Below are 72,089 nucleotides of genomic sequence, written 5' to 3' on the forward strand. Positions count from 1 at the left end.
ATTTTATAATCGAACACCCGTTTTCAATTCTAAAAATATTTTCAAATAAAATAGAGTCTCTACACAAAGTGCAATCAAGTTAGCATCAAATCTAGTATTTCATGCTCAAACAAAGCTCATAGAGGTTTAACATATTATTTCATTCGAGAGAAAGTTCCTGAGCAAGAGTTTGAGTAGAAAATTATTGGAACAAGTGATCGATGTCTTCACCAAAGCACTCACAAAGCCAAAGTTAGAGCTCTTTGGTGAAGCTCTTGGTTTAATAAATCGAAAGCATACATAAAGAGGAGTGTTAAAGTTTAGTGCATATTATGTCATTTTTTTCAATTACGTTTGAATTGATGCATTTATTTCTATTGGAGTAGAGTCCATTTAGACTTGGTCAAATTAAGGCTGTTAGAGATTTTTTAAAAGGACATCATGATCCACTAAGAGTATAAACTAATCTATTTTCTATGAGGAAATTATTGTCATGGATAGTTGATATTTCTCAACTGTTCAGCTTATAAATTGTACTCTCTATTCATGAATAAACTGGCAGCATTCTTTGTTAGTACAAAGGTTTTTTTTTTTTTTTGTTTGTTTGTTTGTTTGTTTCAATGTCACTTTACAATAAATAGAAGAATCACCCTAAACCCTAAACCAAATCCCTAAAAAAAAAAAAAAAAACACTGCCAAATTTTGGTTTGCTAAGTTTATTATGGTTGTGTTTTGCTTCTATTCTTTCTTTAATACTTGTTGTTGACTATTTTTTGTTTATTGGATTGTCTCTCCTAAAAAATGTGGCTATGTTGAGAGTCTGTGTTGCTTGATATCCCTTCTCTGAATTGTCTGTTCTAATGAGGCTAATTGTCTGTTTAAATAGAGAAATTTACCTAGATTATGATAAGAGACCAGATTAAAATGGGATTTAACTTTAAATTAAATTTTCATTATCTTCGTAAAGATAATCCCAAAATTTCATATTCAAAAGAGTTTAATCTAATCCTAATTTTTCAAAAAGCAACTTCATAAATTATCCCCAGGTTATCCAAAATTTCTATTTGGTTTTTTTTTTTTTTCTATATTCTATATTTTTATTTTTATTTTATCATTAAACAAAATGAAAGAAATGAAAAAAAAAAAGTAAAATAAAAATAAAAAAGAAAGAAAGCCTAAAATTGGACTTTTAAAAGCCAATTTTATTCAGAAATAAAAATAAAAAAGAAAGAAAGCCTAAGTGTCTCTTTGTAAAAATTCAGTAGTTTTTTAAATTAAAAGCTTCTGAATAAAATTGGATGTTTATAATTTCTATTAACTCAATTTTCCCAAACCAATTAACAAGACCTTAGTGTCACGTTAGACACACTTAAAAAGTAAGTAGGATGTATTAATTTCATATCAAATTAAACAAAAAAAAAAGGATTATTGGGCATATAAGTATTAGAGCAATACATCTTAATAAATCAAATTTGCAGAAAGTGTAATGACTCCGTGAACACAAATAAAAACCTCTAAATGTGGTGTGACATGTATATGCAAATACTCTATCTCTCTCTCCCTCTCTCTCTCTCTCTATATATATATATATAGAGAGAGAGAGAGAGAGAGATTAAATTATGATCATTTAAAAATTAAAATTCAATACTTTATCTATAAACTATACAATTTTTAATAAAATGTTAAGCATTTAATGTAATACATAATTACTTAAAATTAAAAAATTATTCTATAAACAAATTACAGGATTGTCAACAAATGTTAAGTTTTTAATCAAATTCATATAAGGTAAAACTATTACTAGTTCAAACTTAAATGTTGAGACAAAAAAAAAATTTTTTTTTGGTTAGAAAAAGGAAAATTAGAATAAAGTACCTTGATTTTTTGGCCCGAATCAAGTTCTTTAAGTTAAAAGGATATTTGCACTTATAAGCAAACATTTGATTATGCATAAATGTATAAATGATATATTAGTACTCGTAAATTATTTATGTTCAATTCAAATAAAATTCAAATTCAGTTCAATTATTATCGAATTGAGCTCGAGTAACTTGATTTATCGATCAAGTTGAATTTGAGTATTTTTATACCTTACTCTAGTTATTCATGAGCTTAATCGAATTTTTATATTTTAATATATTTTAATTGATAAAATATCTCGAACTCGAATTCGATCGAATATAAATAATCGAGCTTTTGTATAATATAAAAATCTAGTTTATTTTTATATGTTAATAAAGATTAATCAAGTGAGTTCGAGTAATTCGATTTTTATCTCAAGTCGAACTCGAACTAAAAAAAAAAAAAAATTCGATCCAGTTCGAACTGAATTTCGAATCTCAAATTTAGAGTTGAGTTTAAATTCAAATTTGATATTATATCAACTCGAACTCGTTTAATTACATCTTTAATCGTGCATATTATCGGACAATTTTGACATTAGGTTAATGTACATAGATGGCAAATTTGTTATTTTCTCATATATTTTAGGGGCAGTAAGGAATGAAATTATTCCAATTTGCACCCGTTTTAGGGCACAAAATCGTGGAGGGTTGGTCAACGAAGGCTGATCGTGGAGCCCATCAACTCTAATGATCAAACGATCTATAATTACTCATCTGATCTGGGGCACAACAGATAATTAAATTTATTTCCACCAGATGCGGAGACCCTTTTTATTGTCAATTCGAGGGACTCACTTTCCCCCGACTTTCCGACACGTGCTCTTGTCGTTTTTGTGAGGATGCGTAGCCTGGTCCAACATTCTTATCCCCTAAAATTAACGGCTGATATTTCTTGCATGAATTTGCTTAATTTTATATTTATCGTTAGATTTGAAGAAGGAGAAGCACTCTTGAGGGGTTGGCAATTGTTGTTTCGACTTTACATAAGAAAATGAAGTAAATTAATAATTGTTATTTATTTATTTAATTAATAATAAATCATAATTTAAGTAATAAGAATGGGACGTTAACAATTCATTAATGCAGAGACGGATGAGGATTTTTTATCAGGGGCAAATATTTTAATTTAATTTATTAATTTTATTAAAAGATAAATCAAATAAAAAATTTCAAACAAATTAACATGTATAACATTTTTTTTATAAAAATAATTTTTTATTTCATAGATACAATATTTGTATGAGTAAAATTAATTACATGATTATTGATGAATATAGCTTAAAATATTATTATATCATAGATAAATTATTTTTTGACAAACATACATATAGACATATAGACATATAAATTTGTATATACACATATTTATTTAATAAAATTTTACCTATAAAATTTTTAAATATAAATATAATATGAGAAAGAATAAAAATCAATCTTTTTAGTTTTATCATTTACTTTCATTTCTTATTTATTATAATATCAAGAATAGCAAATTCTTATTTTCTTATATACAATGAAAATAATTTGTTTATATACAATGAAAACAAAAACTAAAACGTAACTATGCTAGTTAAATATTATTTTTTATTCTTATTAATTCACATTTTATATGTTATCTATATAAACTCTAAAAGTTCTTTATTTATTTTTCTTTAAAATTAATGTATTATATTATAATGAAATTGCTTATCATCCAAAATATATTTATTCAATTACTAGATAAATAATAAAATATTTTCTTTCATAATCCTCAATTTAATAGGAAAAAATATGCTGAAAAAATTTTTTAGTGGGGGTAAAATTTGAAATTTTGAAAATTTATGAGATTTTTTCTATAATAAATCTAAAAAATTTTAAAATCCTAGACGGAGCAGCAGCCCCAAAGCTCCTTATCTAGATCCGTACCTGCATTAATGTGTGTTAAGCGTATTTTTAGCACCATCATTCCCTACAAACTAATGTATAGAGTTCATTGGCTAAAATACTAAAAATATTCAAATCTATATATTAATTTTGTAGATAATTAAAGAAGAAGAGAGTCCTCACGTAGCACTTATTTTTTTTTATTTTAAACCATTTTTTTAAATTTTTTTGTTTTTAATTTAATTTAATTTTATATTTAATCTATTTTATATATTTTTTTAATTTTATTTTTTATTAAATAAATTTTATAAAAAAAGTTAATAGAGATAAAAATAATAAAACAATATGTATTTGATTAGTAACGATTCGTTTCTAGTGTGTTTTTAAAAAAAGTCAAGATCCAATTGAGGGTTTTTTTTTTTTTTTTTTCCAAAAGAGATTGGGTTGGAGATAGATTTAAATATTTTATCTCTTCTTTAGTGTCCACATTGGCACCTCTATTTTTTTATTTTTTAAAGCTTTTGATTTTTTTGGTTTCCTTTTTCCTTTTTTAACTATTTTGCTTTTGTTTTTTATTGGATAAAATTTATAAAAAAAAATCAATTGAGATAGAAATGACAAAATAGCTCATATCTTATATGTTTCTCAATCTAATTGGTGCACTTTCTTTTAATTTGAGATAATAGAGTTAAGTTTTTTTTTTTTTTTTAAATTGAACTTGGTTAAGAACAAGGTTTTTGATGTTACTTCTTGAACGTGGTATAATATAAAATATTTATTTTATTAATTATTTAATTCTTATTATGTATTTACAAAAATGTTATTTAATATTTTAATTTAATAAATTCATGTGGCACCTCATTCAAATTTTTTTTATTTTTCAAAATTGTTTTATTAGATAAATTTTGTAAAGAAAAAGTCAATAAATGTAGGGATGATAAAACAACATATATCCTATGGGTTTTAATTTATCACAATCCAATTGGTACAATTTTTTTTTTTTTAAATAAGGATTGAGTTAAATATTACCTTTCTGAACAATTTGAATCAAGTTGAGAATGAGTTTGTAATACTCTCCCTCAACCCTCGTAGGGATATATAAAAGAATATATTTTATTATTTATTTAATTTATATTTATATATATTTGTATTATATAATAAAATATTATGTAATAGTTTAATTTAATAAAAAACTACCTTTATACATAACAAAATTATAATTTATATTAATAAATAAATAAATTTATATTTGTCTATACGTCATCATTCATTAAAACTTAATATAAAAATTTTACTTCTTTCATATTTAAAGCATAATTTAAAAAATAAAAAATAATCTCACAAAGCACTAGTCTAATTCTAATTTGTTTAAAATTTTTAAAATAATCTAAAGATTTTTTTTTCAATATATTAATTGAGTTTATTTGAGTTACAAATGGATTTGTTCTATGCACGTAGCAATAGTGTCAAGGGATAAATGGCTGTCGATTTTTTTTCATTGTTTTCTCGTCAATTAAACAACAAATAAAGGCCAACGTTATTAATTGATACAATCTAGACCCATCCGAATTATTTTTTTCTAAAAAACTAAAAATATGATATTTTTATTTAATCTTTAGTATTTTATTTTTATTAAGTTTAAAATATGAATAATTTAACATATTTTTTAATATTTACATTATAATATTATATATGTATTTATTATTTATATAATATATTATATATAATTAAAAATGGGCATAATTGGATTCAGATCTCGAATTTTGGAATTAAAGTCCAAGTCATTTTTTTACTTTAACACATTTAACAAGTTTAATATCAAGTAAGCTTTCAGCTTTATATGAATAATTTGTCAAAACTAGAGACGTTGGCCTTGCATAACAATAATTTGAAAGGGCCATTCCTGCAGCAGTTGGAAATCTTTCAAACTTGAAATGGTTAATTTTGCATAATAATTACCTTTCAGGTTGCAATTGCATACCTTTCTCAATTTTTAATATCTTTATTCATTGTAGAATGTTGATTTTAGAACTAATAATTTCATTACAGGTCATCTCTCGTCGGGAATATTTGATCACCTTCCTAAATTACGAGCACTAAGTTTGACATGGAACCAGATTTCCGGTAGAATTCCTAATAGTTTATTCAAATGCAAAGAATTGGTGTATTTATCCTTGCATAACAATTCTTTGGAGGGAAGTTTGCCCATAGAGATCGAAAATTTGATTATGCTCAACAAATTGTCTCTCTACAGGAACAACCTCGAAGGTACAGTGAACATGTGTCTGTTCCTTTTTTTTTTTTTTTAAGGACATCTCTGAAATACTAATAAGAAACTTACCTTATCACAGGTTTCATTCCTTCCTCAATCTTTAATCTTTCTTCGTTGCAAGCAATTTCACTCGGATTAAACAAGCTCTCCAGTCATCTCTCACCAGATATGTTTGATCACCTTCCTCGATTACTATATCTTAATATGATTGGGAGTCAACTTTCTGGAAGAATTTCAACAAGTTTATTCAAGTGCAAAGAGTTAGAATATCTATACTTGTCTTCTAATCAATTGGTGGGGAATATGCCTTCAGAAATTGGGAATTTTACTTGGCTTAAACATTTGTTCCTCGACCAGAACAAATTTGAAGGTAAGCTCAAGGTATATTTTGGTGCGCCTGAGATATATAGTGAACATCACATAAGATTATATACGTGATTAATTGAAAATTTATATTCACTAATATCATCTTTACATTTTTTGTCTTAATTTCAATTTCATGTCGTAATTTTATATATCAAACTAAATGTCTTATACATTTGGTCATTTTATCTGAAATTTTCAGCCTTTATATATTTGAAAGTATGTAGTACTCTCTCACTTTTACATTTACCTTTTTTAAAAACTTACATTTCCTTCTTTTTTTTTATGTTTCATATATTATAATTTTTAATAATTTTTTTAAAAGACGCTATGATAATAATGGTAAGCTTTCAGGTTCCATCCCTTCATCACTCTTCAACATTTCTTCATTGCAAGTAATCGAACTTAAATTCAACAAGCTTTCAGTAGGTCATCTCTCATCGGATATATTTGATCACCTTCCTAATTTACGATGGCTTGATTTGAGTGGGAGTCAAATTTCTAGAAGAATTCCAACAAGTTTGTTCAAATGCAAAAAGTTAGAACGTACATACCTGGCTTATAATCAATTGGAGGGGACTGTGCCTTTAGAAGTCGCCAATTTGACTTCACTTAAGGTATTGGATATCGACAGGAACAACTTGAACGGTAAGCTTTTTTTTTTTTTTTTTGGTAATTGAATTTGTCAAAAATTTAATCTTAATTATTAGATCCCATCCACTTCTGCTTTGAACATAGTTTTACCCTTGGAGTATTCTCAACCTAACAAATATTTATATGGATCATCTTAATCTCTTCTAATCCACTTACAAATATTCAAACATATATATATATATATCCATAAAGACTTTCTCAATCTTCTCTAATCCAATAGAATGTCTACCTAATAAAACCCTACAAGTTTCTTACATTTTTTTCTCATATTTAATCTTATAAAAATTGACATTTTTTATAAGCATACAAATTTATCTATCAAGAATTTCTTTTCACTTAAAATTTTTCTTTTACAAGTCTTATTATTCATCAAACAATATCTAATCAATCTAAAAAAAATCTTAAACAAATCTCTTATGGGATTCGAGTTAGTCACAACAATTTTCATATTGACTCAAATTTTATCAAATCATTAATCTTCATGCTAGACATATTTGACTCTAACTACAATGTAATTCTCGTAATCATCTTCCTTGTATATTTTCACGCTTCTCACAAATCAATCTATCAAAATACGAACTCAAATTTTTTTATTAAATCGAGCCCTTCTGGACTTACCTCTTCCTATGTCTCAAACCTTTGTTCTAATATCAATTATTAGGTATATCCATGAATGAGAGAAAAGATCTACTAGTTGTAGAGAATTACAAATATATAATCATATTAATCAATACTCATAATCAATGTTCACGGACCCTTTCATTTTCTTATAATTCTATGAAATATTTTCAATCCAAATAATTGTATACCCATATGGCTTACTATACCTATGTGGACGCTTTTATTTTTTTCTAATCTTATGAAGTATTTTCAACTCAAACAAGTATGTTCATAAGGATCTTCTCAATCTATTCTATTCCTATAGGGTATTTATAGAATATAACTCTAAAATTCTTTTACATATTTTTTTCATACCTAATCCTATAGAGGTTCCCATTATTTATAAACATAAATTTTCGGTTATCAATAATCCCTTTCCACTTAAAATTTTTCTCCTACAAATCTTTTTTGTCCCTCTAACAATGTCTAATTAATCTAAAAAAGAGTCTTAAATACATTTCTTATAGAATTTTGAGTCAATCCTAATAATATTCTACCACGGGATCACATAATTGTTGGTGTCTTCTTTTTTCTTATACGAGTTTTTTTTTTATGACCTAACGCCATCTTTCTTTTCTTTTTCTTTTTGAACATCGAAAAAGTTTCTTACTTATGTTTATGTTATGTTATATATTTGGAAATCATTTTTCATGATTTTTTTTTTTACTTTTGAAATTAAAATCATATATATACTAACTATAAAAAAAATTAAAATTTTAATATAAAACACAATAAACTCAAAACTCTTTCTTTTAGTTTTTGTGGAAGTCATATAGAGACAAAGAATTTGGGAGAATCGGATAGAGACAGATGGAGTGATTACTTTTTTCATAGTGCGCTCCAATATTGTTACGTACGTACCAATAGAATTTTCTAATTCAACTTATGGTTGTCCGATTAATAGTGCAGCCACGCACTTAGACATGGCATGATTTTGTGGGGTAAATGGTTGACATATGCATTTTATTTGCATGCGTTACATCACAAACATAGTTTATTTGCTTTGTTTTTTTAATTTCATATAATCTTCAAACTCCTAACCTAGATTTATTCCTTATTTTCTCCCAGTACGCTTTCCAACTGCACCACTTTCATTGCATTGATTATGCGTTTCAGAGAATAATTTAGTTGGGGAAATGCCTTCCTCAATTTGCAACTTGAGTTCCCTTCTAGATCTCAATTTGTTTAAGAATAATTTGGGTGGAACTATTCCAAAATGTATTGGAAACTTGAGCTCTCTCTTATACATTGATATACAAAAGAATAATTTTCATGGTAAATTACCTGAAAATTTTGCTAAAGGTTGTCCTTTGAGAGGTTTTGAGATCAACAACAACCAATTAGAAGGATCACTACCACGATCTTTGGGTAATTGCAAAGACTTGAAACTTCTTGATGTGGAAAGAACAATTTAAGTGACACTTTTCCAAATTGGTTAGGAAACTTGGATCAGCTACAAGTTCTTGTCTTGAGATCGAATAGATTTTATGGTCTAGATAACTCCAAAGTTACATCTTCCTTCACTCATTTACGTGTCATTGATCTTTCTCACAATCACTTCAGTGGATATTTACCGACGAAATTTTTTGAAAATTTGCATGCCATAAGGGAAGGCTATGAAAAGAAAGTTAAGCCAGAGTACATGATCGATGCATCGGCTGACGGAATTGCTTATCATATTCAAAGTGTATCTTTTACAGCAAAAGGGTTGGAAACAGAATTTCAGGAAATATTAACCACTTGGACGGTGATCGACTTTTCGAACAATCAATTCATGGGGCAAATTCCTAAGGCAATTGGTGAACTTCATTCACTAGTAGTCCTCAACCTGTCTCACAATAGTTTAACAGGTCCTATCCCACCATCTTTAGGCGATTTGTCAGAGCTTGAATCATTGGATCTCTCAGCGAATAAGCTCGAAGGAGAAATTCCAGCACAGTTAAAAATCTTTTATTTTTAGAGATGCTAAACCTTTCTCATAATTATCTTGTCGGACCTATTCCTCAAGGCAATCAATTTGATACTTTTGAAAATGATTCTTACAATGGGAATTTGGGTTTATGTGGATTCCCATTGTCAAAGAGTTGCAGTAATGATGGGAAATTGAAGCCAATACCGAAAACAAGAGCATTTAGTTGGAAATTTGCAATGCTGATGGGTTATGGATGTGGATTGGTGTTCGGATTGAGCATGGGATACATTGTATTCACAACTGGAAAACCACCTTTGATGACTCTAAATTCATCATCAGAAAAATGTGTAGCACATATTAAAGAAGATCAAATCATAATGGATTTTCCTTGAGCAAACATCCCGGAAAGGCACGGTTTGAACTGTTTTCCTCACGCAAAATTATCAAAGAATATTGAAATAGAAAAACCTTTCACTGCTTTAGACACAAGAACTTAATTTTTGGCCAGTGAGAGTACCACAGAATTTCATCATGTTTATGCTACTGCGTTTACCAGATAAAAGGCTTCAGGTTTCGAGCAATACTAGAACTTTAAGCTTTTATCATCTAAAACTAACAGTAATACCATAGAATTATTCATGTTTATCATTATCTACAGGATAGATTTTGTATTTTGTTTGACAGGGACGAATTTAGGGGCGGACAAAGGCCTGACCTCCTTAATTAAAGAAATCATGGTTATAGTCTTTATTACAATGTTTACATACCTTTAGAAAGTAAGAAAAGTTAAATGCGAAATCAATTTTGTAATAAATATTATAGTTATTTAACTTTCTTAAATTTTTTTTTCTGTTGTTAAAATATAGAAAGAAAATTATTAACACTATAATTTTTGTCTATGTATCTATTTGATTGATTCAAAATTAAAATAGAAAGAATTAAGTTAATAATGAATGAGGTAAGAATTAATAACGTTACCATATCAAATTACAAATTTTACAGTAGGTCAAGTTAAAAATTGTATGGGGAACCAAAACATAATTTCACCTTACTTATTTTCAAGAGAGAATAATATATTACAAGGATTTTCAAAAACTTAAGGGAAGCGAAGATATATATATATATATATATAGAGAGAGAGAGAGCGAGAGTTAAATTATCCTTCTTGTCATAATGAATAGATCCGTGGACTTACCACTAGATATGAATTAGAGAAGTCATCACCAATCTTTTTTATTTAGGTGTGATTGGCCACCTGATATAGATTATGATCTGCGAAAACAAATATTAGGTTTGATAGTCGGTTATGCATGTGAAAGGTTATTATACCCCCACATGCCCATCAAATGGACGGTACCAATTTGATTTCAAATTATCCAAGCTTTGATCGTATTTATAATTTATCGAATTAATTTAATATTGAAAATCAATCTTAAAATTGTCCCAATAGTTTGGTTGCGATTTAAGATAATTTTTTCATCTCAAAAGTATTCATAGATATTAGTATCCCATTCTGAAGAGGCTCTGTCGTCAGATTTATTAACATATTTTTATTCAAAAAAATTAGTAAAGTTTCCAATAGTTTGATAGGACTTCAAAATAATCCTCCAATAGTTTAGAGGATAAAAATTATTTTTATTTTTTTACTATCATTTTTTTTTGAATAACTGATTTATGAAATCTTTCAATAGTTTGGTGGATTCCATTTTTAAAAATTAAACCTATGAAAATTCACCAATAGTTTGATGAGATTTATGAATTTATTTTGTAAGGATTTAAAAAAGATTTTTTTACTATTATTGAAAGGATTTTTTTTATAAAAAAATTTTGGAAACTTTATTTGAAAAGATTTTTTTTAGGATCATTTTTCCTTTTTTTAAAAAAAATTCATTTACTTTTAGAAATAAAATGGCAGAAATAAAATTTCTTAAAAATAAAACCAAAAATAAAATAAAATGAGTTTAAAATAAAATTAAATTAAATTAAATTAAAATTAAAATTAAAATTAAAAAAGAAAAACTTGCGATTAGGTCTAGTCGAAGTGGGTCTATGTGTAGATCTTAACTCAAGTTCACATGGATCCTAAGTTGTCCAAAATGACGTCATTCCAGGCTATTATATAAGCCATCTTTCGCATTTCAAGCCTTAGAAGCTCTCTGTCTTTTCTCTCTCTCATCTCTCTAGAAATGCTTTAAGAAACTCACCGAAAACTTCAACTGAGAATCAAGAATTTCATCGGTTTTCTGGAAAAGTCACTAGTAAATTCAATCAAAAATTGAAAAACCCATCGATTTCTAAAAAACTAGTCGAAAAATGGACAAAAAATTCAACCGATCATCGAAAAATTCATTTGAAAACTCATATCCCATTGAAAAATTCATCAAAAAATTTAAATATTCATAATAAAATTCATGTTTAAAAAAAAACTCAGATTTTTCAAACTTTTCCAGATTTCACCCAAATTTGCCCAGATCGCTTCAAAAATCCCCTATAAACTTAGATCTAATCCCAGAAACCTAAATCTAAGCCCAGAATCTTCAAACCAAACCCAAAATTCCTAAATCAATCCCAAAATCCCAAAAACTAGAATTCCAGAAACCCTTATTGCCCAAAAATATTTTAGAAAACCAATTCCCAAAATAAATCAACCGTTTCCCACCAGATTCATTCTATGTCTATTCCTTTGATCTTTAGTTCAACTTATAGGCAACCTTAGCATAAATTTAAGAAATGGACAGAATCAATCCAAGCTTAAATCCTAGAATTTGATTCTGCCCAAGCCTTAGTTTAGGAATTTAACTTTTGGCCCCTATTGAATTTGGTCAGTTATTCAAGCTCGATTCATCATTAAAAATATGAGATTTTGACTTACCTGATTCAATTTCTATTTTCATAATTCTCGTCAAATATCAAAAAAGGAAGGAAGGAAAAAAATGAAAAATAAAAAATAGTGACGATAAATAATAATAATAATAATAATAATAATAATAATAATAATACTATACAATATGATAATAACAAAAATAATGAAAAATGGTTCAATTGACTCCGAACATGGTTCAATTGATCCCAGATACAAATGGGTGTCTACTGCTACCTTTTTTTATACGTTCCTATCAGATAGGGATGGTGCAAAGACCTAGACACCTACTTTGTTCCAACCTAAGAGTCAAATCAACGAGCGTAAGTGATCGAGATGAAATCACAGTAAACAATGAAGCGACCAAGACAGAGTCAAGGTTAAAAATAAAAGATTAGGATAAAATCACGAGTCATAAAAATGATTTGGACTGAGCCAAGATTGAATGACCAGAATGAAATCATAAGTAAAAAATAAAATGACCAAGACCGAGTCGAGGTCAAAAATAAATGATCGAGATAAAACCACGAGTCATAAGAAATGATTTGGACTGAGCCAAGATCAGGTGACTATGATGAAACCACGAGTCAAAAATGAAGTGACTAGGACCAAGTCGAGGTTGAAAATAAATGACCAAGATGAAACCACGAGTCATAAAAAATGATTTCGACTGAATCAAGATCAGATGATTGGGACAAAATCACGAGTCAAAAATGAAGTAATCAGGATCGAGTCAAGGTAAAAAATAAACGACTGGGATGAAATCACGAGTTAAGAAGTGACCAAGGTCAAGTCAAGATCGAAGATGAATAACCGAGATGAAATCATGAGTCATAAAGAATGATCTAGACGGAGCCAAGATCAGGTGACCGAAACAAAACCACGAGTCATAAGGAATGATCTGGACTGAGCTAAGATCGGGTGATCAGGATAAAACTACGAATCAGAAGGAAGTGACCAGGATTAAGTCGAGGTAAAAAATAATAACTGGGATGAGATCACGAGTCATAAAAAATGATCTAAACTGAACCAAGATCAGGTGATCGGGATAAAACCATGAGTCAAAATGACACGATCAAGATTAAGTCGAGGTCAAAATTAAATGATCAGAATGAAATCAGGAATCACATGAAATGATCTGGACTAAGCCAAGATTAAGTGATTAGGATAAAATCACAAGTTAAAATGAAATGATTAAGACCGAGTCAAGGTCTAAAATAAATGACCAGGACAAAACCATGAGTCAAAAAGTGACCAAGACCGAATCAAGGTCGAAGATGAATGACCAAGATGAAATCATGAGTCATAACAACTGATTTGGATAGAGGTAAGATCGGGTGACTGGGATAAAACCATGAGTCATAAGGAATGATCTGAACTGAACCAAGATCGAGTGATCGAGACAAAATTGTGAATAAAAAAGAAGTGACAAAAACTAAGTCTAGGTAAAAAATAAATGATCGGGATAAAATCACAAGTCATAAGAAATGATCTAGACTAAGCCAAGATTAGGTGATTGGGACAAAACCACGAGTCAAAATGAAATGACCAAGATCGAGTCAAGGCAGAAATAAACGACTGGGATAAAACCACAAATCGTATAAAATGATCTAGATTGAGCCAAGATCAAGTGACCAAGACGAAAACATAAGTCAAAATGAAGCGACCAAAACTAAGTCACGGTCGAAGATAAATGATCAGGACAAAATCATAAATCATATGAAATGATCTGGACTGAGCCAAAGTCAAGTAACCAGGACAAAACCACGAGTTAAAATGAAGTGACCAAGATCGAGTCGAGGTCAAAGATAAATGACCAGGACAAAATCATGAATCATAAGAAATGATATATCTTGAGCCAAGATTGAAATGAGTGATAATGATATTGCAACCATGCATGTCCTATCTAGGATGCAAATATAATGTATGTAGTGTTGATGTCATGAAATTTTTATTATGGTGACAAGGTTCTCAAGATACCACTAGTCTTTCTTAGCTTTTGAATATTAATAGTCTCAAAGTAAATTTTGTTAGCTGATCCATGTCATTCTTTTCATCTGGTCATAACTTGTAGGTTATGCCAACCAATCTATCATTGAATCCATCATTAGGTCACATTGTTTACCCTATTGTAAATCATTTTCATATGCTTTTTTCATTCATCTCATCTTGGGTTTCTTTCAAAAGAATGGAAAATTCTTTATGAGACATATCATTCATTTATTTATCATGATTCAAATCAGTGACAGACATGATATATTTTTTTAGTTCATTCAAAAGATTTTCATTTAGTGAAGGATAAGAAAAATAGATCTTTATTATTGAAAAAACTAAAGGTAGGTTAAGAACAACTCAAGGGTGAACAAAGGTAAAATATTGAGAAACATCCAAAATAATGATTGCTTAGACAATTTTGAACTTTAACTCAGGATCATCCTTAAAAAACTTCTTCCATTAATATCTTCAATATTTAAGCTAATTATCATCCTCTTTCTAAGGACCTTCACATGAAATTATTTTTTCAAGTTTTTATCTTTATTTAAATTACCCTTTTCGGGTTTTCAGTTTAAGTCTTCATTTTTCCTCATTTGTCTCTTTTTCATTTTTTTCTCTTCATTTTTTTATTTTTTTATTTGTTGTGTTTTTTTTATTCTTCTTTTTTACTTTTTGCTTTTTTTTTCTTTTTTTTTATTTTTTTCTCCTTTGTTGACACCTTGATCAAAGCTTCACACAATCCAATGGCAAACCTACCCCAATTCAATTCATGATTCTCCAAATTGAGTATTCACATTTAATCAAAATAGACTTTTAAAGAACGTAACATAGGCTAGAGTAAAATGTGCCAAAGAAAGGGAAAAAATGGGCCCAAATTGTATTTGAAGGGTCATCAAACCAATGATCATTTCTTCATGTGAGACACTTTAACATTTTGTCCCATCAATTTTCTTTTTCTTCTCTTTTTTCTTTTTTTTTTTTTTTTGTTTAGGCAAAGCACATTGGCATTTTACCCCATTAATTTTTTTTTTTGGATGCTGGCATTTTGCCCCCATTAATTTCTCCTTCATTTTTCATTTGTCAAAAAACTTGAGCACAAAAGAGCTTTGCCCTTAAGAATAAACAAATCTCTCAAACTTTACCCCCCAATGTGGGGATGATCATTGGTTAGGGTTTCTCAAAAGAAATTTTCAACAAGCTCAAATGAGGTAGCAAGGGATAATTTTGTTTTATTTTTTAAAAAATAGAAGAAAAAAGGCCATTTCTCATTTCGAACATGAATACTCTTAATGAAAAATCTTTATTGACTAAGAGCAGACTTGTGAACAATTGCAAGGATCATGGGTTGCATCACTTTTGAAATTCTTTCCTAGATTTATCTTTTTATTTGGCAGTCCCAACAATCTCAAATTTATCAATCAAAACATCTTGAATGGTGTTTTTAAAGTCAAATCATGAATTATCATCATGACTATCTAAACATTCATTACTTAGAATAAAAAAATGGATAAAGAAAAAGCATGAGATGGTAAAAGTAAATTATGGGTATTCACACAAAAAAGAATGTCATGAAAATTCGTCATATCTGTCACTTTTATTAAAATGATAAAAAATAAGATGAATGCAAGTACATAAAAAAAGATTCATATTCTCAAAAGATCCAAAATGATAGGCAGTTCCAATAAACTTCTCAAAATTGTATCCCTAGATGATTAGGTGATAAGTTACCACTAACATTGTATACCGTGTTTTCACTGGTATTGAAATTTATTAGCTCTCATTTACTTAGACTTTGCATCATACATTTCAAAGGGATGTAATTTTCGGTGGAATAGCCTACCACCCCAAAATGATAGTCATAGTGAGTAGTGAAGTCATACCATTTGGGATAAGGAGGTTCAAGTTGTTTTATAGGAATGGGAGTAATCAAGTGGTTCTTGTAAAGCTCTTGGTATAGTTCGGTATAGCTTATGGGAATAGGGTCAAATGTAGGCTTTTTCCTATTTCATGATTCTTGTGCATCACTTGTTGGAGTAATGGGATGAATTGAGGGCTTAAAAGGGGATGGATAAAAAGGTCATGGAGTTGACTGATGAAGTACAGTAAAAACATGACTTGCAAAAGAATGATATGTGGGATAATTGGTTGAGGGTAGTTTTTAGATTGCTTCCTGTCAAAACTCATAGCTTAAGTCTCATTTTTTTTGTCTTTGGTATCTTTTTAGCAGAAGACTTTCATTCTTCCAATTTGCCATTCTTGATTGCATTTTCAATGACCTCCCCTGAAATCACCATGTCGACAAAATTCTTAGTTACATTCCTTATCATCTTCTCATAATAGGGTGACTTTAAAGTACTTACAAACAATATTGTTATTTTTTTCTCTATTAGGGGAGGTTGGACCTGAGCGACAATATCTCGCCACCTTTGAGCATATTCTTTGAAAGACTCAGATGCTTTTTTCTCCATATCTTGTAATGAAAGATGATCAAGAGCTATGTCTATGATGTGACAATACTGATTGATAAATGATCGAGTCAAATCTTTCTATGACTTAATATGAGTCCTATCTAACCAGACATACCACTTTGTAACAGACCCGATTAAGCTATCCTAAAATACATGCATTAGCAGTTTCTCATTGCTGGCATGTGCTGTCATTTTATGATAGTATATTATGATATGAGTAATGGGGCACTTGGTATCATTATACTTCTCAAATTCTAATACCTTTAATTTCAAAGGAATCATAACATTTGGAGCTAGGTAAAGGTTGGCAGCATCCATGAATCCATAGAAATCAATGCCCTCTATAGCTTACAATCTTTCCTCAATCGTGCTCATGACTTGGTCGGTCTTAAAGTCTTCTGGGGGTACAGTTGTCTGTAGTTTTTTTTTTTCTTTAGTCTCATCCATTTTGGCAATTTAGATTGGCTCATCTATCTTTTCAATGAAGACAAGATTGGTATAGCTCTGAACATTCCCTTGATTGAAATTTGAGAACGTGGTCTATTGTTAATGAAAGCTTAGTGACTTAAGTTTGACATGGAATGAAACCTACAAGATACAGTGGCCCAGTATTTTCATGTGAGCTATCTTCTTCTGTTATCTTTCCTTTATTTCTTTTTTTCAGAGCTTCTAAGATTCTGCTCAATTTTTCTTCAAGTATCTCTTGAGCTTTTTCTATTCTTTTAAGCTAGTTTATATTGTCTTGCTCTATTTTTCTAGCTTTAACCCAAGCATAGTACTGATGTTGAGCTATCTTTGAACCTTAATTTCTCACAATTATGATAAAAATTTAGAATGATGTTTATGGACCCATTAGATTATATATGAGAATGAATGTAATAATGCATGAATGCATGTGTACATAATAAAAAAGGTTAGTAAGCATAATATGCAATCTGCATGTATGTTTATGAATACGTGTAAGAAGAAAAAAAATAAAAAAAAAGATAAAAAAATCAATTAGTCATATCAAAAATAAAGAATAAACACTATAAAGTAAGTAAAATAACAACATGATCTTAGATTTTGGGTTAACTATGAAAGATGGAAGGATAAGGCTCCACCTATGGTTGGGCTCTTAAGGTTGATTATATGCAGTTTGGGTCAATTCTAAAAGGTTCCCAAATTGTTCCTTACATCATCGTCCATCACAGACTAATAAGGCACCCAAATTCTCGCCCATCATAGGCTACAAGTGAAAAAGGTTCAATTTGAGTGGGAGTGTTTCGCAGGCCTATGCGGAGACATGAAATCTCGCGAGGGCATAAGTACTTCACTCTCTCCTAAAAATAGACCCAGGTGAAGGGCTTATGTTATGCATATGCAAATGAATGATAGGTATATATACAATAAATAATAAGTAAGTAAATATAAGCAAAGAATAAAAAGATAAATGAATGATTAAGCTGTATACACAATGGAAAGGAATATAAAATAGATAAGAAAACAAGTATATGCAATGGAAAAGAATAAAATAATTTATTAGGCAAGGCTTGGATAATAAGAAATCATTTACTGGCTTGACTTGCGATGTCCCTAGCAGAGTCACCAAACTGTCATAACATATAAATCCGTGGACCTATTGCTAGACATGGATTAGAGAAGTTGCAACCAATCTTTTTTGTTTAAGTATGATTGGCCACCTGATATAGATTATGCTCTGCGAAAACAGATGTTAAGTTTAAGAGTCGATTACGTATGAAGAATGTTATAGCACCCCTACAATGCCCATCCAATAGACGGTACCAATTTGATTTCAAATTATCAAAGCCTTAATCGTATTTGTAATTTACCAAATTAATTTAATATTAAAAATCAATCTTAAATTTGTCCCAATAGTTTGGTAGTAATTTAAGATAATTTTCTCACTTCAGGAGTATCTATAAAGACTAGTGTCTCATTCTGAAGAGGCTCTGTCGTCAGATTTATTAATATATTTTTATTCAAAAAAATTAGTAAAGTCTTCCAATAGTTTAGTAGGACTTAAAAATAATTCTCTAATAGTTTAAAGGATAAAAATTACTTTAATTTTTTTACTATTATTTTTTTTGAACAACTGATTTATGAAATTTTTCAATAGTTTGATGGATTCCATTTTAAAAAATTAAACCTATGAAAATTTACCAATAGTTTAGTGGGATTCATGAATTTATTTTGTAATGATTTGAAAAAGATTTTTTTTTTTATTATTGAAAGGATTTCTTTTTTATAAAAAATTTCTGGAAACTTTATTTGAAAATATATTTTTTTGGAATCATTTTTCTCTTTTTTTTAAAAAAAATTCATTTACTATTAGAAATAAAATGGTAGAAATAAAATTTCTTAAAAATAAAACCAGAAAAAGATAAAATGAGTTAAAAAAAAATAAGATAAAATAAAATCAAAAAATAAAAAAAAACCTATGATCAGATTAGGTCGAAGCGGGTTTGCACGCAAATCCTAACTTGGGTTCACGCGGATCCTAAGTTGTCCAAAACGATGTCGTTTTGAGCTGTTATATAAGCCACTTTCTGCATTTCAAGCCTCAAAAGCCCTCTGCCTCTTTTTTCTCTAAACTAGAAACTCTTTCGCTTCTCTCTAGAAATGCTCCAAGAAATCCATCGAAAACTTCAACCAAAAATCGAGAATTCTACTAGTTTATGAAAAAGTCATCAAGAAATTCAACCGAAAACTGAAAAACCCACCAAATTTTAGAAAATTGGCCAAAAAAATGGTCAAAAAATTCAATTGATCATCGAAAAATTCATGTTTTCCAAAAAACTCTTAGATTTTCCAAACTTTTCCAGATTTCACCCAAATTTGCCCAGATTCCTTCAAAAATCCTCCCAAAACTCATATTTAATCCTAGCAACCTATCTAAGCCCAAAATCTTCAAACCAAACCTAGAATTCCTAAATTGATCCTAGAATCCCAAAACCTAGAATTTCATAAACCCCTATTGCCCAAAAATTTTTTAGGATGCCAATTCCCAAAAAAAATCAACTATTTTCCTCCATATTCATTCTATGTCTGTTCCTTTGATATTTGGTTCAATTTATAGGCAACCTTAACACAAATTTAGGAAAAGAAAAAAATTAATCTAAGCTTAAATCTTAGAATTTGATTATGCCCGTGTCTTAGTTTAAGAATTTGATTTTTAGTCCCAATTGAATTTGGTCAATTATTCAAGCTTGATTCATTATTAAAAATATGAGATTTTGACCTGCCTGATTCAATTTTCATTTTCATAATTCTCACCAAAAATCAAAAAGGGAAAGAAGGAAAAAAAATAATAATATAATACTATACAATATGATAATAACAAAAATAAGAAAATATGGTCCAATTAATTTCGAACACGATCCAATCGACTCCAAACACAAATGGGTATTTATACTTTTTTCTATACTTTATTTCTTTACTTTCTCTAGCTTCGTTGTCCTTTTGCGTTGATATGATAGTCGATTTCTAAATAAATTTCAATTTGTTAGTGGTATATGTTACACCTTATTCCATTTTATTATTGATTTAAGTCTATTATACATCATTAGTGAGGTCTTTTAACTTTGTATATGAAACGGGCTTAAAGAATTGATATGTGTTTATTTAAAATATATTTAATTAATAATGAAAATATAACAATTATATATAGTAATGAATTTGGAGTTTATTAGATGATAAAGTCTGAATTAATTATTATACACCAATAATTATGTAATTTATTAATAGAGTATTGGACTATTAAATTTTTTGATAAGAGATCAAATTTTGAAAATCTCAAATATAATTGAAATTTAATTTAATTAATTCATATAATCATTTATATTTAATAAATATGAAATTTAAATTATAATGCTTATAACCCATGCTTTTGTCTTTAAATTGTAACTTATTTTATAAAAAAATCAATCATATATTTACTTATAAAATTAAAAAACTCCACCGAATGGATTAAAATAATGATCATAGACATTATTCTAATTTTTTAGTGGAATCAATTCATGGTCCCCTCTTACCGTCTCCATCTTGCAAGTGGGTATTCCATTAAGCTCCAATCTTGACTTAAAACCAAGAGAAAAGCATCAACAAGAGTCAAGGTCACAATTAATAATGTATAATTAATTTAATACATTATCATTTGTGCGATGTGTATATAAATGTAACTCACTTTTTGCATTTTTAGAGTTTTTATGTACTTTTATATATATTAATGATAATATTTTGATAATAATGATCCAATTCATTGGTAATAAAATTTTGAAACCTGTATTAAAAAAATAGGTTTAAATGGTTAGCATTTGTTCATTTGAGTATATTTATAAAAAAAAAATTAAATTATTAATTATTAAATGAATACATGACAATCATATAAACCTATTTTGAAATTAAAAAAAAAAATAAAAAAAAAACCTCCACTAACCCTATATAAATAGCCGTCCCATACTTTATTCCAATTTGTTAGTGGTATCACTTCATTGCCCCTCATGTCCCACTTTTTCTTACATTTGGAAAGAAGACTTTCAGGTAAGGGTCCTTTCAAATTAGACTTTTGTTATTGTGGGACAAGATAGAAGTGTGAACACAGGACAAATTTTCGACATTGCAGAAATATTTGTGCAGATTTTCCACTGCAATGATGTCTAGTCATGAAAAGGACAAGTCAATCAAACACCGCAGAAACAAAAATTCCATTCAAGTGATCCAACAGACACTCCATCCAATTTCAAGTTCAACTAAGCTTGCTTTGAGTCCAATTGAAATAATAACTAGATGAAAATTGAAAACAGAGGGCCCTGGATTATCATTGTCATATTTTAAAATTTCCAAGTCATGTTGAAATTGAGCTTACCATCAAAATAGCCTTTGACAAACAAAACATGTGTAATGTATTAATATTAAATAATGAACAATCAACACTATGATTCACCAAACTTAATTGTTCTTTTCTTTCTCTTAATTTGCCTCGTAACCTAAGCATATATCAATGGAAGACACTCGGTCCTATTTAAAATAATAACTCAAATTTTATAAAAGATTTGTTTATGATTAGTTAAATATTGTTTGATAGACAAAAAAAACTTATAGAAGAAGAATTATGAGAAAAAATATATTTTTACTAGATAAGTTTAACTTGTAGAAAAAAATTTTTAAAAAAAATAGAATTTTAATATGCAAGTTTATATGCTTATAAATAGGTAAAGTCTTTATAAAATTAGGCATAAGAAAAAAATGTAAAAGACTTATAGGATTTTATAAGATAGACACCCAAAAGATTACTGAAGATTTATGTCTTATGAATGTGTATATTTGTATGTTTGTGAGTGGATTAGAAAAGGCTGAGAGGGTTCACATAGGTATGGTGCATGGATGCACATAGTTATGTGTATATTTAAGTTGAAAATACTTTATAAGACTACTAGATATTGAGAGGGTTTATGGATATTAATTGATGTGGTTGATATGATTGTATGTTTGTAACTCTCTACAACTAATGAATCTTTTTTCTCATTCGTGGATAGAGATCGATTAGACTGAAACATGTTAAATTATTGACAATTGTGTGTTTGATTAATTATTTGATTTCGCTTCTACTGGTATGATTAAATTATGGTTATTTGGCTTAACAAGTGGTATTAGAGCTGTGATGATCCCTTACAAGTGGTATCAGGCATGGGAAGAGGCATGGGAAGAGGTAAGCTTAGAAGAGTTCGATTTAAGAGAAAAGTTAAAATTCATGTTTTGAGGATTGATGATTAGTTTGCATGAAGCGTGAAGACATATAAGAGAAAATGATTATGAGACTTTCATTACAAATAGAGCCAAACATGTCTAGTATGAAGACAGATGATTTAATAGAATTTGAGTCAAGGTGGATATTGTTAAGAATAGTAGTTCAAATCTCATAAAAGATTTATTTGGGATTGGCTAAATATTACTTGATGTATAAGAAGACTTATAGAAGAAGAATTCTAAGAAAAAATAAATTTTTAATAGGTAAATTTGACTTGCAAAAAAAAAATTTTAAAAGGAAAAGATTTTTAATAGGCAAGTTTATATGCTCATAAATAGATAAAGTCTCTATAGAGTTAGGTATAGAAAAAATATATAAAAGAATTGTAAGATTTTATAGGATACACATCATAAAACTACTGAAGATTTATGTCCTGTGGGTGTGTATATTTATTTGTTTGTGAGTGAACTAGAAGAGACTGAGAGGGTCCGCATAGGTATGGTATATGGGTGCATATGGGTATGTGTATATTTGGATTAAAAATACTCCATAAGACTAGAGGAGATTTAGAGGGTCTATGAGTATTAATTGATGTAGCTGATATGATTATATGTTTGTAATTCTCAACAACTAGTAGATCTTTTTTCTCATCCATGAACGTAGGTTGATTGGATTAAAACTATATTAAATTATTATCTCTTATGTGATTGATTGATTGTTTGATTTCGCTTCCGTTGGTATGATTAAATTAGAGGCTTTTTACCTAACAAGTTCATCCCTTTCATGATTGTGATGCTCTTGCATAATTTTATGCCTAGTTTTTCGATGGAATCACCCAACATCACCACTGATCGATAGGTTCTCCTTGCCCTGAAATACCATAAATCTCTTTTCTACCTTTTTTTTTCCGATCTAACGGCTTTGATTTTCTCAAAAAGTTCTATTTTTCTCCAAAATTAAGAAAAGCCGAAACCATAAAAACTCAGATCTACTGCTACTGTCACCTTCGATGACCACCAAAATTTTACTGAATCTTTTTTTTCACTTTTTACTTGATTTCCACCGTTGGTATTTTTCAAAAACCCTCTAGAGGACCCTAGATTAAAATTTTGATTCGAAACTTTGGACCACCCAAAAGCCACCTTGCCATCGTCTATGGACCTAAAATTTTAGTATGTTCTTCTTCTTTCTGTGATCTGCCTTTTCACCATTGGGATCCACCAAAAACCTACTGCTTAATTAATAGTGGGTTTAGTTTGGGGTTGAAAAAAACTCTTTTTTTTTTTTATGGGTGTGTTTCAAAGACTTAGGTTCCTTTATTATGTTTGCTCTATACAATTTAGCTCTATTGAAGGAGATCAAAACCTCGGATTTTTTTTTGTGTGGCTTTTTAGGGCTGTTTTTATGGATAAAAAAGATTGTCTGGTGACTTTTGGGTCATTGGATCTCATATTTGTCAAAATTTTTCAAAAAGAAAACATTCTAGCAATTGGAATCAAGTTGTCAGAATTGAAATTTTTTTGACTTTATTGTTTATACGATTTAGCTCTATTGAAAGAGATCAAAATCTCAGATTTTTTGAAATTTTTTGGGTTGTTTTTGAAAAAAAAAAAAAAAGATTATCCAGTGATTTTTGGATTACCAAATCGCATGTTTGTCAAAGTTTTTTTCGAAAAAAAAAAACATTTTGACAGCTGGAATCAAACTAAGAATTAAAATTTTCTTTTTTCACTTCATTGTTACTTTATTATTATCATATATATATATACATATTTGGGACAAAATATGTCTACAAATTTGTACCTAACCCCATTTCCATGAATCTTAGACAACAACGCATGCAGAAAAATACCAAAATATTCATTGATTCATTCCAAACATGCTGACTAAGCCGGTCCGGTTTCTCCATTCTTATATATATACCTCAAAATCCAACCAATATGTCATTCAAGGCCTCATTTCTGATTTTCACTTCTATAAGAAAAGGCATAGAAAATATAGCATCTTTATTCTTTCTCTTTGCATTCGAAAATGACTCGATTAAGCCTTGTTTTGATTATCGTTATTTTCGCTTTCATCTTCCTACCAACATCTCTTGAAGCTAGAAAGCTTTTGAACTTAGAGAAGAAAGAAGTTCCTTCATGTAAGGATAATTTTGTTGGAAGCACCCTTGTCAGGGAGCCTACGAAAACACTTCCTGCTAGTGATGATAAGGGGCATGCTATGGCTAATAAAGAAAAGCTCTTTGCCATTCATCTCGCCAAAATTGATCGAGTCTTAAAGTCTGTCCCAAGTCCTGGAGTAGGCCACCCCTAATTGCATTATTCTCCCACTGTCCCCCTTTATATATAGCTTTACCGAACAATCATAGTTATAACCCTATGCTTGTCTCTTTACGCAGATTTTATGCCTTTTCATTTGATTTTCTAAGGGTTTGGTTCAAGTACTCCTCTCACCATATGGATAATACACAATTACATAGTTTCTTTTGTAAGTTGGGGGTTGGGGGCTTAATTTTCTTAGTATATGTTATAAACAATGCAAGTTTGCATTGAATAATAAATAAAGCTCATGATCATCTTATATGGATACGAATGAACCCGAACTGCAATTAAACTTGTAATGATCATAGCATTTCTCTTGAAAAGTATATTTTACAGAATTGTTTGTTCAATAATTAATAAGAACTGCATAAGCCTCCACATGCTTTGCTTTGCTTGATTGAGTACATCCTCACCTTCATTATTGCTTTCATTTTGTTGATACTCTCTTTACAAGCCAAAAAACTGTCGATCATGCTGTAAAGATTGATAACTTCTAAGTGTTTTACATACCTTTTTCCCTGAAAAACAAAATACCTTTTTTTTTTCTAAAATCAAACAGTAAAGACCACTTGTAAAAGTGAATCATTCGATTCGTGGTCTCAAACTTGGAATCTTCCCACTTATGTGCGAAACATTAAAATAGAAGCAGAAAGGACCCACTAAAATGTAAGTTGCATAATGCCTGTGCTGAGTCTCAGCAGTTTAATGGCTCAACCAAGCCAAGTTCTTCTTAGTAGTACTAAACGGCAAATGGGCTCTACCATCTAAACAGTGTCCTTGAGTATATTGTTGCAATTAACTTGAACCACCTTTGATGACTCTAAATTCATTATCATAAAAATGTGGTAGCACATATTAAAGAAGATCAAATCATAATGGATTTTACTTGAGCAAACATCCAGGAAAGGGATTGTTTGAACTGTTTTCCTCACGCAAAATTTTCAAAGAATATTGAAATAGAAAAACCTTTCACTGCTTTAGACACAAGAATTTAATTTTTGGCCAGTCAGAATACCACAGAATTCTTCATGTTTATGCTACTGGGTTTACTAGATAAAAGGCTTCAGGCTTCCAGCGATACTAGAACTTTAAGCTTTTATCATCTCAAAACTAACAGTAATACCATAGAATTCTTCATGTTTATCATTATCTACAAGCACAATCAACCGATATCGACCAGCCACTGACATGAAAAAAGAGCAAAGCATTGTGGCACAAACATCCTCTGTGAGTCAAAAATAACATCCAAACAATCAAGACGTAGACAGTTGCCAGTATTCACTTCTTAAAGGGCATAGATTATCAGTCAAAACAGCAAGGACAAACACGATGCATATGTTTCGTGACACAAATATGAACAGATAGTATTCACTTCTTATTCTCTGTCTTGACTCAGTGATACCATCGAAAATTAATTGCAATTACAAACACCAAAAAGTTAGCCTGCTTTTAGCCAAGATCATCAGAAATTTTGGTAGGAAGGTTGATAAACAAACAAATTTACCACTCTTGCCCTTTATTTAAATAGACCGACAATTGAGTTCCAATTATATCTGAAAGATGAATGTTATTTAACCGATAATTGAGTTCCATTTACGTATTTAAAGTTTGTTTATATGCGAATTGTATGCAAACACTTAAATTCCATTCTAATTGGAATTGGATTTACGATGAAAAAAATAATAAAAGCTACCTATAAATACCCTTTATGTACCAAACACAAAGCTCAGTAACCCTCTTTTGTACTTCTTTTTCTTCACCTAATTAAGTGACTTTCTATCGTTATAAGCTTTCCCAGATTGTTTAATAAAAAATTCTTGAAATCCTTCAACTGTTTTTCAAGAAAAACATATGGAAAAATTTGAACCGGATTGGGAATATCTTCCACAACTGTCTCTTTAAGGTTCTAGACAAATTTGATGCTCCGAGCAACTTGTTTCAATTTAGTGCAGTCAGTAGGAAATGGCATTTGGTGTTCAATACTTTTCTGGACATAAAAGGGCAATCATCACCGAATATGGTTCCAATGCTGTTGATTCCAACCAAAAAGAGCGAGAAAAAGCGGAAATTATATAGACCACAAGCCAAAATAAAACTCTCCAGCATTGAGTTTCCAAAGTCTTATAATAAAAGAAGTAACGGATCTTGTTGTGGTTGTGGTTGGTTAGCTATTGTGGAACGAGAACATGGTCATAACCCTTTCAAACCCTTTTAAGGATTGCATTAGCATTGATCTCCCTCAGCTTGAATTTTCCAATAGAAAGCCTATGGGCTATCAATACGACATTCAAAAGGTTGTGTTATCAGCAGACCCTTCTTTCAATCCGGATAATTACATTGTTGTGGTAATCTATAGCGCTTATAACAGATTAGCTTTCTACAAATCCTGGCAGAAAACTTAGATATATTTCGACAAGCGTCAGACCGATATTGCTTTTTATAGAAATTTTATCTATGTTATAGGACACAGAAACAATATTATGTCATTTGATGTTAATGGTAGTTTTGACAAGGATTTGGAGTCACCAAAGTTGAAGACAGTCGTGCCAGAAGATCCAACATCAGACTTAAAGGCTTATTCGGACTGCGCATATCTAGTTGAATCATCTAAAGGGAATCTGTACTCTATTCATAGGAAGCTCGAATCTGGTGATGAGGTCGAGGAAAAGGATGATTATTTGACCGAGAAATTTGAGATTTTCAAGTTGGTTTTGGATGATGAAACAGGTGAATTGTTAGAGAAGAAAGAGGTAAAGAGTATGGATGGAGATGTGGCATTTGTGGGTGATAATGGAACCTTAGCTGTTTCAGCGTTGGATTTTTCACAAGGACAACCTAATTCTATATATTTCACTGATGATTATATTGATATTAATGCATACGAGCCATGTGGTCCTCAAGATATTGATATTTTAAATTTGAAAGATGGAAGCTTTGGAAAATATTACCAATTCAAACCTTCACATAAGAACCTTCCTCCCTACATTTGCATCCTGCCACCTTCAATTTAAGGCAATACCATCTGGTTAATTTGATCCTTCGGAATCAGCACAATAATCAAATTAAAAGTATTATTAGTTAATCTTCCTTTGAGACTTGTCTTTTTAATTTTCACTCAATTATTATTTTTTTTATTGTATAATTTTTTATTTAGTGATTGCTTCAAATTTTCTTTTTGTTATTTGATGTTAGCATTTTTTTTCTCATTTTTCATAGAATTCAGTTATCATAATTCTAATTCTACTTTCATAATTTAAAAGATTTAGAGTATAAAAATAAAAAAATAAAATAACATAAACATATAATTAATAATACCCATCAATAATTAATATAAACATATAATTAATAATGTCCATCAATAATTTATTAATTGAAAAAAAAATATAAAAACATAATGAAGAGAAAGTAAATAATTATAATAACTAGCTCATTAAATAGTAAAGTATCATTGTAATGCTAAGATAGAGGCAGTCATAGGCTTTACGTAGAATAAGACATTAATCCTAGGCAGCCGTAGGCTTTACCAAACCACTAGTATAGGCACATGTAATAAATATAGCTTTAATGCCTCATGTTCGATTCTTGCCTCTTTCATTGGAAAGCCACGTTTGAAGAGATAACATTTGTATTTATTTATTTATTTATTTTGGGTGGAATGTCTTTTGGTGCTGAATGATATCTTTTAAATATTTGTAACTTTTACCGCAAATATTACAAAGAAAATCAAAATCGTTGCAGGAGACATTTTTAGCAGCATTCATTATTAAAAGGAGTGAATGAAGTTTAGAAGATTAAAATATATTTTAGCTTTTATGGAACCCAGTGAAAGGAAAGAATAATTTATATATAGTTAAAAAAATATTGTTTGAATTATTAAAGAGTACTAACAACTAATTAATTTAATTGATTAAAATTATTTTTTAATAAAAAAATTTTAAATTTAAATTTTATTAGTGATCATTTGTTATAATCATTTCAAATTTACAACTTACAATTATTTATCTTATACTGTTAGATACGATATATTTTATTTTAATTTAAAATTTTAAATAATTTATCTACTTCCAAATTTAAAAAAAAAAAAAAAATGATTAGAGAATTGGTGCACATAAATATAATTGGTGTCATTCAAATTAGCAAAAAGGAAGAAAAGATGAAAAATGAGCAAAGAACAGCTGCTACGAGTCATATAGGTTTTGCAGCTCCAAATTTCTTTTTCTCTTCTACAAATATAAAATTATTAAACTGAAAATTATAATCTATCATGATTATTTTATTGGATGCCATATAAAAGTAGTTTTTGACACACACCGTGTTCTTCTTGCTCTATCCCAAAAAAAAAAAAAAAAAAACTTCATGCATATTTTTGCTGCTCATTTATTGTAAATTTTTTCAAATTATTTTACTCTATTAAAAGTTTCTAAAGTAACGCTTGTACATATAACACATTTTTTATGAAATTATATTCATAAAAATTACTGAATAATTATTTAATAAATTAAAATATAATTAAATAAAAAATCATTAAATAATCGACTAACAAAATGAAATATAACTAAATAAATTTAACATAAAATTAAATCAAACACACATAATTAAATTAGAACCTAAAACTTTAAGATAATAAATCCTCTTCTTTACCACTAAACCAAGATCTCATTGTCTACATCTATAACATATTCTTTTATAATTAAAATTATCATAATTGGAACCATGATTTAAAATTCAAAGTTTAATATTTTATCAATAAATCGAATTACTGTTGACATATATAATACATTATATATATGTTATTGTTACATAGCTTTTACTACAAGAAAAATGAATTATAATGAGGAATTTAATAAGGATTGCACATTGACCTTCACTAAAAATTTCATTTTAGTGAGATTCGCTTGTAATCCTCATTAAAAGTAATTTTTAGTACTTAATTTTGATCCTCACTAATTATTATTTATATGTGAAAATCATTTCTAAGCTTCACTAAAAAAAATTTTTGGAATTAATTTTAATAATCTCTAATTGATTTTACTAAATTGTTGCATTAAAAGTAAATGAACGTAGGATAACAAAACCTAATTAGAGTGACAATCGAATATAAACTTCACTAAATTTATTTCATAACTCTCTTACTTTTATTTTGATAAAGTCAAGAATCAAAATAATTTTTATTAAATAAATTGTATTTGTTGTACTTAAACGACTTTCACTTGATTACCTTTTTTTTTTTTTGTTTGCTTCTTACAAAAATAACAACAAAAATAATTTTGCAATTAAAAAAATAATTTTGACATAAAAAAAACTCAAAAATAAAAGGCATCGTAAGAATGGCCGTCGGGACCTTCACTGTTGATAGTCTTTTTTTGTTAATGTGTTTTTTTTCGTTTTGGCAAAGCGATAAAAATACCAAAAGCCATTCCTCTAAAAAGCAAAAAAATTTAAAAAAAAAAAAAAAAAAACAAATCGTTTCAAAAAAAAATTAAATAAACAACACTCCTCGTTATGCAAATTTGGTATCTCCACCCCAGAATTTTTCGCCTCTGCCTTTTACATTTGTGCCATGGCAGAAAGTGATTGGCCAGTGCTGTGTGGAAGTGCTCAACTGTTCCGTTTGTATATTTGAAAACTGAAAAGCAAGCTCACAATTCGCAGTCAAAGGGAAATATGGTCAAAGATATTAAACAGGCGTCTCCAAAGCTTAGGAAGTTACGATCTGAATTCCAAATTGACTCAGGCGAGTTCTTTTCTCTTTCTTTTATCTTCCATTAGATTTTAAATGTTGTATTGCTATAAATGATGGCTTGATTTTGGATTTGATCTCCAATTTGCATCCCTCCAATTTGCATCCGAAAAGAATGGATCGATCCCTTGGATTAGTTGAATTTAGACCTGGTTTCTGAGATCTGATTCTATTGCATCGTTTTGATCTGTTGTTTCTTAAAACCTTCAAGTTTAGGGTTTTCGAAATTCTTGTAAATGATCGCTAACTAGGATTTAATGCAGACAATGAACCTTTTGAATTGAATTAGATTGAAATTTGATTGAATCTTTTAAAATTTGGTGGATGGAATTCTATGGTATTCCTTTTAGATGATTCAATTAGAATAATTCAATTGGCATAGAGCATATAGATTTAGTACAAATTTCGGTGGTTTTGAATTGATTATACATATATATATATATATATATATTCTATGGGATTATATGAGCATTTTTTTTACTGATTTTATTGAAAATGGAGCTTTATGAACTTTGGGCATCTTAGCCACCTCTCTAAACTTGTCCATATGCATCCCGTCCAGCTTTATTTTCTCTGCAACTATTTTTGTTTGTTGCAAATTAGTTATAATTCTCTTCAGAAATTCGTTTAGGTTTTACCTCGTAAGTTGTAGAGTATAACACATATTGCATGGCAGCCATTCTTCACGAATGCCCTCATGAAGAAAATTTGATATATATGTAGTATTTTTTTTATGTCAATACTGATTTGGGAATTCGGTACTATTTGTAGAGACGTTTTATTTAGTATAAAAAATTAAAGTAGCGATTTTGGTGGTCACGGAAAAAATAGATTAATAAGGGTTATCCTGTTTTCTTCCCTTCTTTTCTTTCAATTGGTTAGCTTATGCTTGGCAGATACTTGGATTTTTAACCATTTTTAAACCTTATCTTCTCTGTCCCCTTTTCTTCCCTTCTTCATTTTTGGTTACAGGGAGGACAATGACAAATAATGAAAATTGCTTCTTTGAGATTTGCCCTTACCTTCTTTGAGATTTGTTCTGCTATCAACTAGTTGCATTGTTTACTTTTTTTAATCCAAAAATTACTAACTAGTTATTGATGTTTGGTATGTGTAAGGTTAAAAGAAAAGGTTGGAACATTCTCTTTTTTGTCTAAAAGTTTCTACAGATAAAAAAATAAATATTGACACTGTTTTGATATTTTTCAGATAGATAAAGCAGCCTCAGATCTAAAAAGAACTAATGTGAGCTTTAAGGATACTGTTAACTGGGTAAAGATACCCAATGTTTCTGTCGTGGATTTCAATATTTTTATTTTTGGAACTGAAATGAACCAATACACATTTTTTTTTGAAGTGAGATGTCTGTTCATTTCTCTTATTCCACTTTTACATGCCCCCTGCTTTTTCCCCCCAAATTTCAAATTTGTGATTGTCCTGTTCTGTTGATTGACTTTTAGGATCAGGAAGAAGACAATTTTGCCATTGCTTTTGCTGCAATGGGAGTGAACATGGAGACAGCTCAATTTTTAAGAGAGATTTCAAGGAAAATGGATCTATGGAGAGAGTGACCTTTTTCTTGAACCTGATAATTTTCATTAATTAATCTCTCTCTCAGCAAATTTTTTCTTCAAAGTAATTCAAGTTATAGCTGTTCATGTCATTGTGAGTGTTTTCCCTTTGGAAATGACTTTGTCTATGAATATTCTTATCAAGAAATTGTCCCATTCCTCTCTTTGAATTGCTTTGTTTAATGTGTTTAGAGGCCAATGACCCCAAAATTGAATGAATTGTCACACCAAAAATTGCCCTCACAACAATAGAGAATTTGGCTTATGAATGTGGGAAACGTTCTGGTTATATTAATGGATATGAGTTCTTACGCAGATGCTCTTCGTGAGGTACATATGCTTTATAGCTGCTCAGCTGGGAGAACATATGGCACATAATTTCTTTGTCAAATTGTCCGTATATTGACAAATAGCATTATGTTGATGCTCTTTGAACATCTCATTAGTTTTTACTGAAAAGGCCAAAGGCAAACTGTTGTTTTCTCATGACCTTTCATAGGTAATTTTGGAAACTGGAAATGACTTTAGAAAGTGAATGTAATCCATTTGACAGTGACTTAGAATGACTTAAATATGATATGCCATAAATATATGCTCTGTCAGATTATCATGTTTGCTAATGCTGGATTGTTATCATTCATCATGTTTTATATATTGCCTATAGGTATCTGTTGCTCATGAAGAAGTCCCTAGAAGGCGTTGGAATCTAGGTTATATGTATACTGATCTGGCAACAATTTATGAACGTGCAGGGCATATAGAAGGAAGAATAAGGTTCCATCACCCAAATTCCTATCTTGACCATGCCTAATGATGGTAAGAGGCAACTCCAACATAATATGGCATTCTTTTAAGTATTAACGCTGGTTGTCTGGTATCATATTTTGTTGATTACTTTCTGTGAACCAGATATCACGTGTCCTACACCAGATCTTACTGGTTATATTACTGAAGGGCAGATATAAATTGATGGATAACTCCACAATCGACAGGTAACTAAAACTATATTCATTATTGTTTTAATCGTGGAACATGATTTTAGAATCTACTGTAGCATATGCACAATGCCAATGTTCTTGGAATCTTCTTGTTGTATGCATCTATTTGACTGAATTGCTTCTTGCTTCATACATTGTCAATAGTACATTTTTCTCATTGATTGCTGAAACATAAAATAGTGATTTAAATACTGTCAATACTGTTGAATTGATATGAATTAGAGTATCTTAATTGAGCTCTAAGTTGCCAATAGATGTAATTTCATAGGGAGTGCCAGTGCCTAACTTTGAATAGTATGTATGATCATTGATCTTATCTTTATTTATTTTCTGAACAGATATACCCACCAATTAATGTACTCCCTTCACTTTCTCAATTAATGAAGGTATGACTGTTAAATATTATCATTTCATCTTGTACGAGAAAATTATCTGCTTGTTAACAATTAGACACAAATTAGGAGGTTAAGCTGAGCTTTTCCTTTTGTTATTTATGTTTTAGAGTGCTATTGGTGAGGGGATGACTCGTAGAGATGGTGCTGATGTGTCCAACCAGGTCTGATTGAGAAGTTCTAAAATGAAGCAAGGGTCCCTCCCACTTAAGTGTTAGAATTATTGTTTATACTGAAACCCTGTCAATTTTGATTTCAGCTGTATGCAAATTATGCTATTGAAAAATATGTTCAAATAATGAAAGCTGTGGTTGGAAAGGAAGCACTTTCTTCTGAGGATCTGGTTTCCCTCTCTCTCTCTCTCTCTCTCTCTCTCTCTCTCTCTCTCTCAATTTTGTGTGGGTGGGGGGTTGACACCATGCAAGTGCAGCTTTACCTCTGGGGAAAGCTATCAAATATAGAGCTTCATATTAAGAATTGCTTCTTGATTTTCTCCTTGTTATCAGCTTACAGCTTTATCTGGAGTACTTAGATAAATTTGATAGAAAATTCGTAACTGAAGGTGCTTATGATACTCAGAACAAGCATTGGATAGAAATAGACCAAAACCAACAAGCTTGTATGAGCACCTTAAGACTGCCCTTTGTGGCGGAAGTAAGAGCATTTTATTTTACCAAAAAAACATTGTTGCCCATTATCTTATATATTGCAAGAATTTATATGCCAATTTTGGAAGATGTTTGTATATTTTTCGAAATTAGTATATGTGGATGTTTATTTCGTTTTATGGAATTTTTTTTACACATTTTATTTATATATGTTTTACTTGGAATAAGAATTACAAATATAAAAAATATATGTTGTTATTAACAAATTCAATAAAAATATATAACTATATATATTTTGTGAAGGTCATAAGATTTTCATTAAATGATATCAAGTATTACAAGAAAGGTCACAACCTTTACTAAAAGTAATTTTAAATGAGAGTCAATGAAAGCTTTCAATAAAAGTAAAATCTTGAGGGTTAACAGAAGTCTTTACTAATCATAAAGGATATAATGAGTTTGATTTAACTTTCATTATAGGTTTTATATTTAGTGAGGGTCAAAAATGACCTTTATTAATTGTTTATATTTAGTGAAGGTCTTCAAACTTTTGCTAAATGATGAATATAGTGAGAGTCGATTTTTGTTTCTCACTATATAAATATTACAAGGAAAAGGTTTTTAGTGATTTTTTTTTTTATATTTAACGGTTTTTATAAATATCGTTAAATGATTCGTAATATTTGTCAAAAACATCATTAAAAGTATCGATTATACCTACATCAGAACAAATAGTGCTATTTTAAAAAAATTATCGCTAATTTAATGATGTTTTATGTCAAAATATACCGTTAAATTTAATGATATTTTTGCGTACAAACACTTTAAATTATAGAAATTAGCGGCTTTTAACACAAACACTATTAATTTTGTAATTTAGCGATGTTTTTCACACATCACTACAAATGCCGTTAAACAACCGTTATTAAATTTAGTGACGTTTTTTGACACAAATGTCTTTAATTAAGGACTTCACTCTTTTTTTTTTTAATTTCTTTCAACATTTACTACTATAGTTAAATAAAATATAAGTCAAAAAAATAAAAATAAATTTAAATTTATAAACAGGATATTATAAATATTTAAATATCTAAATACAAACGTTAATTTTTTTCATTTTCATATTAATAACTACACTTAAAGAATACTTTGGTATGATAAAGCAAAGAACATTATTATTCAATCAACAGCCATACATTGTACTAGCCATTAACATGAACAAGAGTTTAGAAATGGACAAGAACAAATAAATTTGCCATTGATGAGTTACATGTAATCTTATAAGCCACGAGAGGCAGCATACCGCAAAAGAAAAAGAGCTTCTTAATACATCGCTGAGTTTTTAGGAAGAGCAACAGGCTGGAACTCCAAGTGCTGGCAGCTCCATAGCTGCTATGTTCTTGGCTATTCAGTTTTTGTTCTTTGTTTTTCCTTTTGTTTTAAATTTATTTTAAGTTTCTTTTACATTCCTTTACCTGTTATTTAGCTCTACTTTAGTTCCTTTAAGCAAACATTTTCCATTTAAGCTTGCAATTTCAATTTGTATTGAACACAGTTTTTGAGTTTTCAGGTTTGATGTTAGCTACTGTTTAATTAATTTTTAAGTTGATTTTAGTTTCAACAAATCATGAGCTTTTTGTATGTTGTTCCTCTACTTGTTAGCTTGATTTACCGTGCTTCCTCTTGATCAAATAGTTCTAATTGAGCTAGCAAATTTAATCTTTTTAAAAAGCTGTTTCCAGAATGTTATTCTGTTTTCAGATTTTATTTTGTTTTGGTTTTTGTTACTTTCCAAGTTCAATTCGATTTCAATTTGTATCAAGCTTTTTAGCACTTGTTCATCTATGAGTTATCTAAACTTCTATAAAATATGAGAGCAAAAATTCCACATATATCGAGCTAGATCTAAGATTTAGTAGGAGCTGTTCTGTTTTTCAAGCTGAAATTCCAGATTTTGTTTTGCTACGGTTTTGGTTAAATTTCAAGTACTAAACGATGTCCAATGCTCTTGAAAATTTATGTGCATGTTCATATATTAGTTAGTTACTTCCACAAAAAATTTGGAGATCAAATACTATCAAATGAGAGTGAAACTTAATTTTAATCAGATGTTGTCCAAAACCAGTCTCCAGATTTTGATGTTTGCTTTAGGTTGTTGTTTCTTTGATTTTTCATGGCTGTTTAGAGGTTGATAAGGATGGTACAAGGTTGCTTCTAGGTTGAGCATTCACCTAGGAGGCACTTTGTTACTTGAGTCAAGTGTTTTAATTTTTTTTTTAATTTATTTTCATGCTCTTGCTTTACTACCCTATTAATTTTCGGTTTTGGTTTGCTTATTCATTTCTTTGAGTTTGCTTCTAAATCATTGATTTTGTCATTTTCAGCTATGTATATTTGGATTATAAGATCAAAAAACTCATCTTAAGTTTCTAATTGGTAAAAGTCATAATTTCACAATTAGAAAGGAAGTCATACCATTGATGAAGATATCATCTCACCCTCTGCAAGACCATTGAAGAAAGCAACAACTGCTGCTTAGGAAAATTGTATACTGAAATTAAAACTTTATTAGTCATTTCAAACATTAATAATAACACAATTACATCAAATTATTGTGAGTATTAGGCCATGGAAACAACTTATACATTCACTTCTTTAAAATGATAGCCTAATTTTACCAGTTTCGAGAATAGGCCAAAGTGCCAGGAAAATATTACTATAGCAAGCCTTACTTGCTCTTTCAAGATTGATTGTGTTATACTGTCCACTTGATTTGGTATATTTTCCTCAAGGAATATTCTCATGTAAACTACTGCAAGCATTGATACAAATGTAGCAACTTGAAAAGGTAAACAAAATACTTGTAGCAAAAATTTTATGAAACAATCAGCAAAGGTATAGTCCAGAGGATCTAAAGAAGGCTCAAGGAAAACCTGAAATGTGGAACCAGTGGGGAGGAAATAAGCCACTAAGGTAGCACAGACAAACGCAGATTTTACTGGTAAATGTAAGCATCTTTCCCTTTAATTTCAACAAGCATCAATTTCCTATCACAAGTTTCTTGAAGACATGTTTAATCAAAATAACAGAGTAATATTAACCAATCATTCCATGGCTTGCAACTTATGCATCTCAGCAACATGGTCAGCAGATCTGACAGATAAATTCTCACACTCTTTCATCTGTTCATAAATAATTATTTACAAATTCTTTGTAAGTCCATATAGAAAAAAATGATCCCTAAGCCCTTAAAGCAAAACCAAAAATGACCACACAACTTATAAAGTACTAACCTTCCCATCAAGAATACTGGAAAAAGATTACATATCAGCCCGGATAGAATGAATATCTATTGCAGCCTTTTTGTACCTACCTAATTGACTCTACATCAAACTCATTTCCTAGGGAAATGAAGAAAGCAAGCTTTTAAATTCTGCAATTATTTCCTTTCTTCCTGAAATGTAAATGTATTTTAAGCAGATTTTCACTAAAAGAATAACTATAAGATGAAAACAGCAGATGACTCAAAATAAGAGCAAACAGCATACATCTTCCTTCTTGGTTCTCTAGATGCCTCTTCCAGCTTAGCTTTAATTCCCTTTTTTTCATCAATTTGACGCTCTATCTCTGCCCCTATATGAGAAGCTCTAGAATCAGCAACATCCAATGATCTCCGAAATACATCAGCTATATCATTTTTATACTCAACTCCTTTATTACATTTGAGCATAATTTATTACATTTGGGCATATTTACTGTGAAAATGTTTATAATTCAACAATTAGTGCCAAGGCCACCGATTTCGGCATATAACAAAAAACTAGACAAGAGAACTTTACACTTTCTGGTTCTGCACTATTGTTTATAATTCAAGACAGAGAACTATTTATAGTTCAACAATCTACTCTAAATGCTTGAACTAAAACAGCAAACTTGCAAACGCTGGCCAAGTCCACCAATTTCAGCATACAATAGAAAACTAGACAAAGAGATGAATGACAGAAGTTGAACAAAGATAAAGACAGACAAGGATTTTCTAAATACTTCCACGCTTGGATAACGTAACTTCTCGTGGGATTGAAAATAATATTAACCCTAAAAGTTAATATTAAAAATTACAAAAATTTGAAAATAAGCACATAATACATGTTCAGTTACTAACCTTAAACCAGTGTTATAGATGGAAGGAAAAGGGAGATGAACGACAGTGATGGGAACGGCAGCGACAATTGAACGGAAAAGCTCTCGAGGGTTGAGTTTAGAGTGGGATTCGAAACAAATTGGAAAAGGAAAAAGAATAAGATCGAAAACAAAGAGAACCCATTGGAAACAGCATGAAAAGGAAAGGAATCGAAAGAAAAAATGAAACAAATGACCTAGGTTTGCAGAGAAGAAAGAAGCCTGGGAAAGGAAAGGAAAGGAAATCGAGTACAAAAAAGAAAAGGAAACTTAAGTTTCATTTTAGGAATCAAAAGCAAGAATGAAACAAATGGCCTAGGTTTGCAGAGAAGAAAGAAACCTGGGAAAGGAAAGGAAATCAAGCGCAAAGAAGAAGAAGAAACCTGGGTTTCATTTTAGGGAAAAATTAGTGATGTTTATTTTAAAACGCCACTAATTTTTACTGGCGTTTATTCTTTCAAACGCCACTAAATCTATCCTAAATGCACTTTTGGGATCCGCGTCGTTTATAAATTAAAACGCCACTAAATCTTTCAATTAGCAGCATTTTTCATAAAAACGCTACTAAAAAAGTTTAAAGAACAGTTTACTCATATAATTATAATTATATTTAATAAATTTTGGTATTTTATATTGTAGCCTTTGAGTGAATAAATGCTGCTAATTCTTATCTTTAGTGGCATTTGTCATTATTTGAAAATTTCATGAGGTTTTGATAAAAAACGTCATGACCTTTATAAAAACATGGAAATTAATAGCATTTATAAGTGAAATGCCACTAGATAATTGCCACTAATTTTTTCTTTTCTTGTAGTGAAAAATAATGAGAGAATTTTCAGCGAGAGCTCATGAGAGTCACATTGACCCTCACTAAAAAACATGGTGAGAATTATATCTACTTTTAGTAAGAAACGTGACCCTCACTTAAAGCCTCTTCTGTTGTAGTGTTAATAATACATGACACAGCAAAGTTGAGGTTGTTAAGGAGTTGTAATTGCTAATGGCTTGCTAGGCGTTTTCAGTTTTCGTTAGCAACATTCCTCCCTAAGTCCATTGGAGATGGCTTCAAAAGATATTCCAGAATCACAACAGAGTGGTGGATGTTTTCATCCCTCAAAAAAGGAGTGGAATGGGGAAAACATTCGACTTTGTGCGGTTCGCCGAATATGGTGACGCCAGAAGAGAAGTGGAAAGATTGAAGGATAAATGGCTAATGGGCTATAGAATTGGTGTTAATCATGCATGGTTTCAAAGTTGATCGTTACACTAGAGAAGGATACAAGGCAGTAAGAAAGGAAAAACAGGAGAGCTAAATGAGGAAAATCAATGAAGGTGGGGAAAATGAAATGTAAGGAGACTGGACGGTTTGAATGCCATTAGTGACCAGGGACAAGGTAGAACATTCATGCTAACATTGGTTGGGCAGGAGAATGGTCATCAGCGAGGACGATGAACTGAGTGGGAATAGGAAATATAGCAACAACCTAAGGAAGTCTTGCAAGGCACGCATTTTCGATGAAGCATTGCATAATCTGGAGAGTTGTGAGATATGTACTGAACGTGGTTACTATAAGGCAGACAAGTTGCAAGAAAACTTCCGAATGCAAGGAGTCTTTGATATTCATGTCAAGAAAATCTCTGGCAGACAATTCTTAATATACTTTAATGAGAAAGTTTCAATGGAGGTGACGAAGAACACAGGATGGGTATGGCTAAAGAAATGGTTTGTAAAAGTAGAGGACTGGTCGTAGAACATTAAGTCCAAATACCAGACAACGTGGATTACGTGCTTTGGTGTCCTATTACATGTATGGAATTACAATATATTTAAGAACATAGCCCACATGTCTCTACGGTTGGTAAGACTTTAAAGTTTAATGACTTCAGTTGAGGTGCTATGCTTATTATTACAGACCAGTTAGAAAAGATCGAAGAGACCATTAACCGAGAGTGTGGTGACAAGAGTCATCGTGAGTGTTGGAAGTGGGTTCAGATGTGATTTCGTTATTCCATTGTTGTTGCCAGGCATACAAGATGGATGAAAATGCTATCAAAAAACATGACCAGGGTAGCTATCAGTGGTCATCCGAAGAAGAGGCTAGCTTTCAAGGTGCATTGGAGGAAGATGAAGAAGCAGAAGTGAAACAAATTCTGGGAACTTCAACCTAGAATTACAGCCAGGATCTAGTTAATGATGAGACACAGGAATTAGTCGAAGAGTCTGAGGCTACTTGCATAGGCATAGAAAGAAAAGACGTGGGTGAGGGAATGGAGATCATTAATGAGGAGCAAGAGGTGGGACAAGAATTTATTCAAAATAGCCATCTGGAAGTGGTAGAAGCTGGATTGCCGATGGGAGAGGGAGATACCATAGTGGGCCCCGTTGTAGATTTGAGCACAAGTGAGGATGGAGGCATGGGATCGGATTATGTTAGATAAGGGCCCACGAATAAGTGGCCTTGATAAAAACAAGATGGGGTTTCTAAGAGTGGCAAGGCCCATCTTTTGAAAGGGAAGAAGGTGTTGACGAAACAAACAAAACCATATCCCAAACCGTGGAAAAGCATACAAGAGGAGCAGAAAGGTGAGATTTACAGAAATGAAGGACCCTCCTGAAAAAATTTCCCAAAGGAAGAATAGAAAGGGGAGAAAACTGAAAAAGACCCAGGGCAAAATTGATTCGAGCTTCCATGAAAGATTTGCAATGAATCCTTATCTAATAAGAACTTCTCGAATAGACAAAAAGTGATTACAAGAGAAGCAGAAGAAGCATGAAAATTGAGCAAACATCTTGGTTTCTCGGCAAATTGTGAAGATGAGGTAGTGGTCGAGCAACTCAAAGAGCTACGGTCGAGGAATTGAAGGTCAGTCGAGGACTCGATAGAGGGGTTTACATAGTCACCATTTGGGTGTGCTATGCAAAACTTTTAAAGATATGTTCCAGGCTATTTCCACCTTGCTTTTTATTTATTTATCATATCTGGTAAGAGAAGGAATTTTGGATTGAATGCATTGAAAGTTTTGTTCATAAAACACATAGGTCTCTATTTTATTGATTTGAAATAAGGGGATTCTTGTTGGGTTGCAATCTGTTTTGTTATTCTTTTCGGGTTTGGAGTTGGCTTGATTGGTTTGACTTTTTTTAGGTATAAATAGGAGCTGGAATGGTATTGTTTGGGTGGTTATCGGATTTGCAAGTGAGTTTATTTGAAATTTTGTGCGAAGGACAAAAGATAATATTAAGGATACAGATTGTTATTGTTAAATATTAGCTTGTAGTGGGTTTTGAGCTTAAAAGGGGGTGGAAATATTTGTTGTGGATTTGACCTCCATTGTCTCGGGAGAAGATACGATACGTTGTGCTTTTGGAATCCATATTTGGATGATAAATGGGTAAAGAAAGTGGAGGTTGAGCCCTTGTTGTTATTTGTGGTATATATTCGATGTGATTAGTTTCTTTCGTACAATGATTGGAACTCGGAAACGGCACAATGCTGCAAATGCTTTGGCACTCTCCTTGGATGGCTAGGTGTTTATTTGATGGACGATTATTTTGCCGAATATCAGAAGGATGTTATGGTCTTTGTTAAAACAGAGCAATTAGTAGTTGTTATGCTTAATTGGTATGGCGATATGCCCCCTTTATTACGTTATGACAAGTAATGTTGGTAATTTTTGAAGAGTTTCTTTGAAGCTATGAAAGGTTATTAATGAAGATGTTTGAGAAATTTACATAATTATAATCACAGTGTATTTGGTTGGAGATTGATAGCAAGTTGGGAGTTTCTTTAGGTTATGTTGCATTCACAATCTGCTTTTCAAGGAATTTTTTAGTCATATGATATAAGCAGACAAATAAACTTCAAAAACTGCAAATTTCAATGATTATGGTTTGGCAAAAAATTAGGCTATAGTGGGAGCGGAATTAAAACAAGTGCTTATTACCTTGGGTGTCAACTTGGCATATATATATATATATATATATATATTGTTGTTAAAAGAATCCAATAAAACAAAACCTTGCACATATAGCATATTATTATTATAATGAGTTTATATTTAATGTATTTTTAATATATAGATTCTATTAGGGATGAGAAAAAAAAACTGAAAAATCATAAGTCGATTCAAAATTGTAGTGTTTATTCAGTTCGAATAAATTATTTTATTATTTAGCTCAAGTCAAATTCGAATATTAAATGTATATATTAATTTCAGATTGAATTTTGGATCAAGATATAAAAATTAAAAAAACAATCGAAATTAATTATATATTTTTATTAGTTTTATATATTTTTTAAATTTTTATAAAATAAAAATAATTGTTTTATATATAAATCTATTTAAATATATTAAAAATTCTATTAAAATAATATACAAAAAAATTAAAATTTAAATATCGATGAATAAAACCGAACTTATAGAATTTGATTCAAATCGGATCAATTTCAAGAGAAGATTGATTCGGATTAAAATCTGAGTCTTAAAAATTCATAATATTATATATTAACCAAAAAAAAAAGGAATTGAATCCGATTCAGTGTGAACCGTTATCACCCCTAGATTCTAAACACTATAATAAATCCAATAATGTCACTTCATCAATAACTAAACATACATTTTTACTAGCTTTAAAGATGAATATACAAATGCTTAATTTTTTTTAAAAAGAATTTCTACTTAATGAGATGATATCATATAATTCATTAACAGTATATAAAATTTATACATTAACAATACGTTAAATATAAACTCTTATTATAATATCTCATAGTTAATTATAATTCCTAAAGAAATAAATTTTAAACTAATTTATTTAACATAAAATATAAAAATAATTATATAATATTATTTTAATATAGCTTAAAATTCAAGTTGCCCCGGTCCTCTCTCTGAAAGAAGATCCTGGCTCCATTCGTGGAAGACACCAATCTCATGTTGTCCATCAAAACAATTTCTTTTTCTACGATATCTATACATATGATTAGAGTTTAAAACCTATATATTAAATTTGATAATTCATGTCATCATATCATATTGTGTTAAGTATGATTTTAAACATAAATAATCTTGATATGAATAATTTTGACATGAATACGATACAAATATTTTAATGACATGAATAACTTAAATACGAATATGATACATTTATTATACGTGTTACAAGTGACATGACACAACCAATATGTTTAAAATTAATTTGTTTAACACAACTCAAGTAACAATATACAACACAACATGATTAACACGACTAGTGACAGATACATGATTAGACATGATTAATATATTTATTTAAAAATATTTTCATTTAAATTAGTATTTAAACAAAAATATTTTAAAATTAAATATTTATAATCTATTTTAATATTGCAATGATATGATAAATTTAATTATAAATTTATTTAAGAAATAAATTAACATAATTTTTATAGTTTGTATGTTATATATGCTTTCATGATAAGTACTATATTTTAAAAGTGTCATCACTGTTTGACATGAACATGACATGAATAATATATTGTCTTAACCGTGTTGACACGATTAAGATATGAAATATGATTACACTTAACCCATACACAATTGTTTTCATATAGTTTTTATATCGTAATTAAAATTGTTAGATCTACTATATATGCTTACTAAGACTTATTTTTTGGTACATAAAATATGAGGGTAAGTACATTTTTTTCCTAAGGATAGGTACGTTATTCAATCTTTTTAAATTTAAAAAAATATAAAAATAAATGAAAACTTATCAATTTTAAATATGTATTAAGATCTAACGATTAACACATATATTAGAAAAGAAAAAGAAAAAGAAAAATAACATTTTCATACTTATTTTTTGACTAAATTAGTAAACAAGTTCTTAAAATTTTATTCTTTTATTGTAATAAGATAAATCTTTATTATATGATTTGTTTATAAATAAACTCTTAGACAAAAAAATTGTTATGTGCATCACGTAACTTTAGTTAACAACCGTTAGCCACCTCTACGCTAGTTGATGCTTTTGTGTTTTTTCTTTCTTTTTTTTTTTTTGTGTTGAATTACTAAATAAATTCCTAAATTTTTATTCTTTTATTGTATTGAAATAAATCCTTATTTTACGATTTGTACCCCTGTTAATTTTTATGTCGATAAAAAATGTCACATGCATCATATAACCTTAATTAACATCCATTACCCACTTTTGTACGTGTCAATGCTCATGTGATTTTTTTAAAGTAATGAAATTAACATTTTAAAATCTTTCACGAATTCTTTTCTGGTATTATAAATTTATAATTTTTCAATCCTGTTGCTGTTGTAACTATTGCTTTTGCTTGAATTTCTTGCATGGCACTATTTTTAGAATACATGAATTGCATTTTTACTTATCTATTTCAAATGATTGGTATCATGATTTTCTTCCTATTCGTCAAAGTCATTTTTTCCTAGATTATTTTGTAAAATGTGGCAAACAGAGAATGAGGTAACTTGTCGTCTATTGTTTGTTGGTACTTTTTGGAGTTTTTTTTTTTTTTTTTTTGCTTTACCAGTCCTTTTCTTACATGACAGAATTTTCATGCTTAAACTATTCTCAAAATGTAGGTAGATTGATGTTCATTACCATGCATAATTATATTTTGATTTTTTATCATATATCTTATAAATTGTATAGACTAAATTATTTAATTTAATTAGTTGCGGAGAAATATCTTATTAAGAGGAAGCTAATTTTTAAAGAATCATTTGAAAATAATACTAGTGGCATATAACATTGCACAAAGCAAGTTCGGATTAAATTAAACTTAGATGATTTTCCTTCAAATCCTAGGTTACAAAAAAAAGTTTTAGACTATAACGCCAATGATAGAGATAAGATTCGAAGACTTATTAGCAAAAAGGTTCATGTCAACCTTATGAACATAAAATAAAAAAAAAAATTGGAAAGGCATTACGTTGTTTTATTCCTACATGATTCAAACTTTATGTTAATTGGTTGTAATATAGTATAGAGAAATATGTCACTTTTTGCTTATGTTGTTATCTTTATAGGTCAAATATTGGAGAGAAAGCAAGTGGTGATTGTTTTGTTTCAAATAGATTAACAAATTGATAAAAAAAGAAGAAGGATTTGATATTCAAGTTAGAGGTCCTAATATTGCTTATAACAAAGCTTGAAAGTGTTGTCAAATTTTCTAAATCAAAAGCAATATATCAATTTTGCTTTCATAAAGCAATCTGATCAAGCATGAAAAGATTATCAAGTTTACTTCACTACGACACTTGTTGCATTTGCTTTCATTTATGTCAAGGTCTGGCATTTTGTGATAGAAATGAAAACCATAAGTCTAACAATCAAGAAAATTTTCTTGAGCTTTTAGACTTCTTGCCAATCACAATTAAACCATTAATAATGTTGTCTTGAAAAATGCATTGAAAAATTCAAAAGTGATAGTGTATGTTATTCAAAAAGATCTTATTAGTACCGCAACAATTGAGACTACAAATACTATTATGGAAGATCTTAAAGATGGATTATTTTTCATTTCATTTGATGAATCTCGTGATGTTTCAATCAAAAAATAAGCTGCTATTACTTTGTGCTATGTGGATTCCAATGGATTTGTTATTGAACAATTTTTTGGGATAGCACATGTTAGTGATACAACTGTTTTGTCACTTAAAATAGTTGTTGATGCATTATTCTCAAAGTATAATTTGAGTATATCAAGAATTTGTAGGCAAAGTTATAATAGAACAAACAACATGCAAGGTGAATTCAATAGTCTAAAAAATTTGATCATGCAAGATAATACATCCATTGATTATTTTTATTGTTTTGCTCATCAACTTTAATTGACACTTGTAGTCATGACAAATAACGATGCTCAAATTGCATTACTCTTCAACATTATGATAAATGCAATGAATATATTGGGGTCTAATGTAAACAAAGAGATGTTCCTCAAGCGAAGCAACTAGATAAAGTTATTGAACCAATACAAGTCAAAGAAGTTTCTACAGGAAAATGTTTAAATCAAGAAACAAGTCTTCAACGAGCCGAGGATACACAATGGATTCACTTTATGGGTCTTTCATTAATTTGATTCTTTTGTTTAGTTTTATTATTAATGTGCTTGAAATTGTTGTAAAGGATAGGAATAACTTAGGTCAAGCAAAGAAGAAAAGCTTATGCCTTATTAAATTAAACTCAATCTGTTGATTTTTCTTTGAACTTTTCTTTTAACTTGCATTTGATGAAAAATATTTTAGGGATTACAAATGAATTGTCATTAGCATTACAAAGGCGAAATCAAGATGTTGTGAATGCAATGGCTTTAATATAGTAACAAAGCAATGGCTACAAACGGTTATAGATGATGTATGAGAATCTTTTCACAACGAGGTTTCTTTATTTTATGAAAAGAATAATATTGTAATCCTAAATATTGATAATATGTTTGTAATTTGTGTAAGATCTCAATGCAATGCTCAAACATTGACAAATTTACATCACTATCAGGTTAAGTTGTTTTATATAGTAATTAATCTGCAACATAAAGAGCATAAAAATCATTTTAATGGGTCCAATTATACCAAAAGTCCTTATACTTTATGAAATTTTGGAATTTAGTCCATGTACTATAATTGATATAAATTTAGTATTTGTATTATTTTTATTGATAATCTTAGTTTAATCACTAACTTCATTAATTTTTTACTGTTAAAAATACTGATATGGCCATTTACTTAATATCATAGGCATTGACTTTGTTCACGTGGCATTGACTTGCTAATGTGGCAACTTTGATAGATAAAATTAGTTTTTAAATTTAATCTCTCTAATATAAAAATATTTTAAATTTTTAAAAAAATTTTAAGTTTTTTTAAATTTTAAATTTTAAAAATATTTTAGTCCATATAATATAAAAATATTTTTAGAAATATATTATGTTTATTATATAATTTAATTATTAATAACATCATATTAATAATATTATTACTATTATTTATATTAATCAATTATAACAATAATAATTTAAATTAATATATCGAAGTTAATAGTATTTTAATTAGTTTAAATATATCACATAAAAATTTTTATAATAAACCAAACTATTGAACAGTGCTGTATTTATAATGAATTTGAAATAAACCATGAATGGAATGATTATTTCATCCAACCAAATAAAATAAGATATTCAAAAATCTAAATTATTATGAGGGACAAGTTCTTATACATTTAAAAAATGAATTTTGAATCTTGACAAAACGAAATGAGAAAGTTATTTATTTGATAAACCGAAATATCAATATTGTAGGAGTCATGATAATAAGGCTTATCTCCTGTGGGACTCTGTTTTCACAGAGATGGCAATGTCAATTATCATATTTTGATATTAATGAAATTATATTTTGGCTGAGAAAAAAATATATCAATATCATGTATTATAATGTGAATTTTTAATTTTTTTGGTTTTCACAAAAAGAATTTATCTAAATAATTTTGTTAAAATAAATAATGAGGTTAATTTTAAAATCAATACACATTGAGTTTGATAAATTACTTTGATGTATTTAGAAAATTTTGAAAACAAGTGTTTGTCGAAACATGCAGATTCTAGAATCTGATAACCTCAATGATCTTAAAAATAGTGAAAATTTCATAAATTTTTTATTTAAATACGATTGATTATCTAAAAAATGTATTATTTTAATAAAATCTTAAAATTAATTAAAATTTATTAAAAAATAATTTTTGTCCACGAAATGGTCACACAAGATTACGTTAAAAAGGTTATCACCCCACCATGTGCCTATTTTCATGTATTATCCTTTTAGTCCTAATAAAAATAAGCTTAATTTTAATATTTAAAAATAATTACCTTAATTTCTTTTATTACAACCAAAATCATTTTTTTATTTTCTTTGACCAACTTATTTCAATCTTTTTTAAAAGTGTTAATATCAAGAATGGGCCCTAACTTAATTATAATAAAATATTTAATATAGTACCTAAATTTTAAAAATCTTTATTGTAGTATCTGGACTATGAATCTGTTAATTAATATGATTTTTTTTATAAGTTATCTGTCTGTCATGTGTTATCATTTCATCATTTGAAGCTAATAATATTATGAATGAGTACCATATTAATTAATAGATTCATAATTCAAATATCACTTTATAAATTTTTAAAGTTTATCTATCATATTAAACATTTCATTATAATTTAAGGTTATTAACAAGATTAACTCTCTTTAAGAAATATATATTTTCTCTTAAAAGTGAGTGGGAACATTTTGTAATGAAAAATCCTCTAAACTCCAATAATTTTGTCACAATTAGAGTCTGTTTAAGTAGGCTATTTGTAGGACATATTTCATTTCAATTAAGGCTTTCAAAAGTTTAAAAACAAATTTACTTGTTTGACTAAAAATAAAAGAGAATTTTAAAATTTAGATGGAATTTTAAGACTCTAAAATTCCACCCTAATATGTGGTTTTCCAAAATTTTTCTAAATTCTTTATCTCTTTACAAAATGCAGTCTACCATAAAATACAAAACTAAAAAAATAAATATCACTTTATTTAACTCTAATATATTTTTTATTTTTATATTATTAATAATATCTATATATTTTTATAAATCTAATGATACTTATATTACATTTTTTTTATACATATATATATTTAATATCATTATTTTTCTTTTATAATTATTTTTATCTTATCAATTTTCAATAGACTAAATTTCTTTCTAAAAAATATTTATTCAAACAAAATAATTACAAATGCTAACATTTTGAAATGATACATTTAAAATATTTTCATTTCAAATTTTTTCAAAACTTCAAAATTCTCCACCCAAACGCACTATTTGATAAATTTTATTAACTAAAAATTTATTTAGAATCACTACTGATAATTTCCTTAAAATCTTGTTTCTAAGATTCATGTTCATTTACATAATGATATGAATGCATATAATGTAAACAAATAAAACATGATGTATATGAATAAAATCTATACAATAGATTAAAGTTATCCCTTGAAAATTAAAAGCTAATTTATGGACAACTAATATCTTTTAAACTTTGAAGTGAGGGTTAAATTAAATATAAAATTATAATAACCATAATGTATGGATTTTTGGAAGATGTGCATGGCAAGGGGCAACATAAATTTAGGTATTTTTCTTGTAGGTACTGTGGGCAATTATCTAGATATAATTAAATCCAAAATTATATATAATAGTAGGTTTTTAAGTGTCAAGCAATTAGCTCGAGACTACTATTATATTTTTATAAAAAATTTTATTTAAAAATATTATGAAAATTAGAAAAAAAATTACAATTCTTAATAAAATATTTCTCAATAAATATTTTTTATGGAAAAATGACAAAAGAATTATAAAATATCAATAATCAATTAAACATATATATACATGCTTATAAATGAGAAGGGATAAACTTAAATATAAAATTAAAAATATTTTACTCATTTTTTGTCCTATTGATTTCAAAATAGTCAAGAGACGAGATAGATAAATAAAAAAAATAAAAAATAATTTAATCTCATCTCCTGAATATTTTAAAATCAAATGTTAAAATATATATAACTTTTTTTTAATTTTATACCGTATAAGTTGATCATTCCTCCATATAAATGCATGCATTTATTACTACATATATTATAGCTAAAAGTAAGCTCCTAATTTAATTAGCCTACTATTCTATTTTTATAAGATTTTTTATTTAAAAATGCTATAAAAAATAAAAACAATTAATAAATATATTTCGTAATAAATATATTTATGAAAAATTTTAAAAAAATTATAAAATATCAATAATCAATTAAACATATATGTATACATACATATAAATACATATATCTATTACTATATACTATAATTAAAAATAATTTTCTAATTAATATTATTTATTGGCCTTAATTGAGGGCCTTGTTGTTGACAAATACAAGCAATTAGACCTTCACGATTTTTTGGGCTATCTATAAAAGTGGCCATCCAAACAGTGTTTTGGGCTAAATGATTCTCTCATTGAATGAAATTTGACCTTTTTGTATTTTCCTTTTAAAAAGGTTTTGTATTTTCCTTTTAAAAAGGAAAACACCAAAAATCAAAATCATAAAAAAAAAAAAAGGAAAGCTGGATTTTTTAGAAAACCTCCTAAAACAAAGAAAAAAACTCCTAAAATAAAAATTTTTTAATTCTTGTAATTGACAATTTTTATATCTTTGACTTTATACAAAAATAGAAAAGTAAAATTAAATTGAAATAATTTATATTATTTTTAAAATAAAAAACTGAGCTCTGATGTAGCAAATTTTTTAGTTTCCATAATTTTATCATCTATTTTCTACTATATATTTCATATGATTATTTATAAGAAAATCTTCTATGTAAAAGTGATTTTCGAGATTCGCAATGCTTTTAACTCGCCACTTACCATTTTTACTTTGGAGAAGCAATTAATACTTCCGATTTTTCTCTAAAATCTTTTTTTTGAGGAATTTTAAAGTAATAATTTTTCATTTCATATTTATTTTTTTTTAAAGGAAAAATTTTTATTAATAATCCAAACACCTACAAAAATTCATTTATATTTATTTTTAACATGTGTTGGAAAGGAATAAACAATCATAGAGAAAAATATTCTAAAAAATAAAAAGTCTGGTTTCAGGAAGTAATGCAAAAACTCATCTTGAGGTTTTTTTGCCATGTTCAAAAGTTGCAATTTATGACTAAAATTTTTTTTCTTTATATCTTTATTTTTTATTATTTCATGCATTTTTTTAAATATTTTAATTCATAAAATATTTTGTCACAGTAATGTTAAATACTTAAAACTCTTAACCATACTTAAACTAAGCCTTAGTCATTCTAAATCTTAAAATTTCTTTTTATTTTTTATACTTGTGGTTAGGTATTCAAATTTAAATTCTGATTACTGAAATTAAAAATTTAATACTCTATTAATAGATCACATGATTGTTAACAAAGTCCTAAAATTTCTTTTACTATTAATCAAGTTTTTCTTTTTAATTTAAAATTTTGCTTGTATATCATTTGGTACAATTAATATTACAAAGAGCCTCATTTTATATTCATCACCATGTTTTTCTTTTCAATTTTGGTTTGTGCATTATCGATTGATCTCCTCATAAAAATTCTCAAAATTTACAACATAAATCAATTAAAATTAAAAAATAAACGAAAACTTAATGGAATAAGTGATAATTTAAAATTATTAGGAAGCCAATTGAAGCTTTATAAGAAAATATTAGTTGTTGAGTATAAGATTTGAGCAATGAGGTGTTGAAAGAGCTTAACTTTTATTGGTTGATCACATATACACAAATTACATAAAATGGAAAGTATAACACCATAAAGCGTAGGATCCTAATGACAAGAAATCATGATTGTAGTTAACAATTGACAACTCCTAGAGCTGACCGCGAGCCTTCATTCCCTTAACACGTTGCTGAGATTGCTCTTGAGAATTATTCTGCAAATTGTATTTGCTTTTACTGCAGTTAATACAGCAATACTTATGTGATATATAATCTTAGTGTCATTATTGTTTGCTTACAGCACATTGCTTGATTACTGCTTCTTGCAGTTGTCTAATTTTAAATTGGTGCTACTATTGATCTGCATTAGCTTTTGTGTGCCTGTTGATGCTACTGCTTCATGGTCATTTTTCCTCCCAAATTTTATAAATTCTCCATTTACATTTATCTAATAGTAAATTTTAACCTTTTAAATTTTTATTTATTCAAAATGATTTAAGCATTAATTGAAATATGTATAAAAAATAACAATTTAAATTTAAATAAAATAAAAAAACCATGGTCAATGGCCCCAGATCGGTTCAATGGCTAAGTTTGCGACTGAAGAATGGCTTGACAACAATTGGTTCACGACTCCGGCTCGGCTGCAAGTAGAAAACGACTTCTGCTCAGCTTAGTGATTTTTGGAAGCGGGTAAGAATTTGAGTCATGTTTGGGTCGGGTAACAATGGGCAGACATACGGATCCTCCTGCCTTCAATATCAAACGGCGTCGCTTCACTAAACTATAAAATTAAAAAGTAAATTTTTGATTCCTTATTTTTCCACCGCTATTCTCTCTGTAACCTTAAATCCGTTCCCTTTACCAAACCCACAAAAATTCATGAGCCATGAACACTGGCCACCCTGGCTTCAAATTTTCCAGATTTCGACATCACTCTCCCGTGTCGACCGTTGATGTCCGCTGATTTTGATCGCTAGAATTGCTCAAAAATTCCAGAACTAAACCTTTCAACCTCCTCTTCACCTTTTGAAATTAAATTTCTCGAAAACTTAACCCAAAAGCCTAGATCCAGAGTTTTATCCTAAAATCCTCCGCCACTATCTCCACCCTATTCCGCCATCTATACAACCCTAAACCACCAAAGCTCATTCACATTGTCTTCCTCTAACCAAATCACCCCAAACTCCACAATAATTCTCCCCAAAACGGAACCTAATCTAAGTCCCTAAAAGAAAAAAACATTCTGCCAAATTTTGGTTTGCTGAATTTATTATGGTTGTGTTTTGCTTCTATTCTTTGTCTATTACTTGTTGTTGACTAGTTTTTGTTTGTTGGATTGTCTCTCCTAAAAAATGTGGCTATGTCGAGAGTTTGTGTTGCTTGATTTCCCCTTTCTGAATTATCTGTTCGATTGAGGTTAATTGTGTTTTTTCTATATGAATCGTTTTGTTTAAATAAAATAATTTACGTCGATTGTGATAACAGATCGTATTAAAATGAGATTTAACTTTAACTTAAAATTTCATTATCTTCGTAAAGATAATCTCAAAATTTCATCTTCAAAAAAATTTAATCTAATCCTCTTTTTCCAAAAAATAACTTCATAAATTATTTTTGGTTATTCGAATTTTCTGTTTTGATTTGATTTGATTTTTTTATATTTTATATTTTATATTTTATTTTATCATTAAACAAAATGAAAAAAATGAAAAAAAAAGTAAAATAAAAATAAAAAAAGAGAGGAAGGACTTAGACTCTTAATTTGGGACGTACCCAAATCAAACCAAATTGAACCATCAAGACATAAAGCCTAAAATAAATATGGCTCAAAACCCAATAACAATTTAAATTCAACCGAGCTTTTTGTAAAATTTCAGTAGTTTTTAAAATTAGAAGTTCCCGAATAAAATTGGGAATTTACAATTCCTATCAACTCAAGTCTCTCAAACTAATTAATAAGATCTTAATATCACGTCAGACACTTTTACGAAACAGATAAAATGTATTAATTTTACATCTAACTAAAAACAAAAATGTTACCGAACATATAAATATAAATATTGGAGTTACACACCCTAATAAATTAATTTTGCAAAAAGTATGATGATTACATGCCCGTCCCCACCAACACAAATAAAAACCTCTAAATTTGTTGCCGATGTGTATGCGTAAATACTTTCTCTCTCTGTATATACGTGTGTGTATATATATATATATATATATATATATATTTAAGAGCTTGAATTATGATTATTTAAAAATTAAAATTCAGTATTTTATTTATAAATTATATAATTGTTAATAAAATATTAAATTTTTAATGTAATACATAATTACTTGAAATTAAAAAATTATTCTATTAACAAATTGCATTATTATCAACAAATGTTAAGCTTTTAATCAAATGCATGTAACAGAAAACTATTACTAGTTCAAACTTAAATGTTGAGACAAATTCTTTTTTTTTTTTGGTTAGAAAAGGAAAATTAGAATAAAGTACCTTGGTTTTTTTGGCTGTGAATCAAGTTCTTTAAGTTAAAAGGATGTTTGCACTTTTAAGCAAACATTTGATCGTGCATATTCTCGGACATTTTTTACATTAGGCTAATGTACATGGATGGCAAATTTGTTATTTTCTCAGATATTTTAGGGGCAGTAAGGACCGAAATTATTCCAATTTGCACCCGTTTTAGGGCACAAAGTCGTGTTGGTCAACAGAAGGCTACTCGTGGAGCCCATCAACTAAATTGATCAAACGATCTATATTTACTCATCTGATCTGGGGCACCACAGATAATTAAATTTATTTCCACCAGATGCGGACACCCTTTTTATTGTCAAGTTGAGGGACTCACTTTCCCCGGCCTTTCGGACACGTGCTCTTGTCGTTTTTGTGAGGATGTGTTGCCTGGTCCAACATTCTTATCCCCTTAAATTAACGGCTGATATTTCTTGCATGAATTTATTCATTTTATATTTGTCGTCAGATTTGAAGAAAGGAGAAGCATTCTTGGGGGTTGACAGCTGTTGTTTCGACTTTAGGTAAGAAAAGCAAGTAAATTAATAATTCTTATTTATTTATTTAATTAATAATAAATCATGATTTAAGTAATAAGAATGGGACGTTAACATTTCCTTAATGCAAGGACGGATCAGGATTTTTAATCAGAGGCAAATATTTTAATTTAATTTATTAGTTTTATTAAAAAATAAATCAAATAAAAAATTTCAAACAAATTAAGATGTATAATAATTTTTTTATAAAAAATAATTTTTATGTTATAGATACAATATTTGCATAACTAAAATTAATTAAATAATTGTTGATGACTCTACCTTAAAATACTATTATATCATAAATAAATTATTTTTTGACAAACGTAAGTACATATATATACACATAAATTTGTAAATATATATTTATTTAATAAAATTTTACTTATAAAATTTTTAAATATAAGAAAAATAATAATTAATCTTTTCAGTTTTATCATTTATTTTCATTTCTTATTTATTATAATATCGAGAATAACAAATTCTTATTTTTTTTATATACAATGAAAACAAAAATTAAGACATAAACTATTCTAGTTAAATATTATTTTTTATTTTTTATTCTTGTTAATTCACATTTTATATGTTATCTATATAAACTCTAAAAGTTTTTATTTATTTTTCTTTAAAATTAATGTATTATATTATAATGAAATTGCTTATCATTTATAAAATATATTTGTTCAATTGCTAGATAAATAATAAAATATTTTCTTTCATGATCCTCAATTTAATAGGAGAAAATTTGCAAAAAAATTTTAGTGGGAGCAAAACTTGAAATTTTTAAAATTTATGAGATTTTTCTATAATAAATATAAAAAATTTTAAAACCCTAGACGGAGCAGCTGCCCCAAAAGCTTCATATTTAGATCCGTACCTGCATTAATGTGTGATAGGAGTAGTTTTCGCACCATCATTCCCTACAACCTAATGTAGAGAGTTTATTGTCTAAAATACTAAAAAAATTCAAATCTATATATTAATTTTGTAGATAATAGAAGAAGAATAGAGTATCTACGTAACATTTATATTTTTTATTTTAAATCATTTTTAAATTTTTTTTTGTTTTTAATTTAATTTAATTTTATATTAAATCTATTTTTTTATTTTTTTTCTAATATTTAATTTGATTTTTTTAATTTAATTTTTTATTAGATAAATTTTATAAAAAAAGTCAATGGACAATATATATATATATATATATATATATATATTCGATTAGTTTTCTTCGCACCAATTCATTATTATTGTGCTTTTAAAAAAAGTCGAGATCCGATTGAGGGTTTTTTTTTTCCAAAAAGGATTGGGTTGAAGATAGATTTAAAACATTTCATCTCTTCTCAAGTATTCACATGGCATCTCTCTCTTTTTATTTTTTTTATGTTTTATATTTTTTAAAGCTTTTGATTTTTTTGGTTTCTTTTTTTATTTTTGATTTTTTTGCTTTTAATTTTTATTAGATAAATTTTATAAACAAAAAGTTAATTGAGATAGAAATGATAAAATAACTCGTATCTTATAGGTTTCTTAATCTAATTGGTGCATTTTTTTTTTAATTAGAGATAATTGAGTTGTTTTTTTTTTTTAATTTTTAAATTGAGCTTGGTTAAAAACAAATTTGGATGTTATGTCTTGAATATGGTATAACAAAAAATATTTATTTTATTAATTATTTAACTCTATATTATGTATTTTACAAAAATATTATTTAATATCTTAATTTAATAAATTCACATAGCACCCCATTTGATTTTTAAAAATTTTTTTTTATTAAATAAATTTTGTAAAGAAAAAGTCAATGGATGTAAGGATGATAAAATAACTTATATCCGATGGGTTTCAATTTGTCACGATTGATGAGATATAATTTTTTTTTAAAAAATAAGGATTTAGTTAAATATTATTTTTTTGAACAATTTGAGTCAAGTCAAGAATGAGTTTGAGATGCTCTACCTCAACCTTCTTAGGGATATATAAAAGAATATATTTTATTATTTATTTAATTTATATTTATATATATTTGTATTATATAATAAAAATATTATTTAATACTTTAATTTAATAAAAAATTACATTTATACATAATAAAATTATAATTTATATTAATAAATAAATAAATTTATATTTGGCTATATATCGTCATTCATTAAAGCTTAATATATAAATTTTACTTCTCTCATATTTAAAAACTAATTTAAAAAATAAAAAATAATTTCACAAAGTGCAAGTTTAATTCTAATTTATTTAAAAATTTTAAAATAATCTAAAGATTTTTTTTTCAATATTTTAATTGAGTTTATTTGAGTTATAAATGGATTTGTTCTATATGTTAGGAAAATGGGGTCGAGTCCCATGTAAGTGGTTTTGGACCAAGTAAAGGCCATGGGCCTTGATCTTTTATTTTATACAGAGCCCTAGCTACTTAATAAAAAAAAAGAGGTGGGGTTGTTTTATGTGTGTGTCGAAAACCAAGCAGAAAAAAGAAGAAAAGCCAGGAAAAGCAGAGAGAGAAAAAAGAGAAGGGAGAGTTGGTTGAACGGAAGTCAATTCGTGGTTCGATTGAGTTGGAACCTTGTCAGGAGGTTTATGATTCAGAGTTCTACATTCTGAACGGTGAAGATCGGGTTTGAAGCTCTCTAGGAATAAATCCAGGGTGTATTTGTTGAGTCACTTATTTGGTGAGATTTCTCCAATTGTTTCTCTAGTTGTTGATTAGCTCTAGTTTTAGCTAGAGAAGAACTTTGTATAACTATTATTTGATAGTGAAGATTTTTCTGGTGGCCCGTGGTTTTTTCCCTCTACACTGGAGGGTTTTCCACGTAAATCTTGGTGTGCTTTATTTTTCCTGCACATTTGATTATTGATTGTTGTCTATTACTTCTGTATTATTGTGATTATTGCTTCAGGCGCAACAAGTGGTATCAGAGCGAGGGTTATTTTGAGACATCGATACAGAAGCATCCCAGGATAGAAGTAAATTCTGTTTGAGATCATGGAGGGTGATACAGGTTCCATGATAAAATTGACAGCATCGAATTATTCAATTTGGAAGCCTATAATGGAGGATCATCTATACTGTAAAGATTTGTATGAGCCAGTATTGGGTGATTCGGCTAAACCAACAGATATGAAAGATGAAAGCTGGAAGAAGCTAGGTAGAAAGACGCTGGCTACAATCAGAAAATGGGTTGATATCAGCGTGTTCCATCATGTAGCGCAGGAGTCAGATGCTCACATTGTTTGAGAAAAATTGGCAGTATTGTATGAGAGAAAAATAGGTATGAATAAAGTTATGCTTGTTAAAAAGATTGCAACTTTACAGTACAGGGATGGACGATCTGTTACAGAGCACTTGAGTGATTTTCAAGATATATTTAATCGGATGACTACTATGAAACTTAAGATGGATGATGAAATGAAGGCATTATTTCTTTTGGGTTCATTGCCAGACAGCTGGAATACTCTAGTTGTGACTGTTCTTAATTCAGCTCCTGATTATAAGGTGACATTGGAGATGGTAAAGGACAGTATGCTTAATGAAGAAGCGAGACGAAAAGATGTAGACCTTGAGAATCAAGCTCTGGTCACAGAGAACAGGGGTAGAAACATCGACAGAGGTCAGGACTCAAAAGACCGTGGTAAGTCTAAACATAGATCCAAGTCTAGAGGTAAAGTGAAGTGTTTCCATTGTGGTAAGGCGGGTCATATAAAACGAAACTGTAGAATCTTAAAGCAAGAGCGAAAAGATGAGAAAGGTAAGAGTTCAGATGATGGCAATGTTGCAGCAGTGAATTCAGATAGTGATTCGTTACTTTGATTTGTACACATGGTGATTGTAATCATGTTAGTGATCCCGGCATTGAGTGGATAGTTGACACAAGAGCGGCATATCATTGTGTTCCTAAGAGAGAGTTGTTTACAACTTACAAAGCAAGAGACTTTGGTTGTACCAAGATGGGAAACAAGAGTGTGTCGCAGATTGTTGGGATTGGTGATATTGTTGTACAAACTAGTACAGGCTGCATGTTGACTTTGAGAGATGTCAGACACATTCCAGATATGAGAATGAACTTGCTTGCTATTAATGTCCTTGATAAGGAGGGATATGAAAGCCGACAAAAGAATGGACAGTGAAAACTTCTCAAATGATCTATGGTAGTTACAAGGGGAAAACTATGCTGCACAATGTATAAGACATGGATGCAATTGAACGGTAACCAGGTAAATACCGTTGAAAATGATGCTTCAGCAAACTTGTGGCACAGGAGGCTGGCACACGTGAGTGAAAAAGGGTTACAGGTTTTGGCAAGGCACTCTCTCATTCCCTTGACTAAAGGTATGTCTCTCGATTCATGTGATTATTGTTTGTTTGGTAAGCATCATAGAGTTTCTTTTCGTAAAAGTTCTCAGAGAAAAGAAAATAGATTGGAATTAATTTATTCTGACGTATGTGGTCCCATTGAGGTTGAGTCATTAGGTGGTAGCAGATATTTTGTTACTTTTATTGATGATGCTTTACGTAAGACTTGGGTGTATATGTTGAAATATAAAAGTCAGGTACTGCAGTATTTTCAAAAATTTCATGCCATGGTTGAAAGGATGACAGGGTTACCCTTGAAGTGTATTCGAACTGATAATGGTGGGGAATACACATCTAAAAGCTTTGAAGAGTATTGCTCAAAGCATGAGATCAGGCATGAGAGGACAGAACCTGGAACACCGCAGCATAATGGTATAGCTGAAAGAATGAATCGCACCATTATGGAAAAAGTCAGATGTATGTTGAGGATGGCAAAATTACCAAAGCCATTCTGGGGTGAAGCAGTCAACACAGCTTGTTATTTACTTAACAGGTCACCATCAGTTCCTTTGGGCTTTGACATTCTAGAAAGAGTGTGGACAGGAAAAGATGCTTCATACTCTCACTTGAAAATTTTTGGGTGTAAAGCATTCATGCATGTGCCGAAAGAGCAGAGATCAAAGCTTGACAGTAAAGCTACACAGTGTATGTTTGTAGGATATGGTGATGAGGAATTTGGCTACAGGGTATGGGATCCAGTAAAGAGAAAGACAGTCAAAAGCAGAGATGTGGTCTTTCATGAAAAAGAAACCATAGCAGACCTTGAGAAAAATGAGAAGACTACACGAGTTACTGTTGAGTGTGATGTTTCAACACCGACAGGGATTTCACAGAAAAGAGCCACAGATGGTGAAAATGAGCCAGAAACAGAACTTGGGGATATGGATGAGCCAGCTACAGTTTGTGATGAGCCAGATGCTATTAGTTTTGAGCAGGGGGAGCAATTCTCTCTACCTAAGAGTGTTGAGCAGGGGGAGCTACCTTCGGCATCAAGTGATGTAGAGTCTCAGCCTAGGAGATCTACTAGAGAGCGCAGGCCATCTACTAGGTATCCAAGTTTAGATTTTATTTTAGTTACCAGTGAAGGGGAGCCAGAAAGCTTTCAAGATGTGCAGGCTACTCCGGATAGAGAGCACTGGTTAAAAGCAATGAAAGAAGAGATGGAGTCATTGCAAAAGAATGGTACTTATGATCTTGTTAAACTTCCAATAGGAAAGAGGCCATTAAAGAATAAATGGGTGTTCAAGTTGAAAAAAGATGGTGACAAACTAGTGAGGTACAAAGCTCGATTGGTAGTAAAAAGTTTTTCTCAGAAACCAGGCATCGATTTTGATGAGATTTTTGCTCCAGTTGTAAAAATGAGTTCTATTCGAGTGGTACTGGGATTGACAGCTAGTTTGAATCTTGAACTTGAGCAACTTGATGTTAAAACTGCATTTTTGCATGGTGATTTACAGGAGGACATTTATATGAATCAGCCTGAGGGTTTTGAAGTGAAAGGGAAAGAGCACTTAGTTTGCAAATTAAAGAAAAGCTTGTACGGCTTGAAACAAGCTCCACGACAGTGGTACAAGAAGTTTGATTCTTTTATGGTGAGTCATAGCTATAAAAGAACAGCAGCGGATTCTTGTGTGTATGTTAAACAATTCCCTAATGGTAACTTCATTATCCTATTATTATATGTTGATGATATGTTGATTGTAGGACAAGATGCTAGTATGGTTTACAGGTTGAAAGAACAATTGTCTAAGTCTTTTGATATGAAAGATTTAGGTCCAGCAAAGTAGATTCTTGGTATGGACATTATCCGGGATAGAAGAGCTGGAAAGCTGTGGTTGTCACAGGAAAAGTATGTTGAACGAGTGTTTGGTAGATTCAACATGCAACATGCTAAATCAGTTAGCAGTTCACTTGCCAACCATTTTCACCAAGTAAGAAATCTTGTCCAGTGTCTAAGAAAGAGCAACTAGCTATGTCTAGTATTCCTTATTCTTCTGCAGTCGGTTCTTTAATGTATCTTATGGTTTGTACAAGGCCTGACATTGCTCATGCAGTTGGTGTAGTGAGCAGATTTCTTTCTAATCCAGGAAAGATTCACTGGGAATCAGTGAAATGGATTTTTAGATATTTGAGGGGTACCTCAAAAATGTGCTTGACTTATGGAGTTTCACAACCAGTTCTAGAAGGGTTTACTGATGCTGACATGGCAAGTGATCTTGATGGTAGGAAATCTACTTCAGGGTATTTGTTCACTTTTGCAAGAGGAGCTGTATCTTGGTAGTCTAAGTTGCAGAAGTGTGTTGCTTTGTCAACTACAGAGGCTGAGTATATTGCAGCAACTGAAGCATGTAAAGAAATGCTTTGGATGAAACGTTTTCTTCTTGAATTAGGGTTGAATCAGAAAGAGTATGTGGTATTTTGTGATAGCCAGAGTGCTTTAGATTTGAGTAAGAATACTATGTACCATGCTAGAACAAAGCACATTGATGTTAGATATCATTGGTTACGTTCAGTGATTGAAGAACAGCAGATGCTATTGAAGAAAGTCCATACTGATAAAAATGTGGCAGATATGTTGACTAAGATACTTCCCAGGGAAAAGCTTGAGCTTTGCAGTAACTTGGCCGGAATGAGTTCCCTGGCCAAGGTAAGTTCCAAATGAAACTGCTATGGTGATGAATCTCCTCCTAATGGGGCTGGAGGGGGAGATTGTTAGGAAAATGGGATCCAGTCCCATGTAAGTGGTTTTGGACCAAGTAAAGGCAATGGGCCTTGATCTTTTATTTTACACAGAGCCCTAGCTACTTAATAAAAAAAAGAGGTGGGGTTGTTTTATGTGTGTGTCGAAAACCAAGTAGAAAAAAGAAGAAAAGCCAGGAAAAGCAGAGAGAGAAAAAGGAGAAGGGAGAGTTGGTTGAACGGAAGTCAATCCGTGGTCCGATTGAGTTGGAACCTTGTCAGGAGGTTTATGATTCAGAGTTCTACATTCTAAACGGTGAAGATCGGGTTTGAAGCTCTCTAGGAACAAATCCAGGGTGTATTTGTTGAGTCACTTATTTGGTAAGATTTCTCCAATTGTTTCTCTAGTTGTTGATTAGCTCTAGTTTTAGCTAGAGAAGAACTTTGTATAACTATTATTTGATAGTGAAGATTTTTCTAGTGGCCCGTGGTTTTTTCCCTCTACACTAGAGGGTTTTTCACGTAAATCTTGGTGTGCTTTATTTTTCCTGCGCATTTGATTATTGATTGTTGTCTATTGCTTCTGTATTGTTGTGATTATTGCTTCAGGCGCAACACTATACACGTAGCAATTGTGTTAAAGGATAAATGGTTGTCGATTTTTTTTCATTTTTTTCTCGTCAATTAAACAACAAATAAAGGCCAACGTTATATTGGCTTAATAGAAAAGAGGAAACTTTGTAATTTTAAGTTTTAGGTTCAAGTTTTATCACATGTAGGCAATTAGTTTAATTTTATGTTGATTTATTTTATTAATTAATTTGTTTGTTTGTTACTTTCTTCTGTAAATGTAATAGTGATATATATAGTTTGTAATATGATTTTTTACTTGTAATTGTAACCTATAAGAAAAACAAAGAGAAGTGAATTTATTTTTTTTCTCAAGAATTCTAAAGTAGATGTGCCAATGAACTGTACTGAACCGGAACTAATATGATATTATCATTTTACATGATTGCCCTAGTCCAACTTATCCAATAATTCAGGCATTAAATTATGCCTAAGCCCATCAAAATTATTAAAAAATATTAATTGATACAATCTAGACCCATCCAAATTATTTTTTTCTAAAAAATTAAAAATGTTATATTTTTATTTAATCTTTAGTATTTTATTTTTATTAAGTTTAAAATATGAATAATTTAACATATTTTTTAATTTTTACATTATAATATTATATATGTATTTATTATTTATATAATATATGTTATATAATTAAAAAAGGGCATATTGGATTCAGATCTTGAATTTTGGAATTAAAATCCAATTCATTTTTTACTTTAACACATTTAACAAGTTTAATATCCAGTAAGCTTTCAGCTTTATATGAATAATTTGATCCCAGGATAGATGCCTTTATTTTCTTTAAACATATTCTATTAGTTGCTTGCAAAATATAGAAAACAAAAAAGAACCTACTTTCTACAAAAAGTGAGTACTGCAACTCTTTTAAAACTTTATTCAACAAAAAGAAAATCATTTTATTATAAAACTCCACGCTATATAACACTTCCATCGTTGTTAGAAATGCAAGGGATGGCCTTGTGGGAAAGTTGTGAATGCCAAGTCAGGTTTAGAAGTTGAGGCCTTGGCCATGAAAGCAATAGTTAAAATGGCTTATGATTGCAAATTCCAAACGGTGGTAATTAAGACTGATTCTGAAGTACTGTAAGGGAATGTCAATGAAGCACTGCCATGTTCTGATTGTAATATCCAGCCAATGGTGAATGTTATCGAGGCCTATGTGAAGAAGTTTGAAGGAGTAAAGTTGAGTTGTGTTAGTCGTACAGCAAATAAGGCTGTAGACTGCTTTGCTGTCCAGGCAAGACATGGGACGAGCTTTTCGAACTGGGTCAATGCACCGCCATTGACTGGATTCTGTGGTTCAAGTTTTTTTTCGTGTTATTGTGACTTTTATAATTGCTTTTTCATCAATACATTCATTGTGTTTGGTCCAAAACAAAAACATCAATCGCAACTTAATTTTGCGATTAGTCGTAATAAATTAACCGCAATCGAGAATTTTTATCTTGTTTGTGTCATGACATATAAATTTATAAATTTATAGTTAAATTTAATAAATAAAATTATCATTACTTTTTTTTATTAAATTTGATTGGTTACGTAAAGAATTTATCATCGTAAAAAATTTTTAAGTTTGATTAAATATTTTTAAAATAATAAATTCGAGTTTATTAACCAGAATAAGATTTAAGAGTTCGCTTACATATAAAAAAAATTATAACATCTTCACATACCCATCCGAAGGATAGTACCATATTATTTTAAATTTATTCTAAGATTTTAGTTCTAATGATTTTGAAATTTAATGTTAAAATATTAAAAATAATTTTTAAGATTCTCTATCAATCTAATTGAATTTTTAAAAATATTTATTCATCTCAAAAGTATTCAAGAATACTCATTTGATTTCTTGAAGTGACTCCGTCGTAAAAAAATGTTTAATTATTATTATTTTTTATAATTTTTATTGAAAATATATCTAATTATTTTATCATTTAGATCAAATTAAAAATATTTTCTTGTTTTGAGTTTTTAAATTATCTATTATTTGAACCTATTTAAAATTTTATTTATTTATTTATTTCTAAATTTTTTACAAATTGGGTCAATTTAAAAATATATTTTTTTTGTTTTAGGAAAGAAAATAATATGACAATTATTTTTTTATTGAAATTTCATTTAAATTCTTTCACCATTTAAGACAAATTTAAAGAAATTTCTCACCTAGAGATTTTTTAGAAAATTCATCATTTAAAATTTCTAAGAACCTTATGCTTAGATAATTATCAAATATTTTCAACCAAATTTTTTTTTATTTTTTTATTCTTTTAGATTGAAAATAAATATTAATAATTGTTATTGAAATTTTATTTAAATTGTTCTACAATTTAGGATAAATTTAGATAAAATTCCTCACTTAAGAAATTTATAAAAATTTATGATTTCAAATTTCTACAAATTTTATCATTGGATAATTAATATTTATTCTCAAAATATTTTATTTTTTATTTTTTAAAATTTCATCATGCAAATATACTAAAAACTTATAAATAAAATACTAAATAAAAAATACGAAAAAAAATGGCTAGATTTTATAGCTGCAAAATGGCTCGGCTTAAGGCACAGAATGCTGCTCAAAGGGAAACAACTTAGCGGCTTAATGTGGCTCGGCTTGGTTGCTGAGGAACGGCTGGCATGCAAGTCAAAAGTGGGTCGCACTATGGGTCAGGTCGGTTGAATGAAAAATGCACAGTTCTTGATGGGTTATTAAGGCCAAAATGATGCCATTTCGATGAGGGTATAAATAACCCAAATTCAGTCTATTTTTTCCAAAATTCCTTTGCTCCCTCTCTCTCTACTTCCCATTTTCTCTCATTCTCTCTCTAAATCCCTTAAAGAACACCTATTGAATTTAATTAGATTCTAGAAATTATTGTAAGAATTTGGGTTATTAGTTGGAATTTCGTTGGAAAGTTCATTGATTTATAGAAAATAGTTGTCGAAAACTGAGAAGCTTATGAGAATTTGGGAATGTAGCCGAAATCTTGTTGAAAAATTCAATCGATACTAAAAAATTTAACTGGCCATTGAAAAATTCATCGAAAAACTGGAAAATTTCCAAAAAATTTTCTAGAAATTTTTTTTTTCTTTTCTTAAAGAATTCCTTTAAAATTGCTGACTGCTTTTTTGACTTTTCTGGGTCTGTGTTTCTATGTTTTGTTTTTGTGTGTCTGTTCTGTCTCTAATCTACGGATATTTATAAAGGGAAAATCTGAAAGCCCTAAAACCAGATGGGATTTCAATCCCTTTTGAGTTTTAACTTCAAGCTTTATTCCAACTAAAACACCTCAACCCAGTCTTACCCAAATTCAACCACCATTCTTTCCATTTTTCTAGCTTTTTTTTCATTTATTTTCTAATTTATTAACGGAATCCATATTTTGTAGACCCAAAGACAAATTGGGATGTCTACAACTATCCCTTTTTATACATTTTCTGTGAAACAAGAATTATGCTAAGACGTAAACAACCCAATCAACTTGACACAATTTTTGGTTTTTATTTTTTATTTTTTTGAAAAAAAAAACAAAGCTCCTCTAAATAGAGGTTTAATGACTTTGAGAAAAATGAATGCTTCTCTAAACAGAGGCATTACAACTTTGAAAAGTAAAATGCTCATCTAAACAAAGGCACCAAAACTTTGAAAAATAAATTGCTCTTCTAAACAGAGGCATCGTAGTTTTGAAAAGTAAAATGCTCCTCTAAATAGAGGCATCATAACTTTGAAAAGTAGATTGCTTCTCTAAATATAGGCACCACAACTTTGAAAAATAAATTGTTCTTATAAACAGAGGCACCATGACTTTAAAAAGTAAATGCTCCTTTAAACAGAGGCACTACAACTTTAAAAAATAAATTGCTCCTCTAAACATAGGCACCACAATTTTGAAAAATAAAATGCTCCTCTAAACAGAGGCACCATAACTTTCAAAAAATAAATTGCTCATCTAAACAGATGTATCACAACTTTGGAAAATAAAATGCTCTTCGACAATCATGCCTAGAGGAGTCATAGATCAGGTCTGATGAAATTTGTAATAGAAACTCAAAGATTCATAATTTGAGTTTGAAATTCAAAGGTTCAGATTCATAAAAATCTTTCAACTTTGCAAGAATTCATTGAAATTTGATTCTCAAAATTTTAGTTTCATAAGGATTCAAAGTTTCAAAATCTTAAGATTAGCATTTATGAGATTCTCATCCAAAGTTTTAATTCAGGGACTCGCATGCAAATTGCAAGGTTCGTATCCAACATTTAAAGATTTTCATTTAAATTTTGGAGATTTACATCCAAAAGTTAAAATATTCTCATTTGAGTTCTAAGGTTCTCATTCAATAAATCTTAGAGTTTCACATCTCAAATATTCTCATTTGAAACTCAAAATTCAAAGATTATTCTTTGAAATTCAAAGATTCTCATTTGAAAATGTTTTAAAGATTCTTATTTAAGACTCAAAGGTTCTCATTTGAAAATGTTTTAAAGATTTTCATTTAAGGCTCAAAGTTTCTCATTTGAAAATATCTTAAAGATTTTCATTTAAGACTTAAAAGTTCTAATTTGAAAACGTCTCAAAGATTCTCATTTAAGACTCAAAGATTCTCATTTAAAAATTCAAGACTTCATTAAAATATTCAAAATTTCTTTTTCAGATAAGCTTTAAACTTTTACCAAAGTCAAAATTTTATATGTACTGAATGTCATGATCAATGATACAAATGCAATAATTAGATTCTCATAATGCCATATTCTCAACCATGATTATTTACTGCATAATGCAAATGCATAACTAAACCAAAGTTTCAAATATTCTCCAAATAACAATGCAAATGTAATGCATGTAATGCGGATATCAATATCATGAAATTCTAATTAAATGTAGTAACATGGCTCTTAAGACCCCACCATCTCACATTTTTTCTTTTCAGCTTTTCAACATTTTTAGAATAAGTTTTGTTAACTAATCCTCATCATTTTCATCACTTGATCATCATTCATAAGCTTTTCAACATTAGCAATCTCAGAACACATTTTGTCTTCCATCATTTGGTCATCACTCATAGGCTTCTTAGCATTAGTCATTTCAGAACAAATTTCTTCCTTCATCATTTTATCACCACTCATAGGTTTCTTAGCACTAATCATTTCAGAACAAATTTTGCCTACTGATCCTTATTATTTTCATCATTCAATCACAACTCACAAGTTATGTCGACCAATTCATCCCTATATTCATCACTTGGTCATATCATCTTTTCAAAATTTGCCCTCTCTTTATTTTATTGGTCAATCCATCATTATATTCATCATTTGGTCACACCATGCGTCTTTTCAAATCATCTTTCCAAGTTTTTACACTCTCTCTTTATTTTTTCCCTTATCATCTTGGATTTTTTTTTAAAAGAATGCAAGAATCTTTCAAGCACATATTCATTCATTCATTATCATTTCAAATCGTGACAAATACAATGCAATAATACATTTCTTTGATTTATTCTAGGAATGCAACAATAAGAGAGCACAAGGTAAATAGAGAGAAAGGTAATCAATGAGGAACGAGTTTGGCACAAAAACAAATGGGAAAAGAAACAAGTTGGATGCATGTCATTAAGAATGGTATTGAATGGTATATCCAAAGAATGAATATTTAGATAATTTTGAACATTAATCCATGATTCTTTTTCAAAAACTCACTCTACTGACTTTTGAGATCATTTTGAGCTCATTGAACTTTGTCTCAGTTTTGAGAGATCTTCAGATATCTTTTGACCTTCTTTCATGTGAATTATTTATCCAACTCTCAACTCAAAGATTTTTCTATCCAAATCACCTTTTTAGGTTTTCAATTTGAGTTTTCATTTTCTCTCATTTTTATTTTTTTCCATTCTTTTATTTTTTATTTTTTTGTTTTTTTTGTTTTTCTTTCTTTTCCCTTTTTTCCTTTTTTCCTTTTTTTTTTTTCATTTTTCTATCTATTAGTGATATCTTCCATATTAAGCTTTAGAGCAACGTAGCATGATTCTGTCATTCTATCAATAGCATGCCTTAGCCCAATATATAATCATTCAATTCAAGCATTTGCATTTGATCCAAATGAACTTTTAAAGGTTTAACGTAGGCTATGGTGAGAAGTTGTGAAAGAAATGAATAAAAAAGGCTTACAACATATGTTTAAAGGGTTTAAAACCAAATGATCATTTATCATCATTTGATGCAACTTGGCATTTTGCCCAATTCTGCATCATTTCACTACTTTTTCTCTTTCCATTCATTTCATTCATCACAAAAAATTCTCACTACTTTGCCTCAATTCATTTGTGACATTCATTTTTGTTTTTTCTCTTTCCTTCATTTTGCTTTTTTCTTTTTTGCTGTCTATCTTTGAGATCTTTTGTGATCTTTGGGCCCTTTTCTTTTTCAAAAATTATCCCCTAGTGTGGAGGGTGATCCTTGATCAAGGGTTTTTTAGAAAAAAATCATAACAAGCTTGAAAGGGTAGCAATGAATGGTTTTTCAAATGGTAAAAGAAAAACGATCATTTTTCATCTCAAATGAGAATGCTTTCCTTGAAGAACATCTATTGAACAAAAACAAGATCATGGATCTTTATAAATGACTGCACATCTTCAAGACATATTAATTTCACATCTGCTAACAGCTTGCTTCTTTTGCTCAAATAGTCTTTTCATATCAATGTGAATGAGTTCCCACAATTAACTCCTAGAATTATTATTATCCTCATCTAAACATTCATCATTTGAAATTTAAGAGTGGGAACAAATGACATGAAAAAAACATGGAATAGTGGATGGATGAAAGAGAAAATGTAATGAAATGCATCAACTTGTCTTTTATTGAAATAATAACAATGAAATCCTATTGCATAAAAAAATCCTAACATTACTCTAAAAGAAATTCTAAAATAATAAATAACTTCCAATCAGCCTTAACATCTTTTTCCAAAATCATGCTCTTGTGTAATCAAGTGAAAGATCTTTATTGACATCTTGCTTCCTGATTTATTACAACTCTCTATTCCTTTTTAGATCAATATGTTCTTGATTCTCACTTAGAGCATTGATATTATGATTAGGCAATGGATTGCCACTAACACTAGGTGTTATTGCCCTTCCATAATCAAAGTTTATCATTCCATCCTTGATCAATCATTGCACCTTATGCTTTAGGATAGTGCAATTCTCTGTGGAATGATCGACAATTTCATAGTGGCAGTCACAATGGGCTGTAGGATCATAACCTTGGGATAGGGTGGCTTAAATGGCTTTACATGACTAGTGACAATTAAGTGGTTGTTGTAGAGCTCTCGATATAACTCTATATAAGTCATAGGGATTGGGTCAAATACATGTTTTTCTTAATATGTTTCTAGCTCTCATGAACCACTTATTGGGTTAGCAAGAGGAATCTGGGGTCTTACGGGAGGTTGAATGTTAAAGGCTATATATGGGTGCTTTGGGGTTGAAAACAGGTTGGTATGTGGATGAGTAAGATAGTTGTGGTACGGGCTGGTATAGGTAGGATGGGGTATTGTTCACAACAGTATAATATGGGAAATAACCTTGTGGTGGATAAGTTTGATAACCCCTAAATTGTCTATCAAAGCTCACAGCTTGAGCTTGAGCTTCTTTCTTCTCTGGTGCCTTCCTAATTTCCCCTCCTTTCAACATGCCATTTTTAATAGCATTCTCAATGATTTCTCCTAAAATCACCATGTCAGTGAAATTTTTTGTTACATTCCCTATCATCTTTTCGTAATAGGGAGATTTTAAAGTATTGACGAATAATATCATGGTCTCTTTTTCAATCAAAGGGGGTTACACTTGAGAAACCATGTCTCTAAACCTCTGGGCATATTCCTTGAAGGATTCAATCACCTTCTTTCCCATGTTCTACAAAGATAGGTGTCATAACGATTTTCATCTAGGGGGACTCAATTTCTAGACTTGGTGAAAATTTTTCAGACTCGCCACCACTCTTTTATAGGGTGTGATTGGCCACCCAAAATATCATCTTTTAGTACAAATCTTAAAATTAATTAAGAATTATTAAAAGAAGTTTAGGTCTACGAAATCAGGGTTAGGTCAAGGAGTACGGTTATGAGTGAAGAATGTATTAGCACCCTCACGTCGCCCGTTCGAAGAATGGTACCAATTAAACATGTGTAATCCTTTAATTTTGATAATACGGTCTTTTATTTAAGTTTAATTTCTTAAAATTTATTTTAAAACATTTTTTTTCTGTTTCAAAATTAACATTATTATTATTATTTCGTATTGTATAAATTCTCCCATGCTTTGGTGGAATTTATAGAAAATCACTATTTAAAAAATATTTCAAGAAAATTGACCATTTACAAAATTCTTGAAACTTCGTCATAAGATATTTTAATTATTTGTTTTAAAAAAAAAAGATTTTAGGAACATCCCAACTCTTTAGTGAGTTCCCAAAAATTATAATAAAATTTAAAATTATTCTGACTTTTCGGTAGAATCTACATATTATAGTTATTTTAAAATTTTATATTATTTATTCTTTAATTTTTTTTATAAGAAGAAATTTACATTATCTCAACTTACTGGTGAAATCTAAATATTAATCTCTTGTTTAAAGAAAATCAAACTCTTTCAATTTTCTATAATTTTATATATATTTTTTTAAAAAAATTCAAGATATCAATTATTATTAATTTCATTCTTTATTATTTTTTATTATTGTTTTACATTGTTTAAATCAATCTTTGTTTTAGTAAAAATAATTTTGAATTATCCCAACTATATGGTGAAATTCGAAAAATTATTTTTACCTACAATAATTAAAGAAAATTAAACTCTTTTAGCTTTCTTTAAAAATTGCATTTAAAAGATTCATTTAAACAATTTATTTTTTATTTTATTTATCATTTTTATAATTTATTATTTTTTAGCAAAAATTATTTTTAAATTATTCCATCATTTTGGTGAATTTTAAATAATAATTTTGCTTGTAATAAAATTTTATTTTCATTAAAAAAAGTTATTATTAAAATTATTTATTTTTTTTAGGTCTTTATTTTATTTCAGTTTTATTTTTATTCTATTTATTTATTTATTTATTTTTCTAAAAAATTATTACCAGTAATAATATAAAATAACAATAATAACAATAATAATAACATTATAAAAAAATAACATAAAAAAATCAAAAATAAAAATCAAAACGAAAAATAAAAAGAAAAAGAAAACGAAAAACCTGTGAAACAGGTCGAGTCAGCACGCGGATCCTGCGCGGGTGGGTTCGATCCAGACGTCCAAAATGACGTCGTTTTGGAAAGCCTATAAAAGTCTTGTTTTAGTTTTTTTTTTTTTGTATTTTTTCTTTCCCTCTCTCTCTTTACCCCAAAGCCTTTCTCTCTAAAATCTCGACACTCCTCATCAGCCGCCGTGAATACCTAGTTTTTGGTCGGTCATCATCGTGCACCAGTGGTCGAAAACTTCAACGGCGCCAAGAAATTAAAAAATCTTAGATTCTGGTGGCCTAAAAATTCAACGGTCACCA

The 72,089-nt window shown here is 29.2% G+C and overlaps 2 long non-coding RNA genes and 2 pseudogenes across 2 annotated transcripts; 3 read left to right on the forward strand and 1 right to left on the reverse strand.

Moving 5' to 3' along the window:
• The first annotated feature begins 5,586 nt into the window (after nt 1-5,586).
• LOC111276294 (receptor-like protein 54) lies at nt 5,587-9,999 on the forward strand (annotated as a pseudogene).
• Nucleotides 10,000-27,483: 17,484 nt separating this feature from the next.
• LOC111276293 (V-type proton ATPase subunit B 2-like) lies at nt 27,484-34,040 on the forward strand (annotated as a pseudogene).
• Nucleotides 34,041-37,466: 3,426 nt separating this feature from the next.
• LOC149511642 (uncharacterized) lies at nt 37,467-38,926 on the reverse strand. The gene is made up of 2 exons (XR_016333587.1): nt 38,475-38,926; nt 37,467-37,945 (listed from the first exon to the last, which is right to left on the reverse strand). It is a non-coding gene; the product is annotated as an uncharacterized LOC149511642 (long non-coding RNA).
• Nucleotides 38,927-40,432: 1,506 nt separating this feature from the next.
• LOC149511643 (uncharacterized) lies at nt 40,433-42,282 on the forward strand. The gene is made up of 2 exons (XR_016333746.1): nt 40,433-41,355; nt 41,638-42,282. It is a non-coding gene; the product is annotated as an uncharacterized LOC149511643 (long non-coding RNA).
• Nucleotides 42,283-72,089: the final 29,807 nt, after the last annotated feature.

The sequence above is a fragment of the Durio zibethinus genome, chromosome 25, assembly GCF_047325235.1.
Source record: "Durio zibethinus cultivar Kanyao isolate XHJ-2024 chromosome 25, ASM4732523v1, whole genome shotgun sequence".
Taxonomy (NCBI): Eukaryota; Viridiplantae; Streptophyta; class Magnoliopsida; order Malvales; family Malvaceae; genus Durio; species Durio zibethinus.